Source organism: Ranitomeya variabilis, chromosome 1, assembly GCF_051348905.1.
Source record: "Ranitomeya variabilis isolate aRanVar5 chromosome 1, aRanVar5.hap1, whole genome shotgun sequence".
NCBI lineage: Eukaryota > Metazoa > Chordata > Amphibia > Anura > Dendrobatidae > Ranitomeya > Ranitomeya variabilis.
In genome coordinates, this window is record NC_135232.1 from 322648466 (window position 1) to 322720554 (window position 72089).

The 72089-nt window shown below is 45.0% G+C and overlaps 1 protein-coding gene across 1 annotated transcript; it reads right to left on the reverse strand.

Annotated features, from left to right (window-relative positions):
* Nucleotides 1-10754: 10754 nt before the first annotated feature.
* Nucleotides 10755-57129, reverse strand: LOC143817078 (ubiquitin carboxyl-terminal hydrolase CYLD-like). The gene is made up of 15 exons (XM_077298185.1): nt 56887-57129; nt 54680-55183; nt 53801-54092; nt 52710-52775; nt 50190-50452; nt 48384-48552; nt 48150-48291; nt 46786-46908; nt 32464-32555; nt 32112-32175; nt 19491-19623; nt 18376-18484; nt 11659-11777; nt 11343-11550; nt 10755-11179 (listed from the first exon to the last, which is right to left on the reverse strand). Exons 2-15 carry the CDS (start codon nt 55133-55135, stop codon nt 10995-10997), a joined length of 2421 nt encoding a protein of 806 aa, XP_077154300.1. The 5' UTR covers nt 55136-55183; nt 56887-57129; the 3' UTR covers nt 10755-10994.
* Nucleotides 57130-72089: the final 14960 nt, after the last annotated feature.

A 72089-nucleotide genomic window follows, 5' to 3' on the forward strand; every position in this document is an offset into this window, starting at 1 on the left:
AAGCGATGCTAGTGTGAAAGTAGCCTTAGGGCGAACAGACACCAGTCTGGAATCCTTACAATAATAGGCGTCTTTAAAGGGAAGGTGCCATCAAAAAATTTTTTTTTGCAGCAATTGTAAAAATGTAAAGAATTAATGTTTACATTTTCTTAAAAAATATTATCATTTGTTTATAATTTAGTAAAATATGAAAAATAATTTGAAAAGTTTTGGAATTTCCACTTTTAAACACTAGGGGGAGCAGCTGCTGAAATTTCAGAAAAACCTAGTGTACAACTAGCTCACATTACTGCACTGCAGTAATTATGGGCGGAGTCTGCTGACGTGTGTGATGTCACTCCTCTCCTTCCCTTCTGGGTGTCTGCTAAGGGATAAGGCTACGTTCACATTTGCGGCCAGCGCCGCAGCGTCGGGCGCCGCAGCGGCGCCGCATGCGTCATGCGCCCCTATATTTAACATGGGGGCGCATGGACATGCGGCGCACTTGCGTTTTGCGCCGCATGCGTCGCTGCGGCGCCCGCGTCGGGGCGCAGAGGACGCAGCAAGTTGCATTTTTGCTGCGTCCAAATTCAATGAAAAAAACGACGCATGCGGCGCAAAACGCAGCGTTGTGCATGCGTTTTGCTGCGTTTTTGTTTGCGTTGTGCGCTGCGGCGCCGACGCTGCGGCGCACAACGCAAATGTGAACGTAGCCTAAGAGCGGATGATATTCAGGAATCCAGTGAGCAGCCATTTTGTTGGTGACTGCAGAGTAAGGCTGCCGTCACACTAGCAGTATTTAGTCAGTATTTTACCTCAGTATTTGTAAGCCAAAACCAGGAATGGGACAATGGGAGGAAAAGTATAATAGAAACATATGCACCACTTCTGCATTTATCACCCACTTCTGGTTTTGGCTTACAAATACTGGGTAAAATACTGACCAAATACTGAATGTGTGACCGCAGCCTTAGGCTACTTTCACACTAGCGTTGTTTGCAATACGTCGCAATGCGTCATTCGGGAGAAAAAAAACGCATCCTGCAAAGTTGTCTGCAGGATTCGTTTTTTCACCATAGACTAACATTACCGACGCATTGCGATGTATTGCCACACGTCGCAACCGTCGTGCGACGGTTGCGTCGTGTTTTGGCGGACCGCCGCCACAAAAAAAATGTTACATGTAACTTTTTTTGTGCGTCGAGTCCAACATTTTCGACCGCGCATGTGTGGCCGAAACTCCGCCCTCTCCTCCCCGGACCTTACAATGGGGCAGCGGAAGCGTTGTAAGTCCACTGCCCACGTCGGGCATTTCTTTCACAGCATGTGTCGGTACGTCGGGCCGACGCACTGCGACGGGCCCGTACCGACGCTAGTGTGAAAGCAGCCTTAGGGTATGTTTCCACGTTCAGGAAACGCTGCTTGTTTGACGCTGCGCAGCGCTGCAGCGTCAAACAAGCAGCGTCCAGATGTTCCAGCATAGTGGAGGGGATTTGATGAAATCCCGTCTCCACTATGCGTGGAAACCCGCACGCGGCGGCCCTGCGACTACGGACATGCTGCGCGTCTTTTCAGATCGCAGCATGCCCGTACACCTTGCGGGGACGCAGCGTCCCCGCAAGGCATATCACAGGGCCCTATGGGACAGAGCGATCATCCCGGATGTGAAGAGTTAACACATCCGGCATGATCGCGTCCCATTAAGGGGGCGGGGCTTAGCGCCGAGCGGCTTCGCCGCTGCGGCGATACCGCCGCCCATCCGTACCGTGGAGTCATACCCTTATACTGACAAGTAGACAGTCACCGAGGATGGCAGGCAGCAAGGATTCTGGGAGATATGTGGTGGAGGGAGCAGGGTGACAGCAGCACAGAGTATTTCAGGAGAGCAGTGTGCTGGTCTATGGGGGGCACCCTGTTTAGTGCGCGGAGCAGCCAGGGATTGTACAATGTACATAGAGCGCTGTCTTTTATACACATGGATGGACCGTCTCCTCAGAAATCCAGGAAACATTTCTGTGGATTGATGGCCTGTTCTGATCCAGACTTTGCATGCAGACCCCATTCCCCTCCTCAGATCCTGTCTTCTCCATCCTGTCCTGGCGATGTGTGAAAGCGAGGCGACAGGCGCAGTCTGGGGTGACGCTGGGAAGGAAATGTAGCCATATAGTAACGATAAACATGAGACCCCTCTCTTCAGCTGCCTCACCAGCCTTCCCCTGACTGCACCTAACTGGAGGTCATGCTGCCCCCTCTATTACCCCAGACCCGCGTGCAGGTGGTCAGCCAGAACCACCCTATAATGGGTCCGCTTTCTGAAGATAATACTGCCATAGTGTTCTCACATAATACCGCCATATAGATCACACATAATACCGCCATATAGATCACACATAATGCTGTCCTATAGTTCTCACATAATACCATCATATAGATCGCAAATAACGACGCCATAGTGTTCTCACATAATACCGCCATATAGATCACACATAATACCGCCATATAGATCACACACAATACCATCAAATAGATCACACAATACTGTCATACAGTTCTCACATACCACCATATAGACCACACATAATACCGCCAGTGTTCTCACATACCGCCATATAGATCACACATAATACCTCCATAGTGTTCTCACATAATACCGCCATATAGATCACACAATACCGCCACATACTTGTCACAATGCCGCCATATAGATCTCACATAATACCGCCTTATAGATCACACACAATACCACCATATAATTCTCACAATACTGATAAAGCATAATACCACCATACAGATCACATAATACCGTCATATAGATCTCACATAATGCCATAATACAGCATGACCCCTGCAGCTCCTGTTATCGCACGCATTGAGTTGTGTGTGCAATGGGGAAAGACATGCAGGGGGGAGAGGAGTGCATAGGAGAGGATTAGATACACTGTTCACCAGACAGTATCACACAGGATAGGATTAGATACATGGCTCAGCAGACAGTATCACACAGGAGCGGATTAGATACACGGCTTAGGCTACTTTCACACTTTCGTCTTTAGGGATACGTCACAATGCTTCGTTTTGGAGAAAAAACGCATCCTGCAAAGTTGCCCGCAGGATGTGCTTTTTCCCCATAGACTTACATTAGCGACACATTGCGACGTATGGCCACACGTCGCATCCGTCGTGCGACGGATGCGTTGTGTTTCGGCGGCCGCGACGCGCAAAAAAAAGTTCCATGTAACTTTTTTTGTCCGTCGGTTCCGCTTTTTCTGCCCGCTCATGCGCGGCCGGAACTCCGCACCCTCCTCCCCGCTCATCACACTGGGTAGCGTATGCGTCGTAAGACTGCATCCGCTGCCCACGTTGTGCTAAATTTAGCACAACATCCGTCGGTACGTCGGGCCAACGGTTTGCGACGGCCCCGTACTGACGGAAGTGTGAAAGTAGCCTCAGCAGACAGTATCACACAGGAGCAGATTAGATACACAGGTCAGCACAGTATAGGATTAGATACACAGGTCAGCATACAGTATCACACAGTATAGGATTAGATACACGGTTCAGCATAGTATCACACAGTATAGGATTAGATACACGGCGCAGCAGACAGTATCACACAGGATAGGATTAGATACACGGCTCAGCAGACAGTATCATACAGGATAGGATTAGATACACGGCTCAGCATAGTATCACACAGGATAGGATTAGATGCATGGCTCAGCACACAGTATCACACAGGATAGGATTAGGTACACGGCTCAGCAGACAGTATCATACAGGATAGGATTAGATACACGGCGCAGCAGACAGTATCATACAGGATAGGATTAGATACACGGCTCAGCATAGTATCACACAGGATAGGATTAGATACACGGCTCAGCATAGTATCACACAGTATAGGATTAGATGCATGGCTCAGCACACAGTATCACACAGGATAGGATTAGATACACGGCTCAACATAGTATCACACAGGAGAGGATTAGATACACGGCTCAGCATAGTATCACACAGTATAGGATTAGATGCATGGCTCAGCACACAGTATCACACAGGATAGGATTAGGTACACGGCTCAGCAGACAGTATCATACAGGATAGGATTAGATACACGGCTCAGCATAGTATCACACAGGATAGGATTAGATACACGGCTCAGCATAGTATCACACAGTATAGGATTAGATGCATGGCTCAGCACACAGTATCACACAGGATAGGATTAGGTACACGGCTCAGCAGACAGTATCATACAGGATAAGATTAGATACACGGCTCAGCATAGTATCACACAGGATAGGATTAGATACACGGCGCAGCAGACAGTATCATACAGGATAGGATTAGATACACGGCTCAGCATAGTATCACACAGGATAGGATTAGATACATGGCTCAGCATAGTATCACACAGTATAGGATTAGATGCATGGCTCAGCACACAGTATCACACAGGATAGGATTAGATACACGGCTCAACATAGTATCACACAAGAGAGGATTAGATACACGGCTCAGCATAGTATCACACAGTATAGGATTAGATGCATGGCTCAGCACACAGTATCACACAGGAGAGGATTAGATACACAGCTCAGTTAGTATCACACAGGAGATGATTAGATGCATGGCTAAGCAGACAGTATCACACAGGAGAGGATTAGATACACAGCACAGTAACACACATGGGAGGAGATAACTGCTCAGTCAGCACCACAAAGGAGAGGATTAGATTCCCTCTCCCCCTCCCCACTGATACTTACTTCACGGCTCCCGGCTGAGTACTTCTCCCTCCCGTCCTTGGTCTCCTCCTCCTCCTCCTATGACTGCAGGGCTCCTGTGATTATCCTGGGAAGCTGGAGCTCACAGCTGCAGTGTGAGCTCCAGGAAGATGGCGCTGGTCTCCTGCCTCTACTGTGGTGTGGACGGCTTAGGGGGCGTGGCCAGAGCACAGCAGGGAGCAGATAATAATGGTAGGTATAGAGTCGGCTCCCGACTGCAGATCTCTATGCCCTGGGCTGCCGTAAATGCAGAGTGAAAGTGCCGTGCAGCTACACTTACACTCCTGCAAAGCAAAATGGCGGCGCCCAGTGGCTGAAAAAAAATTAATAAAAAAAATGTTAAAGTTAAAAAATGTAAATTTGTATTAAAAATAATTGTTTATATAAACAATCATTTTTAATACAAAAAATAAACTGCGGCACCTTTCCTTTAAGATATAAGACTACAATGAAACAATTGTTAAACAGTAGTTTTATTGCTGTCCTCACAGATGCCATTTTAAAAGAATGGACCAGTAGAAACTTATTAAGGCCCTTCAACTTGATGATGGTATGAAAGGAGCCATCTGGCTTCTTGACCAGAAAGAGGGGGGAGTAGAAACCCTTACCACTTTGTACCACAGGAACCTTTACCAGGACCCCCTTTTGTTGAAGTTCCCGGACTTCTTCTTCTACAGAACAATTGGCACTGGAATCTGAACAGATGGGAGTTAGGAGAAATTTATCTTGAGGTGTCCTCTGAAACTCGAATTTTAGCCCCGTCTTGATAATGTTGAGAATCCATGGGTTATTTGAAATCTTTAAGCAGGCAGGGTAGAAGGCTGCCTCCCACCTGATCCGGTAGTCATTGCGGTTTTCTGTAGTCACAAGAGGCATTGAACATATAGAAACATCCAAGAAAAATAAGCAAAAAAAAAAAGGGGGAGCAAAAAAAAAAAAAGCAAGGCACCTGCATCATTGACCTCCGGTTCATCATATCCGTTTGTGCCCCCTGAAGAACCGTATGACGGGGAAACGCGTCGGGGCGTTCTACTGACAGCTAAGTGTCATTTTGGGGACAATACCCCCTTCACTGGCTGCCTTTGATGCCATCTACTTTTGGTCCATCGTACTGTGTATGAGTATAGACACGGACTACTGGTCACTATTGCTTATAGGCATTTGCATACTATTTTCTAATGTACAGTTTAATGTACTGGTGTGTTATCTTTTTTGCCTAATGGGGTATGGCATTTGGAAACTCTTTTCTTGCCTATGGGTATTAGCAATTGTGTTGAAATGTGCAATATTATCTAGACACTCTTGTATATATTTATTATAACTATTACTGAATACCGCCAGGTGGTGTGGCCATGCACAGTCCTAAATTCGGACTGAACCAGGTCATTTGTATTTATGTCTTTCCGCCTATTGATGTCTCATCTATGCACATAGGTATATCCTTTTATAATTGTGCATGAGGACGGCTACATTAAAAATTTTATGAGTGATATTGGTTATATGCTCTAAATATATATTTTCAGTAATCTATCGTGGGACCTCAATAAGGGAGGTTGTTAGCATATATTTAGTGTGCACCTGAGTTTTCTTCTACCCTCGCTTTTTTCATTTCTTTTTATTGCTCATTGTTTTCCCGCCTATAGTTTGTCAGTTGCTCAATAGGGCCAGCAGGCGATAGCCGTCGCGGAGTGGGGGCGCCAAATAATCTATCAGGGTGCCAACCTCCACTGTTAGGTAGGGATAGCAGGTAAGCGCAGGGTTATTGTATTAGGACAGGTGCACCTATTAGATTTGTTCTCTATCAAAAAAAAAAAAAATTTTTTTCTGTTTTCACTGGGAAGTGGTATTTTTAAATATATCTGATTTAAATCTAATTTTTTAAGGGGTTAATATGTTACACGGCATTGAACATATACCCTCTACCTTTCTTCCTGTTACTGTCGTATCTGGTCCTCTCCCTGATTGACCTTCTACAGTTAAACCACCCTCTTAGTATCCCGCCTGTATGAGGGTCTTCCTAGGTAAGGGAATAGTTTCTTGCTATCGCCCGCCTTTTTCAACAGTTCGTCAAGTACTGGGCCAAACAAATGCACCCCTTCACATGGAATGCCGTATAGTTTTGATCTGGCCTGTATATCTCCTGGTCAACATTTCAGCCATAAGGCTCTACCGGCTGCGTTGGAAAGGGCCGGAGACCTGACTGCTAACTTAACGGAGTCCGCCGACGCATCTGAAAGAAAGGCCTTCGCATCCTTGATTATAGGAAGGGAGGATAGGATCTCATCCCTAGGGACTTTGTTCTTAAGCTGTTCCTCTAGGTGGTCTATCCATACCATTAGTGACCGTGCCGTGTAAGTGGCCGCAATTGCTGGCCTGAGGGATCCCGCTGTTTCCCAAGTACCTTTAAGAAACACCTCGGCCTTCCTGTCTAATGGGTCTTTTAAACTCCCTAAGTCCTCAAATGGAAGGGAGGTTCTTTTACACGCCCTGGCGACTGCTGTGTCCAGTTTTGGGGCTTTATCCCACGAGGATGATGCTTCTTCCTCGAATGGGTATGTTCTCGTAAATGCTGGTGGAAGAGAACCCTTCCTCTCTGGCTTTTTCCATTCACGTGTAATCAGAGAGCTTATTTTATCAATCACAGGGAAGGATCTTCGAGATTTCCAGTCTAGCCCTTTAAACATCACATCCTGCATGGACCATTCTGACCGGGGTTCCTCAATCCCCATGGTACTGTTTACTGCTTTGACAAGTCGATTAATTCTATCCAGCGGTAAACAGGAATGACTTGATTTGGCCTCTAAAGGTGAAGAGGATGAGAGGAATGAGTCAGAACTTAGTTCACCTGAGTCCGACCCCAAGTTTGAAACTGGAGATCTGGGTTCTTTCCCCTTAAGCCCTGTTTTCTGGGATGGTGATTTAATTGAACCCCTGATTTCCTGTCTGACCATGTCCCTCAGGCTGGAAGCAAGGTTTGGGGTCTCGTCTGCTACTAAATGCTGTATGCAAGGTTTGCACAGCCTCCTTTCATGGCCATCCAGGAGTGGCACTCCGCACACTCTCTGTGCTTAGCTTTAGTGGAACATTTTCTCCCCTAATAAGGAGAGAGGGAACATAAGGAGAAACAGTACATCACCAAGTGAACTTTTACGTAGATCACTTACCCGTGACATGTAGTAAGTGTTACCATATTTTGTGGGGGTTCCTTTCCAGCCGGTGATGCAACTTTACGGCTTGAGGACTTGTTCGGTCTGGACTTTTGACTGCTTTTAGCTCCCCCAGCGTGACTACTGCCACTAGATCGTAGCTGGGAGATTTTGACACGAGGCTCCTCTGCGAGCTGATGCTGCTGCTCTGGTGAGTGCTGTGGAGCTTTCTGCTCCTGTGACTCATTTTGGAAAATAGGTCTAGAAGCACCTGGCAGCCATTGCAGCCCTCTTAAATACCTGAACACACCCCAAGGTACCTCCCTCTGGACGGGGCCAGCAGATTATCCAGGTGGCCTGCTCGGCACTATGATGTATGCAGGAGGGCGCCCCCCTCCCGAGACCGTGCCCCCAGCCAAAACGTGTGACTCCTATTGGCCCGGTCGTATGCCCCCGCCATCCATGGTCCCGGCATCTGCACTGCCTGGATCGAATGCATCAGGGCCACACAGGGAGACGCCATCACCACTCGCGGCTCAACTGCTCCGGACGCAACCCGACGCACCACCGGACCCCACCGCCGCCGTGACAGATGCGCACTGTCGAACCTGCTGTCGGGACCCCGCCTGCCCCGGAACACCCCGTCAGCCTCAGAAGATGGCGCCCCCCACAGCTTATACTTACGAGTACCTGCGACGATGGGTCACCACGAAGTCAGCACTTCCCCTGAAGGCTGCTTTCCTCTGCTGATGCCTACACAAGCAGTACCCCTGCCGTGGCGCTTCCAGCACACTGGACAGACCGAGGTAGGGGATCCCCGCTACCTAAACCGGCCTGCCAGGACTGGATTATCTTATTTCTTCAACCTTCTTCATAAGGTACGTCTGAAGGGGTTCCCCTGTCAGGGACAGGAAGCCAACTGATGCGGGAGAGAGGTGCCGCCCTTTTATGTCTGTAGGTTTCCTGTCCCTGAAGGGTGGATCCCCTCTCTCGTGGTGGTGTCATGGCGACTGAATAAATAATAATTTTCTCCTTCAAACTTTGTTTTCGTCAAAGAATGCTCCCTTTGCAGCAATTATAGCATTGCAGACTTTCGGCATTCTAGCAGTTAATTTGCTGAGGTAATCTGGAAAATTTCACTCCATGCATCTAGAAGCCCCTCCCACAAGTTGGTTTGGCTTGATGGGCAATTTTTGCGTACCATACGGTCAAGCCGCTCCCACAACAGCTCAATGGGGTTGAGGATCTGGTGACTGCGCTGACCACTCCATTACAGATAGAATACCAGCTGCCTGCTTCTTCCCTAAATAGTTCTTGCACAATTTGTAGGTGTGCTTTGGGTCATTGTCCTGTTGTAGGACGAAATTGGCTCCAATCAAGTGCTGTCCACAGGATATGGCATGGCATTGCAAAATGGAGTGATAGCCTTCCTTATTCTAAATCCCTTTTACAAATCTCACACTTTACCAGCACCAAAGCAACCCCAGAACATCACATTACCTCCACCATGCTTGACAGATGGCGTCAGACACTCTTCCAGCATCTTTTCAGTTGTTCTGCGTCTCACAAATGTTCTTCTGTGTGATCCAAACACTTCAAACTTGGATTTGTTTGTCCATAACGCTTTTTTCCAATCTTCCTCTGTTCAACGTCTGTGTTCTTTTGCCCATATTAATCTTTTTGTTTTATTACCCAGTATCAGATATGGCTTTTTCTTTGCCACTCTGCCCTGAAGGCCAGCATCTGGGAGTTGCCTCTTCACTGTAGACGTTGACACTGACGTTTTGCGTGTACTATTTAATGAAGCTGCCAGTTGAGGACCTGTGAGGAGTCGATTTCTCAAACTACAGACTCTAATGTACTTGTCTTATTGCTCAGTTGTGCAGTGAGGCCGAAATTACAAGTTTGTGGGTCTGTTAAAATCTCAGACAGGACATGGTATTAGTTCATGGTCCATTTGCTGTCCATGATCAACATTGTAATTAATTTATTCTTTTCATATGTGCAAACTACTGATGAAGCATTGATGGTAAAAACTGACACTGGCCAAACACAGATGACACTTGGATCCAAAACATTTATGAACAATGGCCCGCGTATTCACATACAAGGAAAATCAGAGACATCTAAATGAGGCCTTATTAGGATATGGGGGAAGGAGTTGATGGTTCCTTACCGGATTTTGTAATAATCCAAAGAGCGATATCATCTGTTTTTTTTCAATGTAACTCTTTGACATTGACCTATTAAGATAGTTTTAAATTATGAAAGATGACTAGAAACCCCTATATTAGCTGGAATAGGGTATCTGTCTTTGGAGGACCCGAAACATCTATGGATTACACAGGCAAAATATTCTTTTTAGTGCCTACATGAGGATAATCTTAAATGGATTTTATAGCTTAGAACATATATGGTGAGGGGTCCCAATGTTAGGACTAGTCATCTTCACTTACTGTCAGGGAACCATTTCAGCAATGTAAAACCAATATTTTGGAATTTCTCCATTTGCCATCAACACTCTGGTAGTAATTTTACAAAGCAGAGACCCCCTTTTCACTGGGATTAATAAACATTCAGGCCAATACAGAAGCATTTCCAGAAACCTAAAATCTGTGAGTGACCCCCCCCTGAAAGAGGCTATTACACGGAGGATTAGGTTTGACATCAGTTTCATGACAAAATGGGCAGTAGAGGTCTTCACGCCGTAGAAATTAGGCCCTTGCTTTATTAGTAAAGGCAAATGAACAAGGAAGCGTTGGTGTCTGTTATTAATTGCTGAACTGTACAAGGATGGAATATTAAAGCAGGCAAATTAGACTCAATATAGTGGAAACAGCTTCAATACATGTAAAAATATATTTAATTTCAGAAATTATTCACCATTTGATAAAATGTAATTGTCACAATAAAGAGAATAAAAAACTGGGAGCCAGCCCAAAATTATTGCAAAGATCACCTAGTAAAAAGTAAAAGTAAGCTATAGTTTATAATTGCGGATTGGACTAAGTTGCTAAAGAAGGCAGTGAGTGAAGTATTACAGAAAACTTTCTCTAAACTTCTTCCAGAAATCAACCAAGGAGCCTCATTTGTACAGACTTAGGTCAGGGCTGTAATACAGACACATGTAAGCGTCACAGAGTAGCCGCCGGGCATACGTTGGCATGCTTTTTGAGTCCTCTTGTTGTAGTTCCTCAGCTGTCATTTCTAAGTAATCAGTCACTTCTGGGCAAGGAGTTACACGAGGGATGTTAAATCCATTCTGCCCTCCTAAAAATTTTGAGAAAAAAAATAAACCTCACTGAAAATAATCAATAAGACAAAACAAAGTCAGAAATTTTAGAACAACTGGAAATTGTATTGCTGATGAAGGGTATACTAATTTTATAGGAAGTGTCTACAGTACAATGCTGGACCCCAACACTGAACTCACCTTCCCGGTCAGCCATGCTATCGAAGAAGGCCCAAAGAGGCCGGCAGTGTGAGTGAATTCTAATAAATGCTACATAATGACTTGTTTCTATGCATAAAACAGCATACAGCTGCAAATTCTGTCTTTGTATCACAGCTTGGTGGTTGAGATTCTCGGGCACACAGAGATCCCTTGGTTGGTGGCCAGCTCTCTGCTTGTGAAGGTGAACCTGTCCATAAGGAAAAGTTAATTAAGCTCCCATACAAATCACGATTTCCCAGAATAAAAAAAAGAAAGAATACATTTTAGTGTGATTTATCACACAGAAATGATGTACCTGCTTGTTGCAGATGGCACAATACTGTTTTATGTGTCCTGGAGTGATCCCCAGATCCTCGTAGCAGTCAAGACATTCCACTACTGCTAGAGACTGACATATTGAACATTGACGTGGGGCTGCAAGGAACAACAAATAATCTTAGTATATGTATGCACTATATACAGTATCTCACAAAAGGGAGTACACCCCTTACATTTTTTTGTAATTATTTTACTATATATTTTCATGGGATAACAGTGAAGATATAACACTTTGATACAATGTAAAGTAGTCATTGTGCAGCTCGTATAACAGTGTAAATTTGATGGGCCCTCTAAGTAACTCAACGCACAGCCATTAAGGTCTAAACAGCTGGCAAGACAAGTGCGTAAACCTCTAAGTGAAAATGTCCAAATTGTGCCCAAAGTGAAAATTTTTTGTGTAGCCACCATTATTTTCAAGAATTACCTCAACTCTCTTGGGCATGCAGTTCACTAAAGCTCCATAGGTTGCCAATGGTATCCTCTTCCACTCATCCACGATATCATGGAGCTGGTGGATGAGGATACGAGCTTCCGTTTGAGGATGCCCCACACATGTTCAATAGGGTTTAGGTCTGGAGACATGCTTGGCCAGTCCAGCACCTTTACTCTCAATTTCTTTAGCAAGGAAGTAGGTCGTCTTGGAGGTGTGTTTGGGGTCGTTATCATGGTTGGAATACTGCTCTGCGGCCCAGTTTCCAAAGGGAGGGGGATTATGCTCTGCTTCAGTTTGTCACAGTACATGTTGTCATTCATGGTTCCCCCAATGAACGGTAGCTCCCCACAGCCGGCAGCACTCATTCAGCCCCAAAAAATGACACTCCCACCACAATGCTTGACTGTAGGCAAGTCACACTTGTATTTGTATTCCTCACCTGGTTGGCACCACAGACGCTTAACACCATCTGAACCAAATAAGTTTATCTTAGTCTCATCAAACTACAAGACATGGTTCCAGTAATCCATGTCCTTAGTCTGATCATCTTCAAACTGTTTGCAGGCTTTTGTGTGCACCATCTGTAGAAGAAGCTTCCTTCTGGGACGACAGACATGCAGACCAATTTGATGCAGTGTGCAGCGTATGGTCTGAGCACTGACAGGCTGATTCCCCACCCTTTTAAGGTCTGCAGCAATGCTGGTAGTAGTCATATGTCTATTTTGAAAATACAACCATGATTGACCATGACTAGGCCAGTTCTGAGTGGAACCTGTTCTTGTTAAACCGCTGAATGGTCTTGGAAACCGTGCTGCAGCTCAATCTTCTTGTAGCCTAGGCCATCTTTATTTAGCTTTATCTTTATGTAGGCCATACTTAATGTAGCAGCCAGGTCCTCCATTTGGCTAAATCGGTACTTGGACGCATAAGCTCTTCGCCAATCATTGCACTGGCTGCCCATTCATTATAGGATCCAATTCAAACTGCTTGTTCTCACCCACAAAGCTTTCACAGTGCAGCACTCCCCTACATCTCCTCTCTCATTTCTGTTTATGGGCCTACCCGCTCGATACGCTCTGCAAATGACTTTCGACTAACCTCTGCATTAATCCATACCTCCCACTCCCAGCTCCAAGACTTCTTCCGAATTGCACCAATCCACTGGAATGTTCTACCCCAAGAAATTAGGACTATCTACAACTTGCACAGTTTTAGGAGTTCCCTTAAAACACAGTGTATAGCCCATTCACTATCTGAGAATAACCCTCCATCACACTCCACAGCAACCAACAGCACCACAAATACTGGCTGGTGACCAGCTCATGCAGCCTTTATCTGTCTCCCACTCCCTCAAGATGGATGGACCATCATTGTAAATATGTACCTGTTCTTTGTGTCTCCCCCACCTCATCGTAGATTGTAAGTTATTACGAGCAAGGTCATCTTTTTTTGCTTTAATTATTGTATTATATTTAACGTTGTTACTTATGACTGTTGTGTATGAACTGTTAAACTGTAAAGCGCTGGGGAATATGGTGCCGCTATATATATATATATTATTATTATTATTATTATAAGTTGGTATACATGCAGCACATAAACGCATGTTCACTTTGGCCATAAAAGCATACAAAACCTACAATGCTGACACATGGTAAGGTTTTTAATACTAGACAGTGTAGGACCGTCCCGATCAGAGTCACCTTGTCGACGATGGGATGGCTTTTATGATATTTTTGATCAAAAACAGTATTACTAAAGAACCCTGTGTTATTTAAATGCATTTTTGCTTTTTACTTATTTAGTTGCAGCAAGGTTTATGTTTATTTTGCTTCTTGCAGGTTTTTTATTATTATTATGTAGAGCAAAAACTCTTTTTTTCAGATCCTCAGAGAGATCTTGGCCATGAGGTGCCATGTTTAACTTCCAGTAATCAATATGAGAGAGTATGAGAGCGATAACACCAAATTTTACACACCTGCTCCCCATTCACACCTGGGACCGTGTAACACTTAATGAGTCATACGGCACAGGGGAGGGAAAATGGCTAATTGGGCACAATTTGGCCATTTTCACTTAGGGGTGTACTCACTTTTGTTGACAGCGTTTAGACATTAGTGGCTGTGTGTTGAGTTATTTAGAGGGCACACCAAATTTACACTGTTATACAAGCTGTACACTGACTACTTTACATTTTATCATATCTTAAGTGTTGTCCCATGAAAAGATAATCAAATATTTACAAAAAGGTGAGGGGTGTACTCACTTTTGGGAGATACTGTACATCAGGTAACCATCTCCTTCACATTGGATTCCCTGACCATAGCAGCCTTCTCAAACTGTAGCTTCGTTTAGTACATCATGGAGACTTTTACAAAGATTTAGGCCACAGAAGTCAACGGGACTTTCTCTTTATCGTAAGTCAAATCAGAGACTTCTAAATGTCGGCATTCCCCAGCAGTGCAAGCATCAGAATAGGTGAACTCTTAACCAAGTTTTCCCCTGTGGTATTTTCTGTTCTTAGCCAACATCACTTCCTGCGTCTGCACAGTAGCATTTCATACCTTCATTTTCCTCTATGGGTATGACCCCAGCATCTTAAGGTACCTACTTCAAGAAAAAGCTGCGGCTTCGCTGGCGGTCATGCCGTCGATTTTGTGTTGCCTCCGCAGCTGGCACCGTTTTTTTCTGTACTTTATACTATAACTATCATACACAAATGGCTTCTTTTAACAGTTCCCGAACCTAGAAGCTGTGAATTGTGTTGATATTTGTATTGTGCATTATATCCATTTTTTGCGGTGGGTTTGCAGCACTTTTTCAGATGGATTTGTTGTGTGCACATACCCTAATAATATGACATATTTATAGGATTTATTCTATCAAAGAGTTACCATTGTGCAACTGTTGAACTGGAAATATGGGTTCTCTCTACAATCTATCACATTGTAGCAAGAAGAAAACTTAGGAGTGAATTGACAAGATGCAAAAAGTGCCTGGTATGGGGAAATAAATATTCCATCAACCAAAATTGTTCTGTGTAGCATGCAAATAGTGAACTGAAGTCACTGGCTTAGATTACAATCTCCAATAACTTTTCATATTGAATACAAACACTGAAATAATTCCATGTACCTGTAGTAAGAGAATTATTATTATAAAAAAAATGCAAAAAAAAAAGACTTGTTAAGACTATATTCCCTATTCAGTATCTGGGGTAGATCACCACAGAATTTCTATGAAAGCTGTGCCTCATAAAGGCTTGAGCTGACAAACCATTTAAAGGGAATCTATCAGCAGGTTTTTGCTATGTAATCTGAGGACCGCATCCTGTAGGGGTTAAAACCTAGATTTCAGGGATGCGTCTCTCATCAAGGTCTTTGGTTTTGTTTGCTTGCAATGATTGTTTTAGCACTAGGAGCTTATTATTGCTGGGACACCGCAGTGTGTGCATGCTAGTCTGACACGCCCCCTGCTGCGATAGGCACCTCACTGTCTATGGACATTCTACATACAGAGCCTGGTGTGGGCGGAGTTAGCTTCCTCAGCTCTGCTTCAGTGCTAAATCTAAAAGCTCTGATTGTGTCAGAATGGCTGCACCCAGTAATCTAAGTGACACATCTTTGAATTCAGCTTCTCTTTTCCTACATCAGGCTGCTCTCTGATGAGGTGCTGACAGATTCCCTTTAACCCTTTTCTAACATTAGACATAATAATCATTTCTTGTGATCTGGGTCTATCTGACCAGGGACGGATTATTACGTTTGCGCGATCAACAACCCTTCGGGGTATATGCGGGCGATCGCCATCAGGTGTCAGCTGATTCTGAAGGTTAACACCCGGCACTAAGTGCCAGGAGTGGTCACACACCACTCCTAGCACTTTAACCCCTGAAATGCTGCAATCAATTGAGGCATTCTGAGAGCCGGCAGAGGGCTTACAGCCCCTCTGCCATTGGATCGGACACCCCGTGGAGTGATGCGGGGTCCCGATCGCTGCCACAATGACCAGATGTCATGACGACACCCCAGTCACCAGAGCTAGGAAACATGCTGATCATGCACAGTGAATGATCAGCAAGTTTCTCTGTCAGTGCAGAGCAGAAGCGATCAAACTGCAAAAAATTATAGTTCCATAGCGGGACTATGTAAAATAAGTAAAAAAAATAAAAAGTAAATAAATAACTAAAATTATAAGATATTGTATCTATAAATAAATAATTGAAACAAAACAAAAAAAAAAAGTACACATATTTGGTATCACCGCGTCCACATCGACCCAACCTATAAAACCGTCCCACTAGTTAACCCCATTAGTGAACACTATCAAAAAATTAGTAAAAAACCAAGGCAAAAAGAAATTCTTTATCATACCTCCAAACAAAAAGTAGAATGAAACGCGATCAAAATGACTGATGTAAATAAACATTGTAGTGCTGAAAACATCATCTGGTCCCACAGAAAACAAGCTGCCATACAGCTCCATCAGCGGTAAAATAAAAGTTATAGCTCTCAGAATAAAGCGATGCAAAAATTATGGTCTATAAAACTGTTTTGTGTAAAAGAGCCAAAACACAAAAAAATATATATATATATGGTATATGGGGTGTCGCTGTAATCGTACTGACGGGTCCGAAGAATATAACTGCCTTCTCAATTTTACCACTCACGGAAAAGTATAAACCCTACCCCCCCCTCCCCTCCCAAAAAAAAAAAATAAATTAAAATACTGAATTGCTGTTTTTTGCTCATTCTGCCTCCCAAAAATATGAGTAGAAAGCAATCGAAAAAATGTCATGTGCCTGAATTTGGTACCAATAAAAACGTCAACTCGTCCTGCAAAATATGGAAAAATTATAGCTCTCAAAATATGGTGATGCAAAAACTTTTTTGCAATAAAAAGCATCTTTTAGTGTGTGACTGCAGCCAAACATAAAAACCCGGTATAAATCTGGTATAACTGTAATCGCACTGACCCGAAGAATAAAATCGCCAGTCACTTTTACCGCACAGTGAAAGGCATAAAAAATAAATAAAACCAATTCTTCACTTGCTGTTGATTTTTTCATTCTGCCTCCCAAAGATCCCAGTAAGGCTCGGCGCACATTTATCCTGCGCTCAGCGCTTGCGTAAGAGTTTCCGTGTAAATCTCTGAAATACGTTATTCAGACGGAACCCCTGGCAGAAGATTCCCTATAATGCGGCAGATGTAGGCACTGTGGACATAGTCTGACCTGTGATCCGGCGGTGTCAGTCTTTTAGGATTGCATAAAAGTGCTGTCGGCCACAGTTATGTGCACCTCTGAAAAGAAGGACACCATAAAACAGAGGCCAGAGTAACTCTGCTGCCTCATTATAATGAATGGATCCCTCGGGGGTTTCAACTGAATCACGTCACTCAGATTTAGATGGAAACTCCAAAGTAAGTGCTCAGCGTAGAGCGCCGGATAAATGTGATCTCAAACGTTATGTAAAATGTTCCCAATAAAAGCTTCAAATCAATCCACAAAAAAAAAAATCAAGTCGCCACTCAGGTCTGTCATCTGTTAACAGAAATATAGGGGGCTTCCACATTACTGGTAGCACAAAGGCTCTGGGAAAGCGAAATGGCTCCTCACCCGCCAAAAGAAATTCAGCAAATTCTGTACTCTCAATTCCAAATGTCCCCTTCCCTTCTGAGCCCCAGTGTGCCTAAACCACATATAGCGTCCACATGATTGGCATTTCTGAAGGGATGAGAGCCCGCCTAACTTCCGGGTGCATGTCTCCAGAAGCATGTACTGGTTACTACAGCATACTGGTCACTACAACGGCCGTTTGCAATTTTCACTCAGCAACATTCATTGCTGCTGATGTCACAAAAAAAACAACAACAAATCTCAAGAATCACTGAGATCCGTTGAAGCATTCCACAGTTATTACCTCATAAAATGACAGTGGTCAGAATTGTAAAAATTGACCTGGTCATTAAATTGCAAACCACCAAACCACCCTCGGGGGTAAAGGGGTTAACATTCCTAATAAAAAATAAATATAATACGTCAATAAATAGAAAATCACTAACCGGATAACACTTTTAGGGATTCATACACACACACGTCTTACAGTAATATAACTGATTATGCATGTGTCATTTCACTTCCCGAATGGTGTCAGATATACTCACATGATCATGTGTCACTTCTCCAATTACAAGGCTGTCCCTCAGACATTTACAACTGATGACTCACATCCGATTACATTTTTTCTTAACACTTACCGTCTTCTAGAAGATCGGTTATATCAAGCTGTTGGGTTGGGATGATGGTGTTAAACATCTTGAAATTTTTTCCATTCCTTGGCATTTGAATGATAAGGCAAGAGGGAACCTAAGAGGGAATTTATTGGGCAAGACTATAGGATATGATATAGCAAATTAGTAATGAAGACTACATGGCACTTCTCAGAATAATCTCATTCCTAATAGTTTATAATCCACTTCATTTAGCTAACACGAGTGTATAATTGGGTTAGTGTACAAAAATAATATCTGAACACGACTTAAAGGGAATCTGTCAAAAGGTTTTTGCTATTTAATCTGAAAGCAGCATAATAAAGGGCCAGAGAGCCTGATTCCAAGCATGTGTCACTTACTTGGTTGTGTGCTGTAGTTTCAATACAAATCAGTGGTTTATCAGCAAGAGATTATCATAAGAGGTCTAATGTGCAAGCGAGTCCAATTAACTTGTGTAACTCCACCCCACCACTGATTGGCAGCTTGCTGACAATGCACAGTGTACACAGTGAGCTGCTAATCAGGGGTGGGGGCAGGTTTATATACAGAAGAGAAAACCAAGGATTCTATCAAAGCAACACCAGCATGATGTAGTGGCAGAGAGTCCCTGGAATCATGCTGCTCTCAAATTACATAACACAACCTGCTAACAGATTCCCTTTTAATATTACACTTTATCTTTATTTATCCAATTTATAATAATTATGTGTTGTCTATAGGTATATGTCAAATTACTGAAGAGCACAATAGAGGACATCAGTATGGATCAAATGTCAATCTATAAAACTATGCCAACCAATAACCCAGTAAGAATAGATGATCTGATTGGTTAGTTTCATGGACACTCTCCACCCACTTCAAAGCAAAAAAGCTCGTGAGCAAATGAAAGCGTAAAAAAAAAAAAAAAAAAAAATGTACATGCTAATCAATCACAATTGTGAAAACGTTTGTCATACCATTCTGTTGCATCTACTTGGAATTTTGCCAATGCATTGATGTTTTACACTGTATAAAATAAGGTACTGTAAATGTTCCTTTATCATGCCAAGACCTCAGATTCAACAGAAACTAGACTTTACAGTGATTGGATGACATCTTACTTCCGTGAACTTGAGATCACCAGTAACCATTGACCATTCCAGCAGTTGCTGCACAGAGGGTATATCCACTGACTGCTTCTTCTCCATGAAAATTTGATAAAATATACAACCTTGAGGTTTCTTTTTTGGTGTTCTGAGGAGCCATAAGACAAATGTAAAAGAAGTCGTCACTCATAGGCTGTTTTTGTACAAATAAAAAAAAAAATAAAAAAAAAAAAAGATCCTAATGAATGCTGACATTAAGGGAAGATCCTGCTGACATGTTCCATTTAATTACTCAACAGTGATCAGGGATTTACAATCTTTGGTGAGATTCTCTAGGAGCTTGGATCAAACATCCAAGCTCCTAGAGAATCTCACCAAAGATTGTAAATCAGTGCAAAAAGGCACCAATTAAAGGGAACCAGTCAGCAATTTTTTTAAGATCCTAAACTAATAACTATGCAAAGCATCTAAAATGTAGATTATCTTTATATAGAGTGGCATGTAAAAGTTTAGACATCCCTGGTCAAAAAGAGAATTTTTGTTACTCACTGTAAAATCTTTCTTGGAGCCTTCATTAGGGGACACAGGAAACCATGGGTCTATGCTGCTGCCACTAGAAGGCTGACACCGGGCAGAAAAAAAAAAAAAAAGGTTGACTCCTCCCCATCAGGCTACACTCACCGACTGGCAGAGAGATAACCAGTTTGTGAGAAAGCAGTACAAAAGGAGATAAAAGAAGATTACTCGAAGATAAAGTAAAAATTGCACAAATAAGGGGCTGTTGCTGTGTCCCCCAATAAAGGCTCCGAAAAAAAGATTTTACGGTGAGCAACCAAAATCATCTTTTCTCTATCTCTTCATTGGGGGACACAGGAAACCATGGGAAGTCCTAAAGCAGTCTCTAGGTAAGAGACAGGTACTCCAAAGTGTAAGGTCGGTCCACTGCTGCACGAAGGACCTAATAGGTCCAAGGGAAAATAGCCCAAGAATCTCCCACTGTAATGTGGGGAGAGTCGTGATCCTAAGTGGAATCTGTCTTTTCTTCACTCAAAACATTAACAAGATGCGGTTGAAAAGAGGCCACTCCAGAGGAGGGGAGGAAAAAAGTATGAAGTACTTATAAAAGGAAAGGAAGTAACCACCTTAGAATGAAGGGGTGCAACCGGGCAAAGGACATCTTACAACCAGGCATAGGACTGCCTTTATCCATGTGGTATAAAGGTCGAGATCTTCTGGTTGAGGATATAGGTAATCACCTTAGGAAGTAAGGATGAAACCCGATGTGTGGGAATACAGTGGATGTTTTGCAGCGATTATGGTATGGAAAAAACCTGGTTGGAGAGAATCAAAGGCCCACTAGGCTATGGCTTCTGCGTTGTGACACAAATTAAGGGACTGAGAAATCTGGAGGATGAAGAAGGTATCCTGTGAAGGTAAGTCTGGACAATCTGGGAGTGTCCCACTAAGGAGCAAGTGGCTCATCGAAGCGGAAACATGGAGTTCGGCCCAAAAAACGCCAGACTGTTATTTAGCATTCCACTCTGGATGCAAGTCACGGCTAGTGCAGATAGGGTGGACACAGAATTTCAGAGGGTTGGTAGAAGTGAGGATTCTTGGTCTTTCCAGCAGCCCTGGGCTGAGAGCTCCTTGAAGACAGCGCGCCAAGCCAGGGGACAAGTATCCATGAACACTGCCTACTCTTGAAAGCAGATGGACTGTCAAGTGAGGGGAGGAGGATCGGCTCCTCCTAGTCAGGGATGTTTCGCCAGAGGGGAGAGAACTAAACTCTGATATAGGGACAGACCATCCCGTGCCTTGCAAAGGGAGGATAAAGTGCTTCCAAAGTCACCCAAATTTGCTCAAAATGCTCATAAATAAAGGGAAGAAGGGAGGAGAGAGAAAGCAGGTAGATGATCACTGAAAAGACTCTCTCAAGGACAAGGACCAAGAACTCTAACCATGGGAGGAAACACCATGTCACCAAGGGAGACAAAATTACACACACGAGGAATAGACATGATAACGTCTACAAGGCAGCAGTAACCACCACTCATATGAAGGGAAAGCTCTCATGACAAGATCCTTACCTGTCTCTGGAAATAAAAAACGACCGACTAGTTGTGTACTAAGCAGGATAGAGTCGGTGTGAGAAAGGGCTCCCATGTCCTGATGGGCGCAAGTTCTCTCAGCGAATGAGAAAATTCGGCAAGAGACACTGCCATGATGAGGTCCTTTTAGGAGGCTGACTGGCACAGGTTGTGGAATCAGGTGCTCCATTTTGAGGCATCTGGAAACCGTCAGTCTGTCTTGGTCCCAGACAGGTGATGGATAGTGGACAGAGTGTTGAGCGGTAGTCAGCATAGGTAAACGCTCCCTAGCTGTGGTCGTGGAGCATCAGGCGCATTTATGCCATGGGAAAAAAAAACAAACACTGAATAGCTGTTCATGGAGGTTGGTGTGTCTGACATTCTGCAGATAGAGTGCCAGACAGTTGATGTAGGAGGTAATCACTCTGTAGCTGCAGTCAGGGAAGCTGGTGGGTCTGATTCACTAAGAAAAAAAGACAGAGTAAAAAGCGGTTGTCGGAATGTGTAGTAGTGGGGTAAAACATCGCTACGAACGTACAATTGCCCATAAGAGCACTGTCTGAACATGGCAGGTGTGTATTACTTAATCAGGTTATGGCACATCACTAGTGGATCTGTGGACGTCCCTAGGGACAGGATGTGCGGCTCTTGTATATACCAGGATAGGCCATGATGCGAGGGACTGGGAATCTGACTGGCAACCCTAAGGCTGCAGGGGTACTGTGGGATCAAGCTGCACTAGTATCCGAGGGATCCCTCAGAGTCAGGACCGAAGGGAAAAAGGATCTAGAATGTTACCTCATCTGGATACAATTTCCTGAATGTTCTCCTTCTGTGAGGACACTCCATCTGATTTTTCATGGATGGAGGAAACATCCGTGGGGAGCGTTTGGTTTTCCTGAGGAAGACAGAGGGCTCTGTGGGAGGAGGTTCGTTTTCCTTGACTCTTGAGAGTCTGCTTGACAGCTATTTTTCAGCTGTCCATCATGTCTTGTAACTTGGAGGGTCTGGTTTGTGTCATGAATCCCCAATGGCTAGGGATAGCACTGGATAAGCAAAGATAATAAATATCGGACGAGCTCTAGGGTGATGGAACCTGGGCTGACCGCTGCCCTACGCCTGACAAACGCAACTAGAGATAGCCAGGGAGCGTGCCTACGTTGGTTCTAGACGCCACGCACCAGCCTAAGAGCTAACTAGTACTGCAGAGAAAACAAAGACCTCACTTGCCTCCAGAGGAATTAACCCCAAAGATATAGTTGCCCCCCACATGTATTGACGGTGAAATGAGAGGAAGGCACACACATAGAGATGATGTATATAGCTTTAGCAAATAGAGGCCCGCTGAAAACTAGAAAGCAGAATGACACAAAAGGGGACTGAGCGGTCAGCAAAAAACCCTAATCAAAAAAACCATCCTGAGATTACAAGAACCCATGTGCCAACTCATGGCACATGGGGAGAACCTCAGTCCACTAGAGCAACCAGCTAACAAAGAGACATACTAAGCAAGCTGGACAAAAAACCAAACAACTGAAAATCAGCACTTAGCTTATCCTGAAAGATCTGGGAGCAGGTAGGCAGGAACCAAACAGAGCACATCTGAACACATTGATAGCCGGCAAGGGAAATGACAGAAAGGCCAGGTAAAATAGGAAACACCCAGCCTCTGATGGACAGATGGAAACCAAAGGCCGCAACCCACCAAAGTCACCCAGTACCAGCAGTAACCACCAGAGGGAGCCCGCAAACAGAATCCACAACAGTACCCCCCCCTTGAGGAGGGGTCACCGAACCCTCACGAGAACCCCCAGGGCGATCAGGGTGAGCTCTATGGAAGGCGCGAACCAAATCAGTCGCATGAACATCGGAGGCGACCACCCAGGAATTGTCCTCCTGACCATAACCCTTCCACTTAACCAAATACTGGAGTTTGCGTCTGGAAACACGAGAATCCAAGATCTTTTCAACAACATACTCCAATTCTCCCTCCACCAGCACCGGAGCAGGAGGCTCGACCGAAGGAACAACAGGCACCTCATACCTCCGCAACAACGACCGATGGAACACATTATGAATAGCGAACGATGCTGGGAGATCCAAACGGAAGGATACAGGGTTAAGAATCTCCGAGATCCTATAAGGACCGATGAACCGAGGCTTGAACTTAGGAGAAGAGACCTTCATAGGGACAAAACGAGAAGACAACCACACCAAGTCCCCAACAAGAAGTCGGGGACCCACGCGGCGACGGCGATTAGCAAACTGCTGAGTCTTCTCCGGAGATAACTTCAAATTGTCCACCACCTGATTCCAAATGTGATGTAGCCTGTCCACCACCACGTCCACTCCAGGACAATCCGAAGACTCCACCTGACCAGAGGAAAAACGAGGATGAAACCCCGAATTACAAAAAAAAGGAGAGACCAACGTGGCCCAACTAGCCCGATTATCAAGAGCAAATTCGGCCAGTGGCAAAAAAGCAACCCAGTCATCCTGATCAGCAGAAACAAAACACCTCAAATAAGTTTCCAAGGTCTGATTAGTTCGCTCCGTCTGGCCATTCGTCTGAGGATGGAATGCAGACGAGAAAGACAAATCAATGCCCATCTTGGCACAAAACGTCCGCCAAAATCTAGACACAAACTGGGATCCCCTGTCCGAAACGATATTCTCCGGAATCCCATGCAAACGAACCACGTTCTGAAAAAACAAAGGAACCAACTCAGAGGAGGAGGGCAACTTAGGCAAGGGCACCAAATGAACCATCTTAGAAAAGCGGTCACACACAACCCAGATAACGGACATTTTCTGTGAAACCGGGAGATCAGAAATAAAATCCATGGAAATGTGCGTCCAAGGCCTCTTCGGGATGGGCAAGGATAACAACAACCCACTAGCCCGTGAACAGCAAGGCTTAGCTCGAGCACACACTTCACAAGACTGCACAAAAGTACGCACATCCCTAGACAAGGAAGGCCACCAAAAAGACCTGGCCACCAAGTCTCTTGTACCAAATATTCCAGGATGACCAGCCAACACAGAAGAATGGACCTCGGAGATGACTCTACTGGTCCAATCATCCGGAACAAACAGTCTTTCTGGTGGACATCGATCCGGTTTATCCACCTGAAACTCCTGCAATGCGCGTCGCAAGTCTGGGGATACGGCGGACAATATTACCCCATCCCTAAGGATACCAGCAGGCCCAGTGTCTCCAGGAGAGTCAGGCACAAAACTCCTGGAAAGAGCATCTGCCTTCACATTCTTTGAACCTGGCAGGTATGAAACCACAAAATTGAAACGAGAAAAAAAATAACGACCAACGAGCCTGTCTAGGATTCAAACGCCTGGCAGACTCAAGGTAAATGAGATTCTTGTGATCAGTGAAGACCACCACGCGATGTTTAGCACCCTCAAGCCAATGACGCCACTGATCAAATGCCCACTTCATGGCCAAAAGCTCCCGATTACCCACATCATAATTGCGCTCGGCGGGCGAGAATTTTCTAGAGAAGAAAGCACATGGCTTCATCACCGAGCCATTAGAACTTCTCTGTGACAAAACCGCCCCCGCTCCAATCTCGGAAGCATCAACCTCCACCTGGAAAGGAAGTGAAACATCTGGTTGACACAACACAGGAGCAGAAGAAAACCGGCGCTTAAGTTCCCGAAAAGCCTCCACGGCCGCAGGAGACCAATCAGCAACATCAGCACCCTTTTTAGTCAAATCAGTCAAAGGTTTAACAATACTGGAAAAATTAGCAAACCCCAAGAACTTCTGAAGGCTCTTAACAGATGTAGGTTGTGTGCAGTCACAAATAGCCTGAACCTTAACGGGATCCATCTCAATAGTAGAAGGAGAAAAAATGTACCCCAAAAAAGAAATCTTCTGGACTCCGAAGAGACACTTTGAGCCCTTCACAAACAGAGAATTGGCCCGCAAAACCTGAAACACCTTCCTGACCTGAAGAACATGAGACTCCCAGTCATCAGAAAACACCAAAATATCATCCAAATACACAATCATAAACTTATCCAGATATTCACGGAAAATATTGTGCATAAAGGACTGAAAGACTGACGGAGCATTGGAGAGTCCAAAAGGCATTACCAAATACTCAAAATGGCCCTCAGGCGTATTAAATGCGGTTTTCCACTCATCACCCTGTTTTATCCGCACCAGATTATACGCACCACGAAGATCTATTTTAGTGAACCACCTAGCCCCCTTAATGCGAGCAAACAAATCAGTAAATAATGGCAATGGATACTGGTATTTGACTGTAATCTTATTCAGAAGGCGATAATCTATACAAGGCCTCAGGGAACCATCTTTTTTTGCCACAAAAAAAAACCCTGCTCCCAGAGGGGACGAAGATGGACGAATATGTCCCTTTTCCAAGGACTCCTTAATATAATTCCGCATAGCAGTATGCTCTGGCAGTGACAGATTAAATAAACGACCCTTAGGGAACTTACTGCCAGGAATCAATTCTATAGCACAGTCACACTCTCTATGGGGAGGGAGCGAATTGAGCTTAGGCTCCTCAAAAACATCCCTATAATCCGACAAAAACGCAGGGATCTCCGAAGGAGTAGATGAAGCGATAGAAATCGGAGGTGCATCATCATGAACCCCCTGACATCCCCAGCTTAGCACAGACATTGTTTTCCAGTCCAGGACAGGATTATGAGTTTGTAACCATGGCAGACCAAGCACTAGTACATCATGTAAATTATACAGTACAAGGAAGCGAATCACCTCCTGATGAACGGGAGTCATGCGCATGGTCACTTGTGTCCAATACTGCGGTTTATTCATAGCCAATGGTGTAGAATCAATTCCTTTCAGAGGAATAGGAACTTCCAGAGGCTCTAGACTAAAACCGCAGCGTTTAGCAAATGACCAATCCATAAGACTCAGGGCAGAGCCTGAATCCACATAGGCATCGACGGAAATGGAAGACAGTGAAAAAAATCAGAGTTACAGACAAAATGAACTTAGACTGCAGAGTATCAATGGCAAAAGATTTATCAACCCTTTTTGTGCGTTTAGAGCATGCTGATATAACATGAGCTGAATCACCACAATAAAAACACAAACCATTTTTCCGCCTATAATTTTGCCGTTCACCTCTGGACTGAATTCTATCACATTGCATAGTCTCAGGTGCCTGTTCAGAAGACACCGCCAACTGGTGCACGGGTTTGCGCTCCCGTAAACGCCGATCAATCTGAATGGCCATAGCCATAGACTCATTCAGACCTGTAGGCGCAGGGAACCCCACCATAATATCCTTAATGGCCTCAGAAAGACCATTTCTGAAGTTTGCAGCCAGGGCGCACTCATTCCACTGAGTAAGCACCGACCATTTCCGAAATTTCTGACAATATATTTCCGCTTCATCATGCCCCTGAGAGAGGGCTAATAAAGCCTTTTCAGCCTGAATCTCTAGGTTAGGTTCCTCATAGAGCAATCCCAATGCCAGAAAAAACGCATCCACACTGAGCAATGCAGGATCCCCTGGTGCCAATGCAAATGCCCAATTCTGAGGGTCGCCCCGTAGGAACGATATAACAATCTTGACCTGTTGAGCAGGGTCTCCAGAGGAGCGAGATTTCAAAGAGAGAAACAATTTACAATTGTTCCTGAAATTCAGGAAGGTAGATCTATCTCCAGAAAAAAACTCTGGAATAGGAATTCTAGGTTCAGACATGGGAGTGTGAACAACGAAATCCTGTATGTTTTGAACCTTTGCCGCGAGATTACTCAGGCTGGAAGCCAAACTCTGGACATCCATGATAAACAGCTAAGATCAGAGCCATTCAAGGGTTAAGAGGAGGTAAGAAGCAGCTAGACAGCAATTAAGGGCTAGGCAGCAAAACTCTGAAGGAAAAAAAAAAAAAAAAAAATTTCCCTTGAACACTTCTTTTTCTCCTGCTTCAGCCCAAACAATTAACACTTTGTGGGCCGGCTATACTGTCATGAATCCCCAATGGCTAGGGATAGCACTGGATAAGCAAAGATAATAAATATCGGACGAGCTCTAGGGTGATGGAACCTGGGCTGACCGCTGCCCTACGCCTGACAAACGCAACTAGAGATAGCCAGGGAGCGTGCCTACGTTGGTTCTAGACGCCACGCACCAGCCTAAGAGCTAACTAGTACTGCAGAGAAAACAAAGACCTCACTTGCCTCCAGAGGAATTAACCCCAAAGATATACACTCACCGGCCACTTTATTAGGTACACCATGCTAGTAACGGGTTGGACCCCCTTTTGCCTTCAGAACTGCCTCAATTCTTCGTGGCATAGATTCAACAAGGTGCTGGAAGCATTCCTCAGAGATTTTGGTCCATATTGACATGATGGTATCACACAGTTGCCGCAGATTTGTCGGCTGCACATCCCAAAGATGCTCCATACAAGGCAGGATGGATCCATGCTTTCATGTTGTTTACGCCAAATTCTGACCCTACCATCCGAATGTCGCAGCAGAAATCGAGACTCATCAGACCAAGCAACGTTTTTCCAATCTTCTACTGTCCAATTTCGATGAGCTTGTACAAATTGTAGCCTCAGTTTCCTGTTCTTAGCTGAAAGGAGTGGTACCCGGTGTGGTCTTCTGCTGCTGTAGCCCATCTGCCTCAAAGTTCGACGCACTGTGCGTTCAGAGATGCTCTTAGGCCTACCTTGGTTGTAACGGGTGGCGATTTGAGTCACTGTTGCCTTTCTATCAGCTCGAACCAGTCTGCCCATTCTCCTCTGACCTCTGGCATCAGCAAGGCATTTCCGCCCACAGAACTGCCGCTCACTGGATTTTTTTTCTTTTTCGGACCATTCTCTGTAAACCCTAGAGATGGTTGTGTGTGAAAATCCCAGTAGATCAGCAGTTTCTGAAATACTCAGACCAGCCCCTCTGGCACCAACAACCATTCCACGTTCAAAGGCACTCAAATCACCTTTCTTCCCCATACTGAGGCTCGGTTTGAACTGCAGGAGATTGTCTTGACCATGTCTACATGCCTAAATGCACTGAGTTGCCGCCATGTGATTGGCTGATTAGAAATTAAGTGTTAACAAGAAGTTGGACAGGTGTACCTAATAAAGTGGCCAGTGAGTGTAGTTGCCCCCCACATGTATTGACGGTGAAATGAGAGGAAGGCACACACATAGAGATGATGTATATAGCTTTAGCAAATAGAGGCCCGCTGAAAACTAGAAAGCAGAATGACACAAAAGGGGACTGAGCGGTCAGCAAAAAACCCTAATCAAAAAAACCATCCTGAGATTACAAGAACCCATGTGCCAACTCATGGCACATGGGGAGAACCTCAGTCCACTAGAGCAACCAGCTAACAAAGAGACATACTAAGCAAGCTGGACAAAAAACCAAACAACTGAAAATCAGCACTTAGCTTATCCTGAAAGATCTGGGAGCAGGTAGGCAGGAACCAAACAGAGCACATCTGAACACATTGATAGCCGGCAAGGGAAATGACAGAAAGGCCAGGTAAAATAGGAAACACCCAGCCTCTGATGGACAGATGGAAACCAAAGGCCGCAACCCACCAAAGTCACCCAGTACCAGCAGTAACCACCAGAGGGAGCCCGCAAACAGAATCCACAACAGGTTTGAGTCTAGATGGAAGCAACAGGGGGGAGAGTCCGACCCCAGGGCTGCCTCTGGGAAAAAGGAGCGATACATGGAAGTAATCCTGAATAATGTAAGGAGCGAAGGGAATTCAGACGTAGAGCTGGAGTGTGCCTGCCTCCTGGACCAATGTATGGTCTGTCATGGCTGCATGACACTGATTCATGTAGGGAAAATGATCAGAGCCACAGGGGCGGAGGGTCTATTAGTCAGATGCAAGGGCACCTCTACCAAAGACTGAGATATCTTGGTTAGGTCGGTACTGAAAGAAATAGGGAGGTAATCTACTTGAAGGAGAAGGGGGTGTGCTCTCATCCTTGACGGCGACGGGCTCCAGAGAGACTTGCACATTTGGGTTGCTGCGGTCGGTGCAAGGACCAATTCCAAAAATACACTATTAGTCTTGGAATGAAGAGACCCAATAACTGTATAGTTTTGGAAAGGGATGTTCCACAAACTATGGTTTTGGAAACATGACTGTGCATGAAGAAGGACATACCCATCCCAGTGACGCCACTCCACCATCAACCTGGGGCTTCTTTTCTTTCTTTTCAATGTTCTTTTTATTGAGAGAAAATTATATAACAGTATATTCAGGTAAAGTAACAAAATTCAGTAATTACCGGTAAATTGTATTACAGGAAAGATGAGCAGTCAGTATTTAGCATGTAAAAGTTCAGTTACTGTAATCATTGAATTAACAAAAACTTTCAATTTTGTTGAACAAATAAGCTGAACATCAGAGGAGGTAAAGAGCAGTAGAGAGAATGGAGATTAAGGTTGGGGGGGGGGGGTGAGTACAGAAGAGAAAGAGGGAGGGGAGTTGAGAAGAGGGGTTGTAGTGGCACCTTGGGATGTTTAGATACTTATGGCAAAATTGCAGAGAAATAGGAAGACTGTGCCCTAAATTGGGTCCAGGATAATATGGAAGTTAGCAGAGGAATGACTGACTCTTGCTGCCAACCAACCTGGGGCTTCTAATGCTGTCTCCAGTACTATGAAGAAAGAGTCGTTTACACATCTGGAAATGGGTATCGCTCCATTCAACAGTCCCTCTTCATGACGGCGGGGGTTCCACAGGATCAAGGGGAATCCTTAAAAACCCAGCCTCCTCTAAACTTGTGCTAAAAACAGCAGGCATGGGTTCTTCTAAGAAGTAGCCTAGCACTCTGAAAATAGTGGAGGTCCACAAAGCAGAAGGCTATAAGAAGATAGCAAAGCGTTTTCACGTTGCACTTTCCTAAGTTCGAAATTTCATTAAGAAGTAGCAGTTAACAGGAACAGTCGAGGTCAACATAAGGTCTGGAAGACCAAGCACAATTTCAGAACCCCTGCTTGACTGTAAAAGACCTTCAAAAAGATATAGCCGACTCTGGAGTTGTGGTACATTGTTCTACTATTCAGAAACACCTGCAAAAATATGGCCTTCATGGAAGAGTCATCAGAAGAAAACCTCTCCTGCGTCCTCACCATAAAATTCAGAGTCAGAAGTATGCAAAAGAGCATCTAAACAAGCCTGATACATTTTGGAAACAAGTCCTGTGGATCAATGAAGTTAAAATAGAACTCTTTGGGCACAATGATCAAAGGTATGAGTGGAGAAAAATGGGTACAGAATTTCAGGAAAAGAACATCTTGTCAACCATTAAGCATGGGGTGGATCAATCATGCTTTGGGGTTGTGGCAAAGGGAAGAATGGATTCAATGACATTTCAAAAATTGTTTGATGCAAACATAACACCATCTGTGAAAAAGATGAAGTTGAAAAGAGGATGGCTTCTACAAATGCATAATAATCCTAAACAAACGTCAAAATCCACAATAGACTACCTCAAAAGGCACAATCTGAAGGTTTTACAATGGCCCTCACAGTCCCCTATTCTGAACATTATTGAAAATCTGTGGCTAGACCTCAAAATAGCAATGCATGCAAGACAACCCAGGAATCTCACAGAACTGGAAGAATTTTCCAAGGAAGAATGAATGAAAATCCCTCAAGCAAGAAATGAAAGACTCTTTGATGGCCACAAAAAGCATTTACAAGTGGTGATACTTTCAAAAGGGGTGCTACTAGGTACTAGTCATACAGGGTGCCCAAACTTTTGCCTCAGCCCATTTTCCTTTTTATAATTTTTAAAATGTAGAAGATGAAAAAATATATATATTATATATTTTTTTGCCTAATGTACAAAGGAAACGTGCCATCTTTAACTCTATGCCTTTTAGAGATCATTTTATCTTAAACTTGTTTAGCTGATCACAATGACAGTAATCTTGACCAGGGGTGCCCAAACTTTCACATACCACTGACTGTAACAAATAAGTAATGCATTCACTTGTACAATCTTCAGTGGGATGATGGGTGACCCTCAGAATATCCTCAGGTGGTTGGAGTTGGACTAAATGGCAGCTGGTTACTAGTCCACTAGCGATAATCTCCTGCTGATAATAGTGATGTTATCAAACCTACAGCAAGCAGCCCAGTGAGTGACATCACTGGAATCAGGGTCTCTGTCTACATGATGTTGTGTCTACAGATTAGGTGGCACAAAAATGTATTTGCTGTCTCAGCAGTGGCGGGTGAAGGATTGGGTGAGGTGAGAAGATATAAAGGGCTATTTTTGGAGAAAAAAAAATGCACTAAGGTATATACTTATATGACCCATAGTATCTGCATACTGGGACATCAAAAATCTCACTGGAGTGATGAAGACAAAGATTAAAATACAGAACAAACACAGTCAGCAAGAGGGAAATGGAAGATCAGGCTCAAAACTAGTGAAGAATGAACCACAAGTGGGAAATCACAACACGAGTACGTAGTTTCAAAATGCTTCAGGGTCAGCACCATATGGCACGGTCACACCAAAATAATCCTAATAATAATAATACCTAATATAGAAGAGAGGCTCGACCCTAAGGACCTGGAACAATTGATTTAGAAATTCTTCAGGATCTATAAAGGAAGAACAGAGGTTAGATCACATCAGATGTCATTAGAATTAATCCCCAATGGACTTCAATATAATGGCAAACTTCCAGCAGAACGCCGAGAGGATGCGGACATGAGCAATATAATCTTCAAAGATTTGTCAACGCTGATCAAAAATTGAGGGGCATGTTCCATCTCCCGTAAGCTCATCTGATCTTATACCCACAGACACATGGCATCCTGTAAAAGCACGTCACGCTCCCCAATATCATTTATGGGCAGCACCTAGATGTAGGCAGGTTATCGGCTTACCTTTTTCCTCATCGGTAAAGCCAGTGCTCTTTCCAGCTGCTTCCAAAATCTTCCTCAAGGCCATCACCTTGGTGGCACAAACATAGCCATTTCTACATGTATATGTAAGAGCAGAGTGTGAGACATAGGAGCAGTGATGACAATAAAATACAGTTTTATATAGTGTACAAATATAAGATTTCTCTGGCAAAAGCAGCTGCTGTTACCAATCTCTATTAACAGGTCACTGGGCACTATTCACACTGAATAACATGCTGCACGAAATCTTTCAGTTGTTAGGATCATTTGGGTACGTAACTTTTTATTTTTCTGTTTTAGGTGATTTTTTTTTTATTATTTCATATTATTTTGATTTATAATTGTTACAGAATTATTTCCATAAAAGGTCATTTTAAAAACTGTGAGGGAAATGCTATTTTTTTTCTTTTATCATGTAGTTTTTCACTGTAAGGGTAAGTTCACACGTGGCAGTTTTGCTGCGTTTTTTTGTTCCGCAGCTAAACCTGATCTCTTGGCAAGAAAGAAGCCGCAGAAAAAAAAAAAAAAGGTTTGCTTGTTTTTTCTTGTGCATTTGTCATGCTACATGTGTCTCTTGTGCATGCTGATAAAGTTTAGTTGCACAAAAGATAAAACAAAAAATATTCTACTTCGTAAGGTTTTAGCACAAAAACCGCAGTAAAACCTGATACCTGTTTTTTCCCACCACCCATTACTTTCAATGGGTGAAAAACGCCTTAAAAACGCTGAAAGAAGTGACATGATCTATTCTCAAAAACCAAGCAAAGCACAAAATACGGAGGACAAAAAAAACCAAGGTGTGTGTGTGAGGTTTCTGAAATCTCAGACTTTGCTGATACTGTAAAATTCAGCTGAAAATTTGCACTAAAAAAAGGCATAGAAAAAAAAAAAAAGCAGCAAAAATGCCAAGTGTGAACATACCCTAACTGGACCATTGAAAGGAGGTCATGTTACAGATAAAACAGCCCTTGCCATGGCATAGCTGATCGGGGTTTGGTAATACCCAGCAGCTCTGCTATACCGGGAAGACATCCAGCTAGAGCAGTAAAAGCATCAGCTCTACAGACGAGTAAGGGTAAGTTCACACTGGGCGTTTTTGCTGGGTTTTTTTTCTGCAGCAAAACCTGATTTTTGCAGCAAAAAAACACATGTTTTAAGCTATCTTCACACTAGCGTTCGGCAGGGCTACAGACGGCAGCCTTCGTCCTCTGTGAAGCCCCGCCCACTGCCGCGCCTCTTCCTTCAGCTCCGCCTACGTCTGCATGCGTCCTGCGTGCCCTATCGTTATCGTTATATATATATATATATAATAATATGGTGTAATCATTGAGGGGGTTGATGTCACAGTCAGGTGACATCAAGCCCCGAGGTTATTAACAGAGAGGCGTCAATAAGAAGCCCCTATACTAACCCCACAGGCATATTGTAAGAAAACACAGACACCCAGAATAAAGTCCTTTCAGTGAAAGAAAGACACAGACTCTTTTACTATGCTTAATTAAACCATACTTACAACCACACCTAATTCCTTTCCTGCAAAGCCCTCGATCTCCTGCAATAAAAGTAAAATAAAAAAGCAACAATATACCCATATATGTCTGTCGTTCTGACCCACGCCGTACTCCATATCTGGGGGAATATACAGTTTCCAACCTGGACTGTGCCAAGATGGGACCGTCCCAGCTGAAAATGAATGACAGTGCATTTTCCCACGGTCCTGAGAGGGAGTGCAGCATCAGTGACATCACCCCGGTCACTGAAGCTCCGCTCGCAGTGCTCTCATTCACCAGTGGTTTTCAGCCGGAATGTTCGCATCTTGGCACAGTTCAGGTTGAAAACTGTATATTCCCCCAGAAATGGATTACTGGGTGGGACACAACGACGGACAGGTATGGTATATTGTTGCCTTTTTATTTTACATTTATTACAGGAGATAGAGGGCTTTGCTGGGATTAGGCAATTAAATAAAAATGGAAAACTGTTTAATCTTATTTAAAATAAAGGATTTTATTCTGGCTGTGTTTTTATTTACAAACAATAAAACTATAAGATTAGTAATGGATGAGTGTCTTACAGACGCCTCTCCATTACATAGCTGTGGGCTTGATGTCACCTGAAAGGTGACATCAACCCCACAAATATTACCCCATTTTCCACCACTACAGGGCAAGTGGGAAGAGCCAGGCAAAGCACCAGAATTGGCGTATCTAATAGATGCGCCTTTTCTGGGCAGCTGCAGGCTGCTATTTTTAGGCTGGGGGGAGCAATATCCATGGCCCCTTACCAGCCAGAGAATACCAGCCCCCAGCTGTGGGCTTTAGCAAGGTTGGTTGTAAAAAATTTGGAGACCCCTCTATTCTTGAAAACCAACCTTGCTGAAGCTGACAGCTGAGGGTTGCGAGTTTTGTCTAGCTGGTTATCAAAAATAAGGGGGAATCCACGCAGTTTTTTTTAAATTTATTTATAGCGCAGGAGCGGCAGATGAAGACTCCCATCCGCCGCTCCTGCTCTTGCTGTTATTAACAGTAGCAGGTGTCAGATGATGGGATCAGTAGTCCCACCAGCTGACACCAGTGACCGGAGGTAATGTTTATACCTCCAATCACAGCTTAGAGGCTCCCGCTGTCTTCTGACAGCATGGGAACTGTGGCTCTGACTGGTGGGGATGGTTTCCCGCCGATCAGAAGCGATGTTTGCTTTGCTGTCATACCTATGACAGCGTGTCAAACACTGTATTGTGGGACCCCCCATTCAAGTGAATGGGGTTCAGGTCCGCTCTGCTGGATGACAGGCTGTATGTCCTTGACTTTTCTGCAGCAAATAGGCTGCAAAAACAGTCAACCTGCGTATTTGCAGTGTTTTTTCACCATCCATTCAAGTCAATGGGTGAAAAAAGCTGCAAAAATGCTGAAAGAAGTGACATGCTCTATGTCAAAAAACCGATGCAAATTACAAAATCCTGATGACAAAAAAAAAAAAAAAACAATGTGTGTATGAGATTTCTGGTACTGTAAAAAGCAGCTGAAAATTAGCATAAAAAAAAAAAAAACACACAGCAGAAGCGCCCAGTGTGAACTTACCCAAAAGCGATTATCGATTATCCTACAGATGAGAAAAAATAAATAAATCTTTGGCGTAATGCACACCATTAGTTTAAACATATAAGAGCAAACACCACTCAGAATAATAATTTGGGGGGGGCAACATTCAATGTAGCGACTTCAAACGACGTTGCTGCAGAATGGAGCCCCGCATGGTCTGCTGTCATAGAAGAGTGGGCCGTCTGGGATGAGTTTATGTGCAAGTATCTGTGATAAAATGTACGCTGCCTCAATAGAAACACGTCAGAATCTGTTTAAACACATTTTTGTCTTCAGCACAATACAGCCAATTTCTACAGTCTGGTCTGGATTTTTACACTTCTCTTGCCAACAGTGACTCACTCACAGAACAGACATCGTCAACACTCGCCAGTTATTAATGCTTCTAAGACACAATTTATATATTTTTTCATTTATGTATGACGCTTCTTCACACAAATTGAAACACCAAGGAGGACAAGTTGTGGAATTATAGAGGTTACAAGATCAAGACATGTTAAGGATTTGAAAGTGTTTCAATTTTTTCCCCTTTCAATAGAGTTTTAATTATTTAAAAAAAAAAATAAATTTCTCCAACAACAATAATCTGTGCATGTGCATATCACTTCTTATCTTTTAAGTATATATTCTTTCAATATTTTACTTAAGACATATTATTTATTGTAATGGGAGATTACAATAGCAGATTGCTGTTCAGTCAGTTTACTTATATTTACTATGTACTATTTTTTCTGACATGAACGCTCCGCCCTTCACCATGCTGTGATTTTAATTACATCCAAACACAGTTGGTTCTGACCTTCCTATAAAAGCAGGCTTTACCATGTTATTAGCCATAGGTAAGTGTTCACACTAGGCAGTCAGGTCAGGGACCCATCCGATCTGAGATTACCTTGATGTTTGGTGGATGGACTCACATTTTTTGGCCAAATCTTGTGCTAAATATCTCATGTGTTTTTTCATAGATTTCACAAGCCAGTATGCTATTCACATTTCATGTATCTCACATTTCCTTGCTTTAGTACAGTTGAGTGAAGTCATTTTTCTATTTGCAGTTTAGCTTAGTGTCAGTAGGAGGTGGACACTGGTATTTCACTAGACCCATATCTACCTCGGTTTTCAGCGTTTTCCAGTAACATCTCTTCTTTTTCAGATGGGTCTTCTACTTTACCTCCGGAGGGATACAGTGGGAACAGACACACTGTACTCCTACGTACAGACTGAGTACGGCATGTACGGCCACCCCGTATCCTCATATGTCTAGCCGGCAGGAACCCAACCCCTATCTCAGAAGAGTGTTTAGGTGACTCCGAACTGTGGTCCTGGCCCCGGTCTCTTACCCACACGTCACCAGAGCCTGACAGTTTCAGGAGGCATGGATTGGACATCCCTCAATTTAAGAGGCTCCGGCGTGTATCAATGGTCTTCTATGGAAAGGTACATCTCTTTCTCTCCCTCTCAGGTTCCTGTCCAAGGCATTGAGGAGAAGGTTCAGGTAAGGATGAATAAAGAAGAAGGAAAAAATGAAGATAGAGAAAAGCTTTCCATTATTTTATTTATGGCAGGCACTGGGGACGAGCAGCGCAGCAGGGAAAGTGGGAGCAGGGTTACGGTACCATTAACTTTGGGGCCTCTGTGCCACCCTTCCCTGCTTCATCGGTGAGCGTTTTCCACTTTAATCCCTGGCTTCAGCACGGCCTAGTCTCAGAAGCTAGCTGATCCCCTCTTCCCAGCATCATCGGGTGGGCTTTTTTCCCACCCGTTATAGACACGGCTCCTCATCTTATTAGCTCCGCCCCAAACTCTCTGGTTAGCTCCGCCCCTTCTCGGAGCTCCCACTGTTAGCCCCACCCCTTTCCTGAGCACCCACAGTTAGCTCCCCCCTTTTTCTGGCCTCATCAGGCAATTTCTTCTGCACACGCGCTCAACTTTCCTCCAGTGGCATGGAATCTCAACACGCTTTTCACACTGCGGGCCCTCCTCTTCCTCCCTGCGGTCACCTTTTGCCGGCATCGGAACCCGTAAGGTGGCTTTTCTCTGCAGGAAGTTCTGCATTTACTCCTGCAACTGTCCTGGAGCTCCTTCTACAGCCTGGAACCAAACAGGTCCTGCATCTTCTTGTGAGTAGCTCTGCTCACTGACTCTCCTCAGCATATATCTTTCTGTCCCCAGTTAGTGGGTCTGTGGGTCTGGGTCACAATCTGTGAGCTAGAAAACTTGTTATACCATGCTCAGAGCTTTATAAGCGATCAGAAGCTGTCAGAATTTAAACAGTGTAAGTCCCATAGAGGGACTAAGTAAAAAAATAAATAAATAAAAAAAATTGTAAAAAAACCCCCCACAAATCTTTATCATCATGCCGCCTAACAAAATGTGGAATAAAACGCAATCAAAAGACAAATGTAAATAACAATGGTATAGCTGAAAAAGTCATCGTATCCAGCAACAAACAAGCCGCCATACAGCTACATCAGCGGAGAAACAAAAAAGTTTTAGCTCTCAGAATAAAGCAATTAAAATTAATTAATATAAACAAGGCCGACTCCAGGTTTTTGTGAGCCCCGGGCGAAAGATTCTTCGTGGGCTCCTGTAACACATACCATAATTCACTATGCACAGATACAGCAGAAAAGAGAATTAAACTTACCGGTAATTCGGTTTCTAGGAACCTTCCACGACGGCATATGGAGGTTGTCTCTTTACCCTAATGGGGAACAGGAAACACAGAGAGGTTAAAAGGACCTCCCACTTGCCAGTGACTTACAACTGAGACCATAGCACCAGTGTACCTTCTGAATCCCAGAATTATTCCAGGAATATATAGAGGGTGGGAAATTAGCGCCGTCGTGGAAGGTTCCTAGAAACCGAATTACCAGTAAGTTTAATTCTATTTTCTCTAGTCACCTTCCACGACGGCATATGGAGGAATACCAACTAATTTGGCACTAGGGAGGGACAACGGCCTGGAGACTAAGTCCTTATTGGATAATACATCCAATCTATAATGTTTGGAGAAGGTATGGAGTGAGGACCACGTTGCTGCCCTGCAGATCTGCTCCGGAGACGCGCCTGCTCTTTCTGCCCAGGAAACTGACGTAGAGCTGGTTGAGTGGGCCCTAATCCCTACCGGAGGTAGTTTATTTTGAGCAAGGTAAGATTGTGTTATAGCTTTTTTGATCCATGTAGCAATGGTACTTTTGGCTCCTTTCTTCTCCTTATTTTGTCCTGAGAGATGGACAAAAAGGTTATGATCAACTCTAAGAGCGCGGGTTTGATCCAAGTAATGTAGCAGAATACGCCGAACATCGAGAGTGTTGAATTTTCTTTCTTCCGAGTTTGCAGGTTTATTGCAAAAAGTTGGTAGAACAATCTCTTGGGAACGATGAAATTCAGAGACCACTTTTGGAAGGAAAGAAGGATCAAGCCGAAGCACTATTGAATCTTCTCTAACCAGTAGATAACGTTCTCTTATCGATAAGGCCTGTAATTCACCCACTCTTCTAGCCGAAGTTATAGCTACCAAAAAAATAGTTTTATAAGCAAGATTTTGTGGGGAACAGGAAGACAAAGGTTCAAAAGGCAGACCTGTGAGACCTTGGAGCACAACATTGAGATCCCATGGAGGAACTATAACTTGTTTTCTAGGGTTCATTCTAATTGCTGAGGCCATAAATCTTTTGATCCAGCGATGACCTGCTAGATCTTGATCAAAGACAGAACTGAGCGCAGAGACCTGGACCTTCAGAGTACTGGGTCTCAGACCAATCTCCAAGCCTTTTAGTAAAAAATCTAATATCCTAGGTATATTCGGCTTGAGAGGGTCTGGAGGGTTAGGTAGACAAAAAGATGAAAACTTTTTCCAGATTTTATTGTAAATGGCGTTTGTTACTGGTTTTCTGGATTTTTGCAGGGTGGCTATGACAGGGTTTGATAACCCTTTTGCTTTCAATACCTGGGCTTCAGAAACCACGCCGCTAAGTTCCATCTCTGAGGGTCTGAGTGGAGAATGGGTCCCTGAGAGAGGAGATTGTCCTTTACCGGTAACATTACCGGCCCGTCCACCTGTGGTTGGATAATCAAGTTGAACCAACTTCTTTTGGGCCAAAATGGAGCTATCAAAATAGTCGGGGTCCTTTCTATCCGTATTTTCCGTAGCACCTTTGCAAGAATTGGGATTGATGGAAATGCGTAGGCTAGATGAAAATGCCAATCTTGAACTAAGGCATCTACTGCTCTGGGATTGCCTCTTGGGTTCAAGGAGAAATGTGTTTCGACTTTTGCATTTTGGTGAGAGGCAAAGAGGTGGACTTCTGGGAGACCCCACTTGCTTACTAGCATGTTGAATGTTTGATGATCCAGGCTCCATTCGCCGGGGTGAATATCCTGGCGACTCAGATAATCTGCCTGAATATTGGCAGCACCTTTCAGGTGAATTGCCGTCAGGGACAGTAAGTGTTTTTCGGCCCAAGCAAAAATTCGAGCAGAGATCTTTTTTAGGCTGATGAATTTTGTACTGCCCTGGTGTTTGATACGAGCCACCGTGGTCATGTTGTCTGAGTATATCTGAACATGTTGTCCAGAAATCTGACGATTTGCTGCTAACAGAGCCTCTTCCACAGCTTTGAGTTCTCGGAAATTTGACGATCTCCCTCTGATCGACTGGTCCCAAAGACCCTGATAAGGAACATGATTTATCATGGCTCCCTAGTCCCTCTTGCTGGCATCTGACTTGATCGTGGTTAGCGGAACTGAATCCAACTCACACCCTTGAGAAGGTTTCTGGATTTCATCCACCATGTTAAGGATGCTTTCACTCGCCCTGGTGTGTGAATCCTTTTGGTTAGAGAGCCAGGACGACCATCCCAATTGTCTAGAATGTGGTCTTGAAGAATTCTTGAGTGGGCTTGAGCCCAAGCCACAGACTGTATGCAGGCTGTCATGGAGCCTAAGAGCGACATTCCCTCTCGGAGAGTAGATCTCATCTCTTTGAATTTTCTGATCTTTACTACTAATGGTAGTCTGTGATCGTCTGGAAGAAAGGACATTTGTTTGGCCGAGTCCAGAACCACTCCCAAAAATTTCCTGGTTTTTGAGGGCTGAAGCTGAGATTTTTTTATATTTGGAATCCAACCCAGAGACCTCAATATCTCTAAAGTGGTTGACACATGGGATATCAGGGTCACCTCAGTGGGAGCTGCTATCAGGAGATCGTCCAGATAGGGCACTATATAGACACATTGTCTCAGGATAAATGACACCTCCTCTGCCATTACTTTGGAGTACACTCTCGGTGCTGATGAAATGCCGAAGGGAAGGACTCCAAACTGATAGTGCTCCACTTGAAGACTCCCCTGTATCGCAAACCTGAGATATTTTCTGTGTCTCGGGTGAATAGGAATGTGAAAATATGCATCCTTTAGGTCGATGGTTGCCATAAAGGAGTGTTGCTCTATTAAAAGGAATGGCTGACTTTACAGACTCCATCTTGAACTTGCGATATTTCACATGCTGATTTAGACCCTTTAAATTTATAATGATACGGACGTCCCCTGATGGCTTGGGTACCAGGAATAATCGGGAATAATGTCCTAGACCCCATTCCGATTGTGGAACTAGGGAGATCACATTTGATTTTAGAAGATCTCTGAGACCTAATGTAAATAGATTGTGATCCTTTGTTGAAAGGGTAGTAATTTTTAGACCCTGTGGGGGGTGGGGGGGGAGAAATTAACTCGATCAATAGGCCCTCCTTGATAACATTAAGGACCCAGTGGGAACTGGTGATGCTTTCCCACTGGCCCACATATTTTGAGAGTCTTCCCCCCACTGGGTCGGAGTCATTGTTTGTCCTGTTGGGATTGCTGCTGCTGCTGTTGAGGGACAAAAATATTTTTCCCTCTCCCTTTTGCGTAGCTCCATCTGCCGGATTTGCCTTTACCTCTCGCTTGTGAGGCCTGAGACGGTGGGGCACGAAAAAAAAGTTTTCTAGGTTGTTTTTGCTCCGGGAGTGCCTTTTTCTTGTCAGTAGCCTTGTCAAGAATGTCATTAAGGCTGGACCGAAAACATTCTCCTTTAAAGGGTATGGCACACAACTTGGCCTTAGAGGTGATATCACCACTCCATATTTTAAGCCAGAGGGCTCTTCTGGCAGAGTTAGAAAGCACAAGAGATCTGGCGGCAACTCTAACAGATTCCAGAGAAGCATCCGCCAAAAAAACAGTAGCCCTATGTAGAATAGGGAGTGAATCCAACATCTCACCTCTTGAGGTACCTTGAGCTATGTGAAATTCCAATTTTTCTAGCCAGCAGGAAAGGGCCCTAGCTACATAGGTAGAGGCGATATTAGCCTTAAGGACAGATGTAGAAGTCTCCCATGACTTCTTTAGGAGACTCTCACTCTTCCTATCCATAGGGTCCTTCAATTGTGAAGAATCCTCAAAGGGGAGCGCTGTTCTTTTGGCAACTCTGGCCACCTGCACATCAACCTTGGGAATGTCCAGCTTAACAAAATCACCCTCTAGAGGAAATCTATGTTTCATCTCTGAAGGGGTACTAAGACGTTTCTCAGGCAGTTCCCATTCCTGCTCAATCATATTAATAACATTAGCGTGAACTGGGAACCCTACCCTCTTCTCCGATCTGAGCCCACCAAACATTTGATCCTGTATAGACTGTGGTTCAGGTCCCATCGTGATACGGACAGCAGCTACTAGGTCCTCAATATAATCTGAGGAAAAGAGGTATTTCCTGACCTCAGCCGTAGGTGATACTGGATCTTCCCAGCCAACAGATGAGGTATGAGAGTGGTCCGAATCACAATCAGATTCTACAACCTGAATCTTCCTCTTTTTAGCTGGGGAATGGGGTGGCGGAGGTGGGGGTGGAGGTGTAAAAGCTGCCAAGGAAGATTGCACCTCCTGTTTAACAAGAGAGCGTATTTCATCTAGAAGGGATGATTGCTCAGCTTTTATTATCCTGCCAGTGCATGGCTGGCAGAGTTTTTTATCCCAGTTAGGAGGGAATTTAACAGTACAGACCGGGCACTTCTTTCTATAAGCAGCTTTGGGGGCAGACTTTTCTCCCTGAAACAGAAAGGGAGAGAGGAATGAGGACAGCTAACCCCCTAAAGGTACTACCTCCCGGATCCCATTCCTGCAACACTCATGTAGCAGGGGCAGCGCTGGGCTCTGCAGACGCAGGGCATAAAGAACCGTCCATACTGAGGGAAGTGTCTTACCTCAGTGGTGATTCAGCAGGATTTTATAGAACACCGCTCCCAGCACCTGCCTCCAGCGGACATACACTCCCCCTCCCCCTCCAGGATCCATGTGTGGGACGCCACAGCCCCGACACGCCGGCCGGCGAAACCCGGAAGTACCGGCTTCAGGGAGATACGAAAAACCGGAAGTGATGCGCGCGCGACCGCTGACGTCACTTCTGGAATGCCGACCGAGCTGAATGGAGGGGGTGAAGCCGGGAAGCTCAGAGGAACCCAGGCCTGTTTTACCCTCTTGGGAGCGCGGGAAGGCCGGGAAGGGGTCCCGAGGTACCTGAATGCAGGACGACGGGAGCAGCACATGGGGAGGCAAGGAGTGACCGCCAGCTGCCCGGCTTAACAGGTAAAGCCTGTAAGAGGAACTGCAGTCGCCGGCCACTACAGCACATGGAATACCTCTCCCTGTCCCATGGGGAACAGGAAAGACACTGGCAAGTGGGAGGTCCTTTTAACCTCTCTGTGTTTCCTGTTCCCCATTAGGGCAAAGAGACAACCTCCATATGCCGTCGTGGAAGGTGACTAGAGAAAAATAGAGGTATAGTACAATACCACAGATTTCACTTACTTCTTACATTATGAGTGATATCAATGGTTCAGAAACCGGACAGTTTAGTCCTCCATACAGTATTATGGGCACCACATAGTGCTCCATACATAATAATGAGCCCCATATATTGCTCCATACAGTATTATGAGCCCCATATATTGTTCCACACAGAATAATGGACCCCATATATTGCTCCATACAGAATAATGAGACCCATATAATGCTCCATACAGGATATGATGGGCCCCATATATTGCTCCATACAGAATGGGCCCCATATAATGCTCCATACAGTATGTAATGGGCACCATATAATGCTCCAGCATATGACGGGCCCGATATATTGCGCCAAATAGAATGGGCCACATAAGATCCTCCATATATAATGAGCCCCATATAATGCTCCAAACATTAAAAAAAATAAAATAAATAAAAATGAAATACTCACCTCTCCTTGCTGGCCGCTGCTCTGCTCCAGACTCCTCTGCATCTTCCGGCTCTCTGCACTGTGCCTGTTCAGGCAGAGGGCGCACAATAGTGACGTCATTGCGCCCTCTGACCTGAACGTCACAGTCAGAGGACAGAAGACGCCGCAGAGCAGGAACAGGGAATGGTGAGGATCACAAGTACCGGGGGGGCCCACTCGCGGGCGCCCGCACAGGTACGTGCCCCCATAGCACTTTCCCTGGTGCAGACACCAGCTACGAGTATAAATTAGGTATCGTTGTATCGTACGGACCTCAAGAATAAAGCTGCCTTATCAATTTTACCACACGCAGAATAGCAAAAAACTCACCCCAAAAAAACAATTCCTGAATTGCTGTTTTTTGTGCATTCTGACTCCCAAAAATCTGAATAGAAAGCTAGCAAAAAACGTCATGCGACCGAAAAGGTTATTAATAAAAACATCAATTCGTCCTGCAAAAATCAAACTGTCACATGACTGTCGTTCAGACGGATTCAGACGGAACCCCTCTTGCTGTGATCCAGCAGTGTCTGTATTTTTAGGCGTGCATAAAAGAGCGGTCGACTGCAGTTTTATGCACTTCTGAAAAAGAAGGACATCACTGAACAGATGCCAGATGGAGTCCAGAGTAACTCTGCTGCCACCTTATAAGTGAATAGATTCCTCGGGGTTTCATCTGAATCACATCATTTGGAGATTTAGATGGAAACCCCAAAGTAAGTGCTCAACATAGTGCGCAGGATAAATGGGATTCCGAAACTTATGTAAAATGTTCCCAATAAAAGCTCCAACTAAACAAAAAGAAAAAGCAAGTACCCACTCAAGTCCATCATCTGTTAACAGAAATATAGGAGGCTTCCACATTCCTAGTTGCACAAAGGCTCTGAAAAAGCGCTACGGCTCCTCAACCGTGCCCCAGAAAATCCAGGAAATTCTGAGCTCCCAAATCCAAATACCCCTTTCCCTTCAGAACCCCTGTGCGCCTAAACCACATTTAACATCCAAAGGTTTGGCATTTCTGCAGTGAGGAGAGTCTGCCTAATTTGTGGGTGCGTTTCTCCAGAAGCATGAGCTGGGCATAACATACGTACTGGGCACTAGAACGGCAGTTTGCAATTTTCACTCAGCAACATCCACTGCTGCTTGTTTCTGGAAAACACCCATGGAGTCAAAACTGTCACTACATCTGTAGATAAATTCCCAATAGGGCATAATTCCCAAAATGGGGTCACTTGAGGGGGGATTCTGCTCTTCTAGCACTTAGGGGCTCTGTATATGGAGTCCGCAAACTATTCTAGGAAAGTCTGTGCCCCAGGAGGCAAATAGCGCTCCGTTCCTCCCGAGTCTCGCTGTACTTCTACATTCAGCAGAAAGTGTGTGACAAATTGTTGTGCCACTTTTACCTATTTCCCAAAATTTTGGGGGTAAATATGTAATTATTTTTTCTTCTCTGCCACACCTGTAGTGTCAATATGATCACTTCACCCCTAGTAGAGTTCATTGAGAGGTGTGGTTTGCAAAATGGGGTCACTTATAAGGGGGGTTGATTCTACTGTTCTGGCACCTCAGGGGCTCTGCCAATGTGACACGGTACTTTCAAACCAGTCCAGCAAAATCCCTTCTTCCCTTCTGAGCTTTGCAATGTGCCTCAAAAGTAGTTTTCGACCACATATGGTCAAACTGTAGTATTCCATGTGATATGTAGCTTTATATCCATGTGTCATGGTCTGAGCATGATGCAAGAATAGTTCTCGGGTCTCTGACCCAAACTTGACAGCCTGATATTTGCCTGGGATCAGGAGAACCACGGCTATTTCAAGCTTGGAACGTGACGGATGTGCAAATACGGCATTACTGACAGCAACAGATCTCTACAAGTAGTAGAGTATTATTAAATTACATATGTTATCACTCTGCAGTGACAGAAAAATGCAGTGTTTTGGGTTTTTTTGAGAGACAACACCAAAAAGAGTGTGTGAATAAAGAATCAGTCACCAGGTTTATACTACCTAATCTGAGAGCAGCATCATGTAGAGACAGATACCTTGATTCCAGTGATGTGTCACTTACTGGGCTGCTTGCTGCAGTTTTGATATAATCACTGTGTTATCAGCAGGAGATTATCACAAGTATACCGCCTGTCATGTAGTCCGTGTAATCATTAGCTCTGTATAACCCGCCCCCAATACTGATCAGCAGCTTTCTGCCTATGCAAAGTGTAAGAAGAAGGCTGATAATCCAGTGGTGTAGATGGGGTTATTCAGTCAGTGCTCATCATTCGGAGAACTGGTAGATTGGTAGCAGATCAATAAGTGATTTTGTCAAAACTGCAGCAAACAACCCAGTAAGTCTCACATCAAAGGAATCAGGGTCTCTGCCCCTACATCATGCTTCTCTCAAATTACATAGCAAAAAAGCTGGTGACAGAATCGCTCTAAATGAAAAGTAAAATAGTCTATATTGAAGTAGGTGCTAATAAAGTTAACCCTATAACTCTCACTAAGTGATAGATTGGTAGAATCAGTCTTTGCCCCTACATAATGCTGCTCTCAATTACATAGCAATAAAAACCTGCTTACGGATTTCCTTCAAGCTGGATTTACACTAAGGATTTAGCAGGCAGTCTCCCCTCCCATGTTCATATTTTCCTGACCTTTTCAGTAGTGTTTTTTTTTCTTAAAAACATGCTGCAACCAGGTTTAACATTATTATCTAATTATACAAACATAGCATTTATATATGTGGCATTTTCAAAAAGCAGCATGCCCAGGGTATAGGGTGTTGTCGGGCTTAATTTCGCACAGCCTTTTCTACATGACTTAACACAAACTCATGCCAGAACATTTTCAATTTTGATATAAGCATTTCAGAACTGTAGAAAAAAAAAAAAAAGTGGCGGATGAAGTGTACTCACTTGCGTAAAGGGTTGACAATTTGAGTGCGCAGCAAATCTCGTGTTTCGGTGTAGGAATCGTTGTCATTCTTGTCTGGGGGACGAAGTAGTATGGTGTCCAGAGCAGAAGAACATGCAAACATACTGGAACACAATCCATCACTAGTTATTCAGTACGGTAAAGGGATCTTAAATGCATCATCTCAAAACTCAACATACAAAATTATTAGGTTATGCACAACTACAGAAGAGATTTATTTATTTTAATTGTGGGGAAAAAAAAGAAGACAACACAAAACTAACGTGTGAATGAGTCCTAACAACAAGTACAGACGCTCTAGGCTATTGCTACAAGGTGAGGTTTGTCGGATGACGCAGAAATCAGAGTCGCTTTACAACATGGCAACTCATGATTTCCTCTGGTGTCGAATGTTTCCAAATGTTTTGGATTTTCTGTCACTTGCCATAGGCTTCAAGGCAAGTCACATGCATCTTGACTGCAATTTCTATTTTTTTTTTTAGAGAAAAAAATAAAAAATAAAAGCTTTAAAATAGTCGGGCCACAGCAAATTTGGGTTGTGCAAATTGTTGACCCAACGTGTAGTTCCAGCCTACATCATAAGTATAATTTTGGTAATTGTCCATTTCCCTGGTTATGTTCGATTATCATCTGTGCATGAACATTTCTATGAACTGATAAATTCATTTCTACTAGAATAGCACATAGGATAAATATACCCAGTCAGTCTATTAAGGAAAATTTAACAGCAGTGTATGAAAATGTAATACTGCAAAGTCACCACGTAATGTAAAAGCAATTTACAGTTTGTCTAAACCTGAATTATTGATAAAGGCCTTAGCGATGATCTAAAACCCATTATTTGTTGTAAGCACAGTCGTTCTCTGCACCCATGGCGCTGGCTGAGCAATTCACTGTATCTTCCCACCTACGGTATTTGTTTTCCATCTATCTTAGCCCCCTATGGCTTGAAGGACAGCTGTGACTTTACAGGAGCCAGAGGGGGGCAGATATAGATGGAGAACAAGGAAGACGGAAGGTGCAATAAACGGTTTTGCTATGCCAGAGGTGCACTGAGTGCCTGTGCTTGGTTTGAACAGTCATTCTGTGAGCATGGATTCTGATCTAGGGCGCACTAGAAGGGAAATGTTGTGGACAGGACACAATGCTCATACATTTCAATATACACCTATCCCAGCTATAGTAGTTGTACAGCACTAAGCTCATCAAAGATCTAAACATAATCATGGATATTATAATGCATATGTCATTATACAATTATAGTCAGCGACTGAATGTCATGCACGGTATGAAGAGATAAGGTCTGCAATACAAGATCACGATGTATGGAAACATCATTCCTTACCAAAAAAGTGTTGCGTCTAAATAGCAGGAATTGCAGTGTCCTTGTATTCCTTTCTTCCAACCGGTCAGACGTTCTACTGCTTCCCTGTCCATGACCGGTGGAGTGTTTTCTTCAACACATTTACTGGTGTAGCCACAAAATGCTAAGATGAATAAATTAAATTAAACTACCAGCCACAACTCCACCCCACCACCCTTTCTTTGGTAGAAGACTATAACCCAGCACAATGCTTACCAATAGAATCACACGTTTGGATACGATTGGTTGGTCGACGCAAAGAGTAGAAGCGGGAATCAGGGCGGCAGTTACGTAGTTTCACAAACAAAGCCTTATTGGGTCCACACTGAAAATAGCGGCTTCCGCGGAATGTCCCATCTGTGTACGCAGAAGAACGTTCTTCATCCTCAAGGCAAAATTATGGGAATTTATGTTACATGTAATGTTTTGATGTTCCTGGAAGCATTGCTGCTTATACCGTCATAGTTATGTAAAAAGTTAACAAATCTATTAATGAAGCATTAGAATGTGTACAAATTCAAAATTTCTGATATTTTGTATGGTAGGTAAGGAAAGAATATCATTGGGTCTTCAATCTGAGAACAAATGGGTTGGAAGGATCAAAAGTTCTCCTTTGGCCCTTATCGTTGTACCTTTGACAGAAGGCTCAAACAGAGTCTGAAAAGAGCCTTAGTTTATTGTCAGACCTCCTTATAACTGACTGGACTTACGGAAATAAAAATATTTTTTCCCTCGTGAACAACTGTGAATTTCAGCACTTAAAAGGGTTGGCTCATAAAAACTATTTATTAATAAAATGATTTCTCGGGGCCCCATCATTGCAACAGCCACCAGTCAAATTATGTAGGAATGTCTAATATCTATACATTCCTGGACAGTCTGTAAAATTAGGGGACTGTTTTCTTGTGTCAGTGACTTTTATGAAGCTAGAGGAGATGGTATACTTTATGGTGATCAGCCTGGACAATTCACAGTGAATGCTGCTAATATGTCAATAATTGGGGCTTTAGATATGCCTCACCTAGAAAAGTGCTCATCAACTCCAGTCCTCAAGGCCCACCAACTACTGATCAGGTTTTCAGAATTTCCATAGCATTGCCCAGGTCACCAGAGCAATATTAAGGAAATCCTAAAGACATAATCTGTTGGTGGGCCTTAATTACTGGAGTTGAGGAACACAGATCTAGAGTATTTGATTATTATGGTTTTCAATAAATATTAACTACCCATAATTTGTGAGTAAGTTGTAGATAAGCAAAAGAAATAATTAGGTTGAACATCACTTCAGCCCAAATTCACCCTCATTTACCAATAGGTAGCCATCAGCCGAACAATGGTTTGGGAGATCATTTGACTAGCAGCTACTGTATCTCTCCCGACTCTTCCATATACAGGAGCATTCGGTTCTGCCCTGTTCCTGTGTTCTCTATCAGATAGTCACTGCCAGCTACATCATCTGTTGGAGGAAGAGTTTGGAGAGGTCCAAACAGATGTGACTGTTGGCCGTTCGGATTTGATCAATGTGTATCGGGGTCTAAATTCCTCCTTTGAGGACGAGTCTTATCCACAGGCCAGTAGATAATCGGTGATGCCTTAAATTGGGAGGTAAAGGCTCTCATACACATTTGACCAATGTCAGCTGAACCCACCAATAGGGACGTGGTCGGTCGATAGTCTAATGCGTATTGGGGCCCCAGACAAGCTTCTTTTGGCCAATATCCCTGTCATGTGTATGGCCGGCTTAACATGGCCTTAACACCCTTGACCCAGACAGTCTCAAGATTGAACTTGATCAAAGCAAAGTCCACATGAAGAGATTACACATTCTCATTGTGTTTGTTCCGATTTTCTCCAATATTCCACAAACAGTAATATTCCAGTAGACTTCCTATTTAATCGAAACATCTCACACGCATTGTAAGCCTTCTTGGCACCTTGAGGTGACATTTTGATGATCTATATGAAAGATCTAATCTTTTTTTTACAACCTCACAATTAAGAAGTTATATCATTTTTCTTTACCATTTCAAGTCCTGCAATAAGTTCTGGACAGTCTGGTATACGTCCGATCCACCGGATAACGCCGTATATTGGAGGATCATTTACTTCAACCATGGAATTGAGCTCAAGCCCTTTACTTAGTGGCTCATCTTCAACAGATGGACTAGAGGGGCTACTGGGAGGACAGTAAAGACTAGATGGTGGATAATCTTCTCCAGGCTGATTCAGGTTTTGTGCCTCCTCTTGTTCGCGAGGGTTGGTCAAGGGTTGTGGATCATCCTGAGCTGAAAACAAATATTTAGTTTACTGTCTACTTGGTCACATTATTGTAGGGGATCGTAGTGGAGTAAATAAACATTTCTGGTGTACATTTTCTGTGTACTGCCTGTGGATAGATCTCAGGGCTGTCGATAAAGTATACAGAAATCAGAATGGATGCCAATTCAATCTGAAAGCATCATTCACGTGAAATATACACATCACAAGTTATGTGGGACATTTTTCCACATGTGACGGCTATTTGTTGTAGAAAATTTCTGCCACTATTCTGGACTTAAAAATGTCACTGAATATGTTATGTGCGAGTTGTGCAGATGCTAAAAGATATTTAAAAGGTTTTATACTTGCTCACCATAGTCTTAAATTGGTTTTATCCCATAGTTTGTTCTGCTCAGAAAGTTTCCAAACCCCAAACTGAATTTTAAGGCCTGGTTCACAAGGAAAATTGCAGCAAGAAAAAGTTCACCATTGCAACCCTCTTTGAAAATATGAGCTTATAAGTTTTGAAAAATTGGTCAGATGAACCAGTGTATCATTACAAAATTGTGTGCACGTTATAGATCAAAGTGATAAATCATTTTTAAAGTATTTAGAAAACCATGTATCATTTCCTATACACTTCCCAAATACTTGCAAATACTTTTACAAGGCAATGTTTGCCCCATCTGGTATATTTATCACAGATCTACCACTGGGACCCATCACATCACTAAAAACAGAGAGATAGCCACAAATGCACAGCACAAACCAGGTCTCCACCTTGCACTGATGAGGGGCAGTACCCCGAACACAGTGTCTGCAAATTGAGATTCTGGTTTAGCTTTTATCCCAAGTCATGTGACAAGGCTCGTTAAAGGGTCGACACTGACTGTTAGGATTGCTACTTCCAATAGGTGGCGCTAGAGTTCTAATCCTCTTCCTCTCTGAAGAGACTATGTGCAGCACTTTCACTTGTATGGAAATTTGGAAAATTGCCCAGCAGGCTTTCAAGAGTATGCAAGCTTTTATTATTTTAATATTTCCAGTATTGCTATGGTTTGTTTAAAGGATTACTTTCATCTGGTCAAATGTGCAGTGCCTGTAAAAACAAGCAACTTTGGTATTTATCCCTTCTTAAAAATCCTGTTTTCAGGAAAGAAGTGATTTTTATTTCTATAGTTTATTGCTCAATTCCTAGGTTACAACCAACCTTGAAGTCTATCAAAGGTGGCCGATTACCTAAGCAACAAGATCACTCTTGCAAGCTCTTTGCTTTAGCAGGGATGTCAAACAAACACACAAAGGGCCAAAATTAAAAATGTCTACAATTGAGGAAGATTTTCCTTATCAAATATAACAATGAACCTTTTCATATGGAAACACATATAAAGGGGTTTTCCCATGAACAAAGTACATTTTAATTAATAGATCTAAGAATAAAATAAACACAATCACAAACGGGGCATACTGAAATAATATAATTTTATGCAAGAGCAGTAAAAAAGTTATGCAAGAGCAGAAAAAGCATATGGCCCAATATGCAATAACAAAGGATAAAAACTTTGAATAATATAGATGCTAAAGTATCATGACAAAACTGCCCTCCACTCATCCACGCGCTATGGTGACTCTACTGTAACCCCCCCACCCCCAAGACCCCTGGCAAAGTATGGTGACCCCATCACAGTATGATTCCCCAACTACCATCCCCACACAGTATAATGGACCACCTAGTCCTCCATACAGTATAATGGGCAGTGCATTGCCTTCCATACAGTATAATGGGTCCGCATAGTCCTTCATACAGTATTATGGGCCCTGCATCATCCTCCACACAGCAGAATGGGCCCATTTAGTCCTCTATACAGTAAAAGGGGCCCTGCATTGATTTCCATACAATATAATAGCCTCACAGTCCTCCATATAGTATCATAGGCCCTACATCTCAGGTCTTGGCAGCGAACAACCTCTGCAATGCTCGGTACAGCGGGCGCGTTGTAATGACATCATCGCGTCCGCTGAGACGTTACCCGCAGATGGAGAATGATGGCAGAAGGAGTGTCAGCTGACGCTCCCTTTTCACCATTGCTTTAAACTGTTATCGGCAACCACACATTGGCATGTGTGCTTTAGAGCCAGCAAGCACTGCTCTGAAACGGCCTGGATCACAGGCTTCATTGTTTCGGCACTCCTCTGATGCTGCAGAGAAAAAAGCTGAGAGTTTGGGACAGCAGTGGAATCAGGCCACTAGCTCTAACCATCAATCTTTAGGAGACTACATACCTGGTACAGTGTGTTCTTCTGGCGCACAACGCTTCACATTCCTTTCTTCTCCCGGCGGCAGCACATCTGCTGAAACAAGGCCAAACATCAGCCATGTATAGCACCTCGAATGCATTCCGGGCTGCGTGAATCTGCTAATTAATCATTTTAGATTATCTCTAAGGATGCCATGATGTTAGGGGGGCACATATATTTACATACCTACATAGAGAGACAAATGGCATGACAGTTCTCTCTGTGGACTGTGCACACCTTGGATGACGCAGACTATTTCTATCGTGCTGTGTTTGCATTGATTTTCCTATTTTTGTAGTGTCATTTATCTGCTCTTCCAAATAATGAAAACACAAAAGGTGCATAATGAGGGTATTTTACAATTCAAATCCCAATCTAGACACGGAGCTGTAGACTCTAATCACCGCCTAATTCATAGCATGAGAATAAATCACTGATTACCAATTACATAAGCAATAACCGGATGAAATGTAATCCTGGTGGTGCAGGAACATTTTCATTAGGAGTACAAAGAGAACATTGCCTAGAAGCCTGGTCTTCAGGAACTATTTTAAAACGCTGTCCCAATTTAAAGGTGGGTTTCAATCTCAGAAACGTAAAGCATGTCTACAGGACTTACCCCAGATGTCTATTGGTGGGCATTTCTTAACCCTCATTTTACAAGCCAAGGCTGCTACTTACACGGGGAACACAAAAAGAAAGATGGCTGTCAAAGCTGTATCAGCTCTCTGTATAGGCGGCGAGAATGGTCGGTCACGTGACCGCAAAAATGTGGTTTGCATACACGTGGTCATTATTCGACTTCACGTACTCAATAATTCACTTGTATTGAGTGAAGCCGCGCACGTCTACTATGCAAATAGCATACATTTTGCACGTGAAAGGCCTCACCGCCGACACCGGAGAATCCTGACAGTGTGCGGTGTGCACGATATGAGGATGGAGAAGTCTGCAGTCACTATATGTTTTGCAGAAGACTGGATAACCCCTTTAATGTCGGAGATGGAAGCACTCCTTTAAGGTAAGGCACTAAAATAGTGTAAAACCTACTTATGGTAAATATAATAACTGGTTACCCTTTTCTTGATCCTTCTCGCCATTTCTCTGTGGACTGTCCTGCCTCACTCCACGTGGCATGAATATTAATGGTTTAGTGTGTGGCTCCTGGTGGTTTCTGGGTTTGGCTCTTGCCTCTTCTTGTCCTCCAGGAGTCTTCTCATCTATTTTTCCTGAGTGCCTTACAGCGTGTTCTGACCAGTCCTTCTCCAACCTGCTTCCTGACACAAAGACCCCGCAATTCTCATCACAGTGAAAGAATCTCTGGCCGCGGAATGATCCGTCCGTGAAGCCTTTCCCCACTGCAGACCCCTGATATGCAAACAGAAATTAAAAATGGACAAACACCATGAAAAACAGAAGGCCGTACCAAATTTATTGCACAACTGAGACGAAGGGCCCCCAAAGGACCCCGCTCACTTATTAACCTGTCAGGTTCCAATAAGGTGTCTCATTTAGATGTGGAAATGTAGGGTTGCATGTAGCGGTACTTTTTCAGTGAAATAAAAGAACATTTTTGACTGAGGACTAGTGATGAGCGAGTGTGCTCGTTACTCGAGATTTTCGAGCATGCTCGGGTGGTCTCCGAGTATTTTGGCGTGCTCGTAGATTATGTTCGAGTCCCTGCAGCTGTATGATTTGCAGCTGCTAGACAGCCTGAATACATGTGGGGATTCCATAACAAACAGCCAATTCCTACGTGTGTTGCGACTGTCGAGCTGCCGCATTGACTTGACCATAGTATTCGAGCACACCAAAGTCACTCGATCAGCACAAAAGCATGCTCATATAACACCTTATCCGAGCACGTTCGCTCATTACTAGTTATAGCTCGTTTCCACCAGACAACCCCTTTACCAGAGCCTAATTGGCTACGGAGTTATGGATTTATTGCTTACCATAAGCTGCACTCCAAAAAAGATCTCTTGTTCATTATTGACAGATCCTTTGTAACAAAGTACACCTCTTTCTTTGCGACCACTGGAGGATTTGACTTGGACCCGCACATAATCGCCAGTTTTTAAGAGCATCACTTCCTTCAGTCTTTTATGGTCCACATAAAAGGCATATCTCTCTTCGGTGTCAGTGACGGCCAGTAATGTCCTCCATGCCAGGACTCCGATCTCTTGCACCGACGCTGGATCGACACTAACCACTTTATCAGTTTCATACACTCTGAGCCAGAGAATGGGGGCATGGAACCGAGCGTTATCTGTCCTGGGGGGGTTTGAGGGAGAAGGGGCTGCCGTCAATGTCAATAGACGCCCTCGCTCTACTCGGTCTCTCTTCCCATCTGGAGTTTGGAGAACTGATGAGAAGTTACAGACCGCAATATAGACGTTTGAGGAGGACATTTCACTTCAGCGTCTTCAAAAGGTGAATAAAAAAAAGGATCAGGAAACCTGAAAGAGTAATGAAAAGAAATAGGTGACGCTCTCTATTACTTAGAGGCTATACAGTGTCGGACTGAATACCCGGGCCCACCAGTGACATTGGTTCGGGGGGACACTCTTCAGCTACATGCAAATATTATTTACTAGGGATAAAGGGACACTATGAGGTTTTAGGCAGGTTCAGCCTGTGCTTAGAGAAACTAATAAAACGAGTAGTTTGGTAAATAAACAAGATGCCGATAAAGACAGCAGAGTGTATCAAGCGTCCTGCGCCAGGCACTGTGCTTGTGGGCAGCCCACCGGGGAATTCACCAGATATGCTGTGGACCAGTCCATAACTAGGATTACACATAGCGGGGGTATTCCGGAGTTCAGATGGAAAACATAAAGGGATCTGCAAGGTCGTTACACAGAGATCATCAGGACAACACTAATATTACATCCTAAATATGTATAATTGAACTTTATTGTCACAGAGCACTGACACTCGGCTCCCGGCCGCAGCAGAGGAGGAGCAGAGGGTTATTATAGCTCATTAGCATATCACATCGGATACTATACGACAGTGTGACTCCGGCCTAACGAGTACACGAGGAGTAATTATGGGAACTACAGAAGAGAGCTCATTGGTGCTCTGGAGATTCACATGCTTTCAATAGGAGTCATGTTAGGCCATGATCACACGCACATCCAAGCCTCCATGAAACTGACGGCCTCGGGAACAAAAACCAAACAGACCCCGCTACAGTGAACGTGGTCTGTCTGGAGCAGTTGGAAGCGATCAAAGGACTGAAGTGTTTTCTGAACAAAATCTAATTTTCCTGCTCCTTTTATGGAACATGAAATGCTAGTGTGAATCTAGACCTATCGCAATACCCTTCAGCTGCCCAATGTGTGTGGCATGGTTGGTCTACTATGGCCGACTTGCCATTCTGTGCAAGCCCGTCCTGCTGTATTTGCACATTTTACACATTGTGATTGGATGCATAGCCAGGGGACCCTCACATCAATACAGGCGCTTCTCATACAGTAAGAATACCTGGGGAACCCCTATGTTTACCCCATTAACACCCATACTCGCCTCCGATACCGGTACTGTGCCAGCATTGTCGGCACTGGCTCTCCCGAGGATCGCGGACATTGGGAATCAGCGCTGGCTTCGCTCTTCCCGTATCCCATACAGCTCGGAGATGTACGGGATTTATCCGCATGCGGAGAGGGTGAAGCCGGCGCTGATTGGTCACATGATCCCCAGGAGAGTCAGTGCAGACACCGGAGGCAAGTATGATCTTACATACGGCTTTAGAAGTAACAGTATACCATATAGGAAAAGCGCTGTACTTTCATCTTTACTTTTGTGAAAATCTCTGATGAATCTATCACGGACCAAACACTGCTGAAAATCACATCCACAATACTAATGACACAGAAAACAAATCAGTGAGGTGTGAATGAGGCCTTGCATGTAAATTTGTAGGAATAAACACCAGTGGGTACGTGAGGCATACCGCTATAATGCCATGTGAGCTGTGGGAGATGGGACAGAGAGGTGATGGCTCCTCCAGGGGAAGTACTTCTGACAACAGCTCGTGCTGACTACTGCAGCTGTCCTGGGTACTTCAGCATAGTGCTGTGTGACTACAACTCCCAGCATGCTCTGCACGTGGCTGGAGGGACGCAGACCACCACCTTGTACACCAGTGCCCACTCACCTTCAGGAGGTGTCACAGCACATTCCCGGCAGTCAGTGCAGCACTGGAGGAAACTTCTCACACTGCGCTCCAAGACGGGACTTTACAACAAGGAAGTGTGCGAGGAGGAAGCTGGCAACCCAGACCCAATCAGGGACAAGCAGAGGGTATGGCAGCCAATCACGTTGTACAGAGGGCGGGATGGGAAAGTCCCAACTTGTGCACTGATGGTAGAAGTGTAGTGTGTGATGTGTGTGGACTTTACTGAGTGGGCTGTGGAGTGTATACACCTGTCCCGAGTGGGCTGTGGAGGGTATTATCCACCTGTCCCGAGTGGGCTGTGGAGGGTATTATCCACCTGTCCCGAGTGGGCTGTGGAGTGTATTGTCCACCTGTCCCGAGTGGGCTGTGGAGTGTATTATCCACCTGTCCCGAGTGGGCTGTGGAGTGTATTATCCACCTGTCCCGAGTGGGCTGTGGAGTGTATTATCCACCTGTCCCGAGTGGGCTGTGGAGTGTATTATCCGCCTGTCCCGAGTGGGCTGTGGAATGTATTATCCACCTGTCCCGAGTGGGCTGTGGAGTGTATTATCCACCTGTCCCGAGTGGGCTGTGGAGTGTATTATCCACCTGTCCCGAGTGGGCTGTGGAGTGTATTATCCACCTGTCCCGAGTGGGCTGTGGAGTGTATTATCCACCTGTCCCGAGTGGGCTGTGGAGGGTATTATCCACCTGTCCCGAGTGGGCTGTGGAGGGTATTATCCACCTGTCCCGAGTGGGCTGTGGAGGGTATTATCCACCTGTCCCGAGTGGGCTGTGGAGGGTATTATCCACCTGTCCCGAGTGGGCTGTGGAATGTATTATCCACCTGTCCCGAGTGGGCTGTGGAATGTATTATCCACCTGTCCCAAGTGGGCTGTGGAGTGTATTATCCACCTGTCCCGAGTGGGCTGTGGAGTGTATTATCCACCTGTCCCGAGTGGGCTGTGGAGTGTATTATCCACCTGTCCCGAGTGGGCTGTGGAGTGTATTATCCACCTGTCCCGAGTGGGCTGTGGAGGGTATTATCCACCTGTCCCGAGTGGGCTGTGGAGGGTATTATCCACCTGTCCCGAGTGGGCTGTGGAGTGTATTATCCACCTGTCCCGAGTGGGCTGTGGAGTGTATTATCCACCTGTCCCGAGTGGGCTGTGGAGGGTATTATCCACCTGTCCCGAGTGGGCTGTGGAGGGTATTATCCACCTGTCCCGAGTGGGCTGTGGAGTGTATTATCCACCTGTCCCGAGTGGGCTGTGGAGTGTATTATCCGCCTGTCCCGAGTGGGCTGTGGAGTGTATTATCCGCCTGTCCCGAGTGGGCTGTGGAGTGTATTATCCGCCTGTCCCGAGTGGGCTGTGGAGTGTATTATCCGCCTGTCCCGAGTGGGCTGTGGAGTGTATTATCCGCCTGTCCCGAGTGGGCTGTGGAGTGTATTATACACCTGTCCCGAGTGGGCTGTGGAGTGTATTATACACCTGTCCCGAGTGGGCTGTGGAGTGTATTATACATCTGTCCCGAGTGGGCTGTGGAATGTATTATACACCTGTCCCGAGTGGGCTGTGGAATGTATTATCCACCTGTCCCGAGTGGGCTGTGGAGTGTATTATCCGCCTGTCCCGAGTGGGCTGTGGAGTGTATTATCCGCCTGTCCCGAGTGGGCTGTGGAGTGTATTATACACCTGTCCCGAGTGGGCTGTGGAGTGTATTATACACCTGTCCCGAGTGGGCTGTGGAGTGTATTATACATCTGTCCCGAGTGGGCTGTGGAATGTATTATACACCTGTCCCGAGTGGGCTGTGGAATGTATTATCCACCTGTCCCGAGTGGGCTGTGGAGTGTATTATCCACCTGTCCTGAGTGGGCTGTGGAGTGTATTATCCACCTGTCCCGAGTGGGCTGTGGAGTGTATTATCCACCTGTCCCGAGTGGGCTGTGGAGTGTATTATCCACCTGTCCCGAGTGGGCTGTGGAGTGTATTATCCACCTGTCCCGAGTGGGCTGTGGAGTGTATTATCCACCTGTCCCGAGTGGGCTGTGGAGTGTATTATCCGCCTGTCCCGAGTGGGCTGTGGAGTGTATTATCCACTTGTCCCGAGTGGGCTGTGGAGTGTATTATCCGCCTGTCCCGAGTGGGCTGTGGAGTGTATTATACACCTGTCCTGAGTGGGCTGTGGAGTGTTATCCACCTGTCCCGAGTGGGCTGTGGAGTGTATTATACACCTGTCCCGAGTGGGCTGTGGAGTTTATTATATATCTATCCTAAATGGACTGTGGAATGTATTATACACCTATCCCGAGTGGGCTGTGGAATGTATTATACACCTGTCCTGAGTGGGCTGTGGAATGTATTATACACCTGTCCTGAATGGGCTGTAGAATGTATTATACATCTGTACTGAGTGGGCTGTGGGGTGTATTATACATCTGTCCTGAGTGGGCTGAAGAATGTATTATACATCTGTCCTGAGTGGGCTGTGGGGTGTATTATACATCTGTCCTGAGTGGGCTGTGGAGTGTATTATCCACCTGTCCCGAGTGGGCTGTGGACTGTATTATCCACCTGTCCCGAGTGGGCTGTGGAGTGTATTATCCACCTGTCCCGAGTGGGCTGTGGAGTGTATTATCCGCCTGTCCCGAGTGGGCTGTGGAGTGTATTATACACCTGTCCTGAGTGGGCTGTGGAGTGTTATCCACCTGTCCCGAGTGGGCTGTGGAGTGTATTATACACCTGTCCCGAGTGGGCTGTGGAGTTTATTATATATCTATCCTAAATGGACTGTGGAATGTATTATACACCTATCCCGAGTGGGCTGTGGAATGTATTATACACCTGTCCTGAGTGGGCTGTGGAATGTATTATACACCTGTCCTGAATGGGCTGTAGAATGTATTATACATCTGTACTGAGTGGGCTGTGGGGTGTATTATACATCTGTCCTGAGTGGGCTGAAGAATGTATTATACATCTGTCCTGAGTGGGCTGTGGGGTGTATTATACATCTGTCCTGAGTGGGCTGTGGAGTGTATTTTACATCTGTCCCGAGTGGGCTGTGGAGTGTATTATACACCTGTCCTGAGTGGGCTGTGGAATGTATTATACACCTGTCCTGAGTGGGCTGTAGAATGTATTATCCACCTGTCCTGAGTGGGCTGTGGAGTGTATTATCCACCTGTCCCGAGTGGGCTGTGGAGTGTATTATCCACCTGTCCCGAGTGGGCTGTGGAGTGTATTATCCGCCTGTCCCGAGTGGGCTGTGGAGTGTATTATCCGCCTGTCCCGAGTGGGCTGTGGAGTGTATTATCCGCCTGTCCCGAGTGGGCTGTGGAGTGTATTATCCGCCTGTCCCGAGTGGGCTGTGGAGTGTATTATACACCTGTCCCGAGTGGGCTGTGGAGTGTATTATACACCTGTCCCGAGTGGGCTGTGGAGTGTATTATACATCTGTCCCGAGTGGGCTGTGGAATGTATTATACACCTGTCCCGAGTGGGCTGTGGAATGTATTATCCACCTGTCCCGAGTGGGCTGTGGAGTGTATTATCCGCCTGTCCCGAGTGGGCTGTGGAGTGTATTATCCGCCTGTCCCGAGTGGGCTGTGGAGTGTATTATACACCTGTCCCGAGTGGGCTGTGGAGTGTATTATACACCTGTCCCGAGTGGGCTGTGAAGTGTATTATACATCTGTCCTGAGTGGGCTGTGGAATGTATTATACACCTGTCCCGAGTGGGCTGTGGAATGTATTATCCACCTGTCCCGAGTGGGCTGTGGAGTGTATTATCCACCTGTCCTGAGTGGGCTGTGGAGTGTATTATCCACCTGTCCCGAGTGGGCTGTGGAGTGTATTATCCACCTGTCCCGAGTGGGCTGTGGAGTGTATTATCCACCTGTCCCGAGTGGGCTGTGGAGTGTATTATCCACCTGTCCCGAGTGGGCTGTGGAGTGTATTATCCACCTGTCCCGAGTGGGCTGTGGAGTGTATTATCCGCCTGTCCCGAGTGGGCTGTGGAGTGTATTATCCACTTGTCCCGAGTGGGCTGTGGAGTGTATTATCCGCCTGTCCCGAGTGGGCTGTGGAGTGTATTATACACCTGTCCTGAGTGGGCTGTGGAGTGTTATCCACCTGTCCCGAGTGGGCTGTGGAGTGTATTATACACCTGTCCCGAGTGGGCTGTGGAGTTTATTATATATCTATCCTAAATGGACTGTGGAATGTATTATACACCTATCCCGAGTGGGCTGTGGAATGTATTATACACCTGTCCTGAGTGGGCTGTGGAATGTATTATACACCTGTCCTGAATGGGCTGTAGAATGTATTATACATCTGTACTGAGTGGGCTGTGGGGTGTATTATACATCTGTCCTGAGTGGGCTGAAGAATGTATTATACATCTGTCCTGAGTGGGCTGTGGGGTGTATTATACATCTGTCCTGAGTGGGCTGTGGAGTGTATTATCCACCTGTCCCGAGTGGGCTGTGGACTGTATTATCCACCTGTCCCGAGTGGGCTGTGGAGTGTATTATCCACCTGTCCCGAGTGGGCTGTGGAGTGTATTATCCGCCTGTCCCGAGTGGGCTGTGGAGTGTATTATACACCTGTCCTGAGTGGGCTGTGGAGTGTTATCCACCTGTCCCGAGTGGGCTGTGGAGTGTATTATACACCTGTCCCGAGTGGGCTGTGGAGTTTATTATATATCTATCCTAAATGGACTGTGGAATGTATTATACACCTATCCCGAGTGGGCTGTGGAATGTATTATACACCTGTCCTGAGTGGGCTGTGGAATGTATTATACACCTGTCCTGAATGGGCTGTAGAATGTATTATACATCTGTACTGAGTGGGCTGTGGGGTGTATTATACATCTGTCCTGAGTGGGCTGAAGAATGTATTATACATCTGTCCTGAGTGGGCTGTGGGGTGTATTATACATCTGTCCTGAGTGGGCTGTGGAGTGTATTATCCACCTGTCCCGAGTGGGCTGTGGACTGTATTATCCACCTGTCCCGAGTGGGCTGTGGAGTGTATTATCCACCTGTCCCGAGTGGGCTGTGGAGTGTATTATCCGCCTGTCCCGAGTGGGCTGTGGAGTGTATTATACACCTGTCCTGAGTGGGCTGTGGAGTGTTATCCACCTGTCCCGAGTGGGCTGTGGAGTGTATTATACACCTGTCCCGAGTGGGCTGTGGAGTTTATTATATATCTATCCTAAATGGACTGTGGAATGTATTATACACCTATCCCGAGTGGGCTGTGGAATGTATTATACACCTGTCCTGAGTGGGCTGTGGAATGTATTATACACCTGTCCTGAATGGGCTGTAGAATGTATTATACATCTGTACTGAGTGGGCTGTGGGGTGTATTATACATCTGTCCTGAGTGGGCTGAAGAATGTATTATACATCTGTCCTGAGTGGGCTGTGGGGTGTATTATACATCTGTCCTGAGTGGGCTGTGGAGTGTATTTTACATCTGTCCCGAGTGGGCTGTGGAGTGTATTATACACCTGTCCTGAGTGGGCTGTGGAATGTATTATACACCTGTCCTGAGTGGGCTGTAGAATGTATTATCCACCTGTCCCGAGTGGGCTGTGGAGTGTATTATCCACCTGTCCTGAGTGGGCTGTGGAGTGTATTATCCACCTGTCCCGAGTGGGCTGTGGAGTGTATTATCCACCTGTCCCGAGTGGGCTGTGGAGTGTATTATCCACCTGTCCCGAGTGGGCTGTGGAGTGTATTATCCACCTGTCCCGAGTGGGCTGCGGAGTGTATTATCCACCTGTCCCGAGTGGGCTGTGGAGTGTATTATACACCTGTCCTGAGTGGGCTGTGGAGTGTTATCCACCTGTCTCGAGTGGGCTGTGGAGTGTATTATCCACCTGTCCCGAGTGGGCTGTGGAGTGTATTATCCACCTGTCCCGAGTGGGCTGTGTAGTGTATTATACACCTGTCCCGAGTGGGCTGTGGAGTGTATTATACACCTGTCCCGAGTGGGCTGTGGAGTGTATTATACATCTGTCCCGAGTGGGCTGTGGAATGTATTATACACCTGTCCCGAGTGGGCTGTGGAATGTATTATCCACCTGTCCCGAGTGGGCTGTGGAGTGTATTATCCGCCTGTCCCGAGTGGGCTGTGGAGTGTATTATCCGCCTGTCCCGAGTGGGCTGTGGAGTGTATTATACACCTGTCCCGAGTGGGCTGTGGAGTGTATTATACACCTGTCCCGAGTGGGCTGTGGAGTGTATTATACATCTGTCCTGAGTGGGCTGTGGAATGTATTATACACCTGTCCCGAGTGGGCTGTGGAATGTATTATCCACCTGTCCCGAGTGGGCTGTGGAGTGTATTATCCACCTGTCCTGAGTGGGCTGTGGAGTGTATTATCCACCTGTCCCGAGTGGGCTGTGCAGTGTATTATCCACCTGTCCCGAGTGGGCTGTGGAGTGTATTATCCACCTGTCCCGAGTGGGCTGTGGAGTGTATTATCCACCTGTCCCGAGTGGGCTGTGGAGTGTATTATCCACCTGTCCCGATTGGGCTGTGGAGTGTATTATCCGCCTGTCCCGAGTGGGCTGTGGAGTGTATTATCCACTTGTCCCGAGTGGGCTGTGGAGTGTATTATCCGCCTGTCCCGAGTGGGCTGTGGAGTGTATTATACACCTGTCCTGAGTGGGCTGTGGAGTGTTATCCACCTGTCCCGAGTGGGCTGTGGAGTGTATTATACACCTGTCCCGAGTGGGCTGTGGAGTTTATTATATATCTATCCTAAATGGACTGTGGAATGTATTATACACCTATCCCGAGTGGGCTGTGGAATGTATTATACACCTGTCCTGAGTGGGCTGTGGAATGTATTATACACCTGTCCTGAATGGGCTGTAGAATGTATTATACATCTGTACTGAGTGGGCTGTGGGGTGTATTATACATCTGTCCTGAGTGGGCTGAAGAATGTATTATACATCTGTCCTGAGTGGGCTGTGGGGTGTATTATACATCTGTCCTGAGTGGGCTGTGGAGTGTATTTTCCACCTGTCCCGAGTGGGCTGTGGACTGTATTATCCACCTGTCCCGAGTGGGCTGTGGAGTGTATTATCCACCTGTCCCGAGTGGGCTGTGGAGTGTATTATCCGCCTGTCCCGAGTGGGCTGTGGAGTGTATTATACACCTGTCCTGAGTGGGCTGTGGAGTGTTATCCACCTGTCCCGAGTGGGCTGTGGAGTGTATTATACACCTGTCCCGAGTGGGCTGTGGAGTTTATTATATATCTATCCTAAATGGACTGTGGAATGTATTATACACCTATCCCGAGTGGGCTGTGGAATGTATTATACACCTGTCCTGAGTGGGCTGTGGAATGTATTATACACCTGTCCTGAATGGGCTGTAGAATGTATTATACATCTGTACTGAGTGGGCTGTGGGGTGTATTATACATCTGTCCTGAGTGGGCTGAAGAATGTATTATACATCTGTCCTGAGTGGGCTGTGGGGTGTATTATACATCTGTCCTGAGTGGGCTGTGGAGTGTATTATCCACCTGTCCCGAGTGGGCTGTGGACTGTATTATCCACCTGTCCCGAGTGGGCTGTGGAGTGTATTATCCACCTGTCCCGAGTGGGCTGTGGAGTGTATTATCCGCCTGTCCCGAGTGGGCTGTGGAGTGTATTATACACCTGTCCTGAGTGGGCTGTGGAGTGTTATCCACCTGTCCCGAGTGGGCTGTGGAGTGTATTATACACCTGTCCCGAGTGGGCTGTGGAGTTTATTATATATCTATCCTAAATGGACTGTGGAATGTATTATACACCTATCCCGAGTGGGCTGTGGAATGTATTATACACCTGTCCTGAGTGGGCTGTGGAATGTATTATACACCTGTCCTGAATGGGCTGTAGAATGTATTATACATCTGTACTGAGTGGGCTGTGGGGTGTATTATACATCTGTCCTGAGTGGGCTGAAGAATGTATTATACATCTGTCCTGAGTGGGCTGTGGGGTGTATTATACATCTGTCCTGAGTGGGCTGTGGAGTGTATTTTACATCTGTCCCGAGTGGGCTGTGGAGTGTATTATACACCTGTCCTGAGTGGGCTGTGGAATGTATTATACACCTGTCCTGAGTGGGCTGTAGAATGTATTATCCACCTGTCCCGAGTGGGCTGTGGAGTGTATTATCCACCTGTCCTGAGTGGGCTGTGGAGTGTATTATCCACCTGTCCCGAGTGGGCTGTGGAGTGTATTATCCACCTGTCCCGAGTGGGCTGTGGAGTGTATTATCCACCTGTCCCGAGTGGGCTGTGGAGTGTATTATCCACCTGTCCCGAGTGGGCTGCGGAGTGTATTATCCACCTGTCCCGAGTGGGCTGTGGAGTGTATTATACACCTGTCCTGAGTGGGCTGTGGAGTGTTATCCACCTGTCTCGAGTGGGCTGTGGAGTGTATTATCCACCTGTCCCGAGTGGGCTGTGGAGTTTATTATATATCTATCCTAAATGGACTGTGGAATGTATTATACACCTATCCCGAGTGGGCTGTTGAATGTATTATACACCTGTCCTGAGTGGGCTGTGGAATGTATTATACACCTGTCCTGAATGGGCTGTAGAATGTATTATACATCTGTACTGAGTGGGCTGTGAGGTGTATTATACATCTGTCCTGAGTGGGCTGAAGAATGTATTATACATCTGTCCTGAGTGGGCTGTGGGGTGTATTATACATCTGTCCTGAGTGGGCTGTGGAGTGTATTATACACCTGTCCCGAGTGGGCTGTGGAGTGTTTTATACACCTGTCCAGAGTGGGCTGTGGAGTTTATTATATATCTATCCTAAATGGACTGTGGAGTTTATTATATATCTATCCTAAATGGACTGTGGAATGTATTATACACCTATCCCGAGTGGGCTGTGGAATGTATTATACACCTGTCCTGAGTGGGCTGTGGAATGTATTATACACCTGTCCTGAATGGGCTGTAGAATGTATTATACATCTGTACTGAGTGGGCTGTGGGGTGTATTATACATCTGTCCTGAGTGGGCTGAAGAATGTATTATACATCTGTCCTGAGTTGGCTGTGGGGTGTATTATACATCTGTCCTGAGTGGGCTGTGGAGTGTATTATCCACCTGTCCCGAGTGGGCTGTGGACTGTATTATCCACCTGTCCCGAGTGGGCTGTGGAGTGTATTATCCACCTGTCCCGAGTGGGCTGTGGAGTGTATTATCCGCCTGTCCCGAGTGGGCTGTGGAGTGTATTATACACCTGTCCTGAGTGGGCTGTGGAGTGTTATCCACCTGTCCCGAGTGGGCTGTGGAGTGTATTATACACCTGTCCCGAGTGGGCTGTGGAGTTTATTATATATCTATCCTAAATGGACTGTGGAATGTATTATACACCTATCCCGAGTGGGCTGTGGAATGTATTATACACCTGTCCTGAGTGGGCTGTGGAATGTATTATACACCTGTCCTGAATGGGCTGTAGAATGTATTATACATCTGTACTGAGTGGGCTGTGGGGTGTATTATACATCTGTCCTGAGTGGGCTGAAGAATGTATTATACATCTGTCCTGAGTGGGCTGTGGGGTGTATTATACATCTGTCCTGAGTGGGCTGTGGAGTGTATTTTACATCTGTCCCGAGTGGGCTGTGGAGTGTATTATACACCTGTCCTGAGTGGGCTGTGGAATGTATTATACACCTGTCCTGAGTGGGCTGTAGAATGTATTATCCACCTGTCCTGAGTGGGCTGTGGAGTGTATTATCCACCTGTCCTGAGTGGGCTGTGGAGTGTATTATCCACCTGTCCCGAGTGGGCTGTGGAGTGTATTATCCACCTGTCCCGAGTGGGCTGTGGAGTGTATTATCCACCTGTCCCGAGTGGGCTGTGGAGTGTATTATCCACCTGTCCCGAGTGGGCTGCGGAGTGTATTATCCACCTGTCCCGAGTGGGCTGTGGAGTGTATTATACACCTGTCCTGAGTGGGCTGTGGAGTGTTATCCACCTGTCTCGAGTGGGCTGTGGAGTGTATTATCCACCTGTCCCGAGTGGGCTGTGGAGTTTATTATATATCTATCCTAAATGGACTGTGGAATGTATTATACACCTATCCCGAGTGGGCTGTTGAATGTATTATACACCTGTCCTGAGTGGGCTGTGGAATGTATTATACACCTGTCCTGAATGGGCTGTAGAATGTATTATACATCTGTACTGAGTGGGCTGTGAGGTGTATTATACATCTGTCCTGAGTGGGCTGAAGAATGTATTATACATCTGTCCTGAGTGGGCTGTGGGGTGTATTATACATCTGTCCTGAGTGGGCTGTGGAGTGTATTATACACCTGTCCCGAGTGGGCTGTGGAGTGTTTTATACACCTGTCCAGAGTGGGCTGTGGAGTTTATTATATATCTATCCTAAATGGACTGTGGAGTTTATTATATATCTATCCTAAATGGACTGTGGAGTGTATTATACACCTGTCCTGAGTGGGCTGTGGAGTGTATTATCCACCTGTCCTGAGTGGGCTGTAGAATGTATTATACACCTGTCCTGAGTGGGCTGTAGAATGTATTATACATCTGTCCTGAGTGGGCTGTGGAGCGTATTATCCACCTTTCCTGAGTGGGCTGTAGAATGTATTATACATCTGTCCTGAGTGGGCTGTGGAATGTATTATACATCTGTCCTCAGTAGGCTGTGGAATGTATTATACACCTGTCCTGAGTGGGCTGTGGAGTGTTTTATACACCTGTCCTGAGTGGGCTGTGGAGTGTATCATCCACCTGTCCTGAGTGGGCTGTAGAATGTATTATACACCTGTCCTGAGTGGGCTGTAGAATGTATTATACATCTGTCCTGAGTGGGCTGTGGAGTGTATTATCCACCTGTTCTGAGTGGGCTGTAGAATGTATTATACATCTGTCCTGAGTGGGCTGTGGAATGCATTATACATCTGTCCTGAGTAGGCTGTGGAATGTATTATACACCTGTCCTAAGTGGGCTGTGGAGTGTTTTATACACCTGTCCTGAGTGGGCTGTGGAGTGTATTATCCGCCTGTCCTGAGTGGGCTGTAGATTGTATTATACATCTGTCCTGAGTAGGCTGTGGAATGTATTATACACCTGTCCTAAGTGGGCTGTGGAGCGTTTTATACACCTGTCCTGAGTGGGCTGTGGAGTGTATTATCCACCTGTCCTGAGTGGGCTGTAGAATGTATTATACACCTGTCCTGAGTGGGCTGTAGAATGTATTATACATCTGTACTGAGTGGGCTGTGGAGTGTATTATCCACCTGTCCTGAGTGGGCTGTAGAATGTATTATACACCTGTCCTGAGTAGGCTGTAGAATGTATTATACATCTGTCCTGAGTGGGCTGTGGAGTGTATTATCCACCTGTCCTGAGTGGGCTGTAGAATGTATTATACACCTGTCCTGAGTGGGCTGTAGAATGTATTATACATCTGTCCTGAGTGGGCTGTGGAGTGTATTATCCACCTGTCCTTAGTGGGCTGTAGAATGTATTATACATCTGTCCTGAGTGGGCTGTGGAATGTATTATACATCTGTCCTGAGTAGGCTGTGGAATGTATTATACACCTGTCCTAAGTGGGCTGTGGAGTGTTTTATACACCTGTCTTGAGTGGGCTGTGGAATGTATTATCCACCTGTCCTGAGTGGGCTGTAGAATGTACTATACATCTGTCCTGAGTAGGCTGTGGAATGTATTATACACCTGTCCTAAGTGGGCTGTGGAGTGTTTTATACACCTGTCCTGAGTGGGCTGTGGAGTGTATTATCCACCTGTCCTGAGTGGGCTGTAGAATGTATTATACACCTGTCCTGAGTGGGCTGTAGAATGTATTGTACATCTGTACTGAGTGGGCTGTGGAGTGTATTATCCACCTGTCCTGAGTGGGCTGTAGAATGTATTATACACCTGTCCTGAGTAGGCTGTAGAATGTATTATACATCTGTCCTGAGTGGGCTGTGGAGTGTATTATCCACCTGTCCTGAGTGGGCTGTTGGGCTGTAGAATGTATTATACATCTGTCCTGAGTGGGCTGTAGAATGTATTATACACCTGTCCTGAGTGGGCTGTGGAGTGTATTATCCACCTGTCCTGAGTGGGCTGTAGAATGTATTATACACCTGTCCTGAGTGGGCTGTAGAATGTATTATACATCTGTCCTGAGTGGGCTGTGGAGTGTATTATCCACCTGTCCTGAGTGGGCTGTAGAATGTATTATACATCTGTCCTGAGTGGGCTGTGTAATGTATTATACATCTGTCCTGAGTAGGCTGTGGAATGTATTATACACCTGTCCTGAGTGGGCTGTGGAGTGTTTTATACACCTGTCCTGAGTGGGCTGTGGAGTGTATTATCCACCTGTCCTGAGTGGGCTGTAGAATGTATTATACACCTGTCCTGAGTGGGCTGTAGAATGTATTATACATCTGTCCTGAGTGGGCTGTGGAGTGTATTATCCACCTGTCCTGAGTGGGCTGTAGAATGTATTATACATCTGTCCTGAGTGGGCTGTGGAATGTATTATACATCTGTCCTGAGTAGGCTGTGGAATGTATTATACACCTGTCCTAAGTGGGCTGTGGAGTGTTTTATACACCTGTCCTGAGTGGGCTGTGGAGTGTATTATCCACCTGTCCTGAGTGGGCTGTAGAATGTATTATACATCTGTCCTGAGTAGGCTGTGGAATGTATTATACACCTGTCCTAAGTGGGCTGTGGAGTGTTTTATACACCTGTCCTGAGTGGGCTGTGGAGTGTATTATCCACCTGTCCTGAGCGGGCTGTAGAATGTATTATACACCTGTCCTGGGTGGGCTGTAGAATGTATTATACATCTGTACTGAGTGGGCTGTGGAGTGTATTATCCACCTGTCCTGAGTGGGCTGTAGAATGTATTATACATCTGTCCTGAGTGGGCTGTAGAATGTATTATACATCTGTCCTGAGTGGCTTGTAGAATGTATTATCCACCTGTCCTGAGTGGGCTGTAGAATGTATTATACACCTGTCCTGAGTGGGCTGTAGAATGTATTATACATGTGTCCTGAGTGGGCTGTGGAGTGTGTTATCCACCTGTCCTGAGTGGGCTGTAGAATGTATTATACATCTGTCCTGAGTGGGCTGTGGAATGTATTATACATCTGTCCTGAGTAGGCTGTGGAATGTATTATACATCTGTTCTGAGTGGGCTGTGGAGTGTTTTATACACCTGTCCTGAGTGGGCTGTAGAATGTATTATATATCTGTCCTGAGTGGGCTGTGGAATGTATTATACATCTGTCCTGAGTGGGTTGTGGAGTTTATTATATATCTATCCTAAATGGACTGTGGAGTGTATTATACACCTTTCCCAAGTGGGCTGTAGAATGTATTATACATCTGTCCTGAGTAGGCTGTGGAATGTATTATACACCTGTCCTGAGTGGGCTGTGGAGCGTATTATACACCTGTCCCGAGTGGGCTGTAGAATGTATTATACATCTGTCCTGAGTGGGCTGTGGAGTGTATTATCCACCTGTCCTGAGTGGGCTGTAGAATGTATTATACATCTGTTCTGAGTGGGCTGTGGAATGTATTATACACCTGGCCTGAGTGGGCTGTGGAGTGTTTTATACACCTGTCCTGAGTGGGCTATAGAATGTATTATATATCTGTCCTGAGTGGGCTGTGGAATGTATTATACATCTGTCCTGAGTGGGCTGTGGATTTTATTATATATCTATCCTAAATGGACTGTGGAGTGTATTATACACCTGTCCCAAGTGGGCTGTAGAATGTATTGTACATCTGTCCTGAGTAGGCTGTGGAATGTATTATACACCTGTCCTGATTGGGCTGTGGAGTGTATTATACACCTGTCCCAAGTGGGCTGTAGAATGTATTATACATCTGTCCTGAGTAGGCTGTGGAGTGTATTATACACCTGTCCTGAGTGGGCTGTGGAGTGTATTATGCACCTGTCCTGAGTGGGCTGTAGAATGTATTATACATCTGTCCTGAGTGTGCTGTGGAATGTATTATACATCTGTCCTGACTGAGTAGACTGTTGAGTGTACTATATATATATCTATTCTAAATGGACTGTGGAGTGTAGTATACACCTATCCTGAGTGGGCTGTGGAGTGTATTATACATCTGTCCCGAGTGGGCTGTGGAATGTATTATATATCTATCCTAAATGGACTGTGGAGTGTATTATACATCTGTCCCGAGTAGGATATGGAGTGTATTATACACCTATCTTGAGTGGGCTGTGGAGTGTATTATGCATCTGTCCTGAGTGGGCTGTGGAGTGTATCGTACACCTGTCCTGAGTGAACTGTGTAGTTTATTGTACACCTGTCCTGAGTGGACTGTATAACATGTTAGGCTAGTTTCACATTTGCGTTAGAATCCGCAGCGTTTAATCCGCATGCGCAAGTGCAGAAAAAACGCATAGAAACACGTCCAAACGCTGCATTTTTTAGATTCATGCGGGAACGCATGCAGTTAAAAAAACGCCGCGTTTGTACGCTTCTCAATGCGTTTTTTCCTGCGTTTGCGTTTTTTGGTGCGCATGGTGACAAATTTTACAGGAGAAAAATCTAGATAACCAGACACCGCCAATGGGACTACAGAGGGCATGTATTATGGGATATCTTTATATAGACCCTTGAACAGCTGAAATCTTCAGATTTTGCTCCTGTATCCTGTGTCATGATGGATCTTCCCTTGGAGAGCTTTTATTTCAACCTGGATTTAAGCATCAAGCTGTTTCTTGCCTGTGCGTTTGCTTGGGAGCAAGACAGAAATCGCGAAAGATGGAGAAGGAGACGTTGTAGGCGTTTATGGAGACACCGCATTATTGAATTATGTGAGAGCCGTGGAGCCTATCGCACGCTGTATGGCGAGCTTAATGACAACCCGGACAAATTCCGTCGCAAGACTCATTCCGGGATTTGCTTGCTCGTGTCCATCCAAGGAGCCATACATAGACAGGACACCCAGATCCGTACAGCGATTCCACCAGAGGAACGTCTGCTGGTTACATTAAGGTACGTAACAAATCTAAACCAATGGCAGTGCTAATTTTTGATGTTCTGACATGTTTTTTTTTGTATTTTCCTTTATGTCTTTAGCATAACAACACCATAAATA

What these genes read in the sequence shown, in the direction of transcription:
- LOC143817078 (XM_077298185.1), bottom strand. Translation starts at nt 55,135, where the DNA reads ATGTCCTCCTCAAACGTCTATATTGCGGTCTGTAACTTCTCATCAGTT. An exon ending in CGAGAAGGATCAAGAAAAGG is followed by an intron (nt 52,776 to 53,800) that starts GTAACCAGTTAT and finishes TTGTTTCAGCAG; the next exon opens with ATGTGCTGCCGCCGGGAGAA. An exon ending in CTTTACCGATGAGGAAAAAG is followed by an intron (nt 32,176 to 32,463) that starts GTAAGCCGATAA and finishes CTTCCTTTATAG; the next exon opens with ATCCTGAAGAATTTCTAAAT.